The sequence below is a fragment of the Rattus rattus genome, chromosome 11 (genome assembly GCF_011064425.1).
Source record: "Rattus rattus isolate New Zealand chromosome 11, Rrattus_CSIRO_v1, whole genome shotgun sequence".
In the NCBI taxonomy this organism is placed as follows: domain Eukaryota; kingdom Metazoa; phylum Chordata; class Mammalia; order Rodentia; family Muridae; genus Rattus; species Rattus rattus.
Window position 1 is genome coordinate 83,310,750 of NC_046164.1, and position 72,089 is coordinate 83,382,838.

Sequence of the window (72,089 nt, forward strand, 5' to 3'; positions counted from 1 at the left end):
CAGTAAACTTGCTGCTGGCAAGGTTGCTGATCTTAAAGCAATTCCTGAAACCCACATGCTGGAGAGAACTAAGGCTAGCAAGTTGTTCTTTGACATCTACCTGGGTGTTATGATAGCTCTAGGACACCCATGTGTATAAATAAATACACGTGTGTGCATACACATACCTGCATGCCCACTCACACTCTTTATACAATAAGTATAAGAATGTAATCAATTTTTATTTCAAAAATTGCAAAGATATATCATATATTAAGAATTTGTGTAAGAGGCCACAGAAGCCCATTAGATACAGAAAGAAAAATAAGAGGTCATATATATAAGCCTAAAATTTAGACCTAAATGGTTGCCAGCCAGAAATTATAAAACAACAATGAAATACTGCTGTGACATTTAATAATGCCTGAGCTGAACACCAGGTGATAGTAAAGGGGTAATGCTGGTGCTGATTATGTCATAGAGTCTACTGATGTCTTCACCACCATGGAGAAGGCTGGGGCCACTTGAAGAGTGGGGCCACAAGGATCATTATCTCTGCCCCTTCAACCGATGCCCCCATGTTTGTGATGGGTGTAAACCATGAGGATTATGACAACTCATTCATGATAGAAATATGAAAACTCACTCAAGATTGTCAGCCATGCATCCTGCACCACCACCTGCTTAGCCCCCCTGGCCAAGGTCATCCATGACAACTCTGGCATCGTGGAAGGACTCATGCCATGCCATCACTGCCTCTTAGAACACTGTGGATGTCTTCTCTAGAAAGCTGTGGCATGATGGCAAGAGGGTAATCCAGAACATCATCCCTGCATCTATTGGTGCTACCAAGGCTGTCAGACAGGTCATCCCAGAGCTGAACAGAAAGTTCACTGGCATGGCCTTCAATGTTCCTAAGCCCAATGTATCCATTGTGGATTTGACATGCCACCTGGAGAAACCTGCAAGGTATGATGACATCAAGAAGGTGGTGAAGCAGTCATCTAAGGGTCCACTAAAGGGTACTCTGCGCTACACTAAGGAGCAGGTTGTTTCCTCTGACTTCAACAGCAACTCCCACTCTTCCACCTTTGATGCTGTGGTTGGCATTGCTCTCAATGATAACTTCGTAAAGTTCATTTCCTAATATGAAAATGAATGCAGCTACAGCAATAGGGTGGTGGACCTCATGGCCTACAATGGCCTCCAAGGAGTAAGAAACCTGACTACCCACCCTAGCAAGGATACTGAGAGCAAGAGACAGGCCCTCAGTTGCTGAGGAGTACCTGTCCCAACTCGGGCCCCCAACATTGAGTATCTCCCTCACAATTTACATCCCAGACCCATGTAACAGGAGGGGCCTAGGGAGCCCTCTCTAGTCTCTTACTGACTAAATATTCTAACAATATTTCTATGAAAAAAAATAGAAAGGACTAAGTACTTTATGCTCATTATAGATGTGGTGAAAAAGGAAGAACAATAGAGAAGGATTAAAAATTTTAAAGTTTGCTGCACCCCCTCCCCTACCAAAAAAATTCTGAGGTTCTCAGAAACAGACTAGAGTGGTAAATCAATAGATAAGAACATATTTTGACAGTGAAACATTTTCTCTTTTTTAGTAATTATTTTGTTTATTTTTATTTCAAATGTCCCTCTTCATGATACCCCCACCATTAGCTCCCACACCCATGCCCTTCCCTTCATCTCTAAGAGAGTGTCGCCCCACCTATGAACCCACTTCTACCTCTCCCTTCTAGCATCCCCCTTCTCTGGGGCATCAAGCCTCTAAAGGTCCAAGTGCATCCCCTCCCATTGAGGCTAGACAAGGCAGTCCTCTGTTACATATGTAGCTGGGACCATGGATTCACCCATGTATGCTCTTTGGTTGGTGGTTTAGACTTTGGTCCAGTTTGTTGATATTGTTGATCTTCCTATGGTGTTGCAATCCCCTTCAACTCCTTCAGTCCTTTTTCTAACTCATTTTCTGTGACTTTTGTTCCAATGCCTTTAGAACAAAATGTATTCCTAATACGCAATTTAAAGAAAAAGTTTGAAGTTTTAGAATCACAAGATATACTCGAGTGGAAGAATAATTTATTATCTTATTTTCTATGGCAAATAATGTCGCTAATAAATTTAGAAGAATACGACTGGCCAGAATAACTAGGATATTAATATAGTCTATAACAAATACAATAGAATATATTTAATGGGGAATTCTAGAAAAACTACAGCATATCAATGACAAATTTAACATTAACAGTGGGAGGTCATATTATACACACACACACACATACACACACACACATATATATATATACATATATATAAATATATATATATATATATATATGATAGGAAATAGTGAGGATACCTTCATGCAGGAACAGTATTTAAGTACTGATACAGTGTTACTGATACCTGCTAGTAGAAAAACAGTCAACAAAAGAAGGTGCTATGTTGATGAGACAATGAAATAAGAAAATGAGAAATGTAAATAGATGGTAGAATTTACCTAACTATAGAAATCCACATAAAATGGAGATGGGAAAATATAGCATTTGTCGACGAAAGAAATTGTGGTAGATTTACAGAGTAATACATGATTCGTCTCATAGCATTTATCAGCTCTGGGCACACATAAATATGAATATCTCCATTCTAGTAATTTTCCACTTAGATATCACATTAGATTTGATTCCTTCTGCATATAATTCTTCCTATTACATAAATCTTTAAAAATTTTAATGTATTCTTAGGATATCTTTCATACATCTTGATCATATCAATTGCTCACTCCCCATCTCCAATTTATCCCAAGGTCCTCCAGTCTCAACTTTCTCTGTTTCATGAATTCATAGATATTTTCATGTAACTAACACAGCCAGTTTTAAAGCATAAAGCTCATCATAGACCTTAGGAATTCAAAGGGCTCACATGTAGCTCAAATGTTTTCCATGTGGACAACATTGAGGATTGTTTTTCTTATATAACATCCTCTAGCACTATGACATCTATTCAGTAGAGATGAAGATTCTAACTCTGAACTAGCTTGATATTTCCATGTTCTCTGACTCAAGTGTATATTGTATTCAGCAATCTGGCCTCACAGTCAAGTTCTAATGGAAAACAAAAAGCACTGACAACAGTTTATAATGTTTGGGGTTCTTTGTGGCCTCACCGGCCAACAACTCTAAAAGAAGTAACCATTCCTGGCACTGAGCTTTTTATATGCTAGTCTATGTTATCTATTGCTGCCCTAATATAGGTTAATTCAATTCTAAGTTGTATTTACACATTATAACCTACTTAATTAATACCACTTCTACTTTGCTTTTTGTTTTCTCTTTCTTTAGGTAAATTTTGACATTTATTTTCAGTTGTCAATTTACTATAACTACATTAAAGCCTTCAGGTTGCTTCTCTCCTTAGTTTATCTGGGACCCACAATTTTTCGAATGTACTAATTCCATGATCATTGAGTTTACATGTTTTTGAAATATATTTTGCAAGTATATTTTATGAGAGAGTAGAAAAACACATTTAAACACACTTTCCTTAAAGTTGTAGGGATCTACCCAAATATCCATCAAAATTAGAATAGAGATTTTCTGTTGTTGTACAATATAAAAGATAATTTAAAAAAGCAAACTACAAGTAACTTCTGAATTTCAGAAGTTTTCTGAAAGTCTAGAAGACTTTATTCATTTATTTTGACAAGGCAGATATTTGGGGAAATAAAAAGTATTTCATAGATGACCACACTCAGAATTTTAGGAACTGTAATATACATTCTCAGAGTTTACTGCTGAACTTATTTTATATTGACTAATTAAAAATTCAGTTCAGCCAGACATGGTCATTTCAATCTGTAATCCCAGAACTCAGGAGGCGGAGGCACAGGAACTACAAAGAGCTTAAGTCCTGACTGGGCTGCATACAGTATGAGATCCTATTTCATGGCATGACAATGGTTTCATAAGACTGATGGCCCTGAAGTCCATGAAAATATGAAGGGAGAGATGGAGAAAACTGAGTCCACAAATTGTCCTTGGACATTTACTTACATGTCGTGGAACAGAATTAAACTGCACATACATGCATGCACACACACACACACACACACACACACACATCATCTATAGAAGACACATTTATACAAGCACACACATACATACACAGACACTATCAGTAAAGTGGATATGTATATATTATACGTTTGCATATGTGCATGTGTTTGATAGATTAAGAAAGAAATGAAAATTGTGACTTGATTAAAACTAGAAAGATATTTGTGTTAGCAATTACTGGTGTGAGATAACATGCTTTGGCATGAAAATAATGGACCTGCACATACCTAACAACAGGTTACTTAACACTCTGAATGTCACAAAACTAATTCTAGTCAATGTGTTTAGTAATTTTATTTCATGAAATATATTAATATTTATAATTCTTATTTACTTACCTGTTTTTTATTATATAACTGAGCTTGTACAGAAAGTCAAAACTAAAGTTTACATTACTTTTCAATGGTCTAAAAGTAGGAAGAGACAAAAGTAAATTAAAATTTAACCTCCTTCAGCCTAATTCTAGAAATAATTTTAATTTACAAATACTGATTGAAATGTCAGTAAATGGTGTTAATACTGGAAGGCCAGTCTACAGCTCTATAGAATACAATTCATGCACATTGTCCTATGAAGGTTAGAAGGCTATGCATGCTGGCAGTAATATATAAAACAAATCAAAACACAGGGGGGCGGAAAAAGGAGAATACTTCTCACACATTGAATTAATTTATGCTTCTCTGACTTTCCTACAGAGAATTTCAAAGGATCAGACTTCATCTCTAAACCTACATATCTTACTTACTATATTGAGAAACATTCCTATAGTCTACCAGGATGAGTTCATACTGAGTTGAATTTAAATTCATTACACTTTTACTAAGACATGCCTGATTTGAAATGAAAAGCAAAGAACACTTGTCACTATAGTCTTGTAATATGTGACATGATGAAGATTGATTGTCCTTCTTAAGTTCTCCTCAGTTCTGAGTTTACCTAGCAATCTCTCAGTTCCTCAGACTTAGTTTATTAACAGCTTTAATGCATCAGAAGCCATCCATTTCTGATAGTTTTGAACTAAAAGAATCTCTGACTGATCATAGTCCTATAGCTGTCAATTCTCCCTTCCCTTTATTTCATTCTAGTCTCATTGACAACCATCCCATCAGACTGTGCCCTTTGTGTATTCTGAACTCATACAAGAATATTCTTGTTTATGTATTCATATGTTAGAGGTCTAGGTTCAGCAATGTAATTGTTTCCCATATTAATGCTTTTAGTAATCCTTGTCCCCCTATCCACCAGACATGTCATAGTGACTCATTGAGCAGAATCTTAGCTTTCTCAGGTTTAAGATGTTCTAGGGTCACTGTGCTTTTAAGCTAGTCCACTTTAGCCAGTTCTGAGGGGGCATTTGAAAACACTTCACCCAATTCCAATTGTCTTATTAATATTCTTCTTTTCACAGATGTTCCAAGTTGTCTTTACTTTTTTTTGTATTAATAATGTACACTACTCTTTTCTGGTTCATATTAGTAAAGACTAAAGACTACTTTGGGACAGTATGAACACAACAAAGCAGAAGGAAAGAAAAATAAAGCTATCTGATCAGATGTGTGCAAGAGCAATCCAATAAACCAGAGTGGTAGACAGATCTTTAATCTGCAAAATAAAGAACAGGATGTAATGTTGACCATGTTCAATAAACTCCTGTGAGAATAAGAGGACATCCTCTTAAATATGTGTAAGGAGCAAAATATACAAGAAACAAAGAAAGAAAGAAAGAAAGAAAGAAAGAGAGAAGAAAGAAAGAAGGAAGAAAGAAGAAAGAAAGAAAGAAAGAAAGAAAGAAAGAAAGAAAGAAAGAAAGAAAGAGAGAAAAAGAGAGATAGGAAGGAAGGAAGAAAGAAAGACAGACAGACAGAAAGAAGGAAAGAAAGAAAAAGACAGAAAGAAAGAGAAAGAGAAAGAAAGAAAGAAAGAAAGAAAGAAAGAAAGAAAGAAAGAAAGAAAGAAAAAAGAAAGAAAGATCAGGAGAAAAATATATTAGGGAAAAAAATAAATCAAGGTTATCCTATTTTGCCCAAGGCATTTAATAATTATGATAATCCACATGATACTTAGCAAAAGACCTAAGGCAATTTTCTTCTTGATTTGATCCAATAAAAAATTAAGAGTATCACTTTACTCTTTGCAAATATACTTTAAAATGCAACTAATAAGAGGCAAGTCCACAATTGAAATTCTATGTAAATCCATCAGTAGCAGAGAGATATGATGTAATCATTTAGAATTTAACAAAGCACCTAAAAGATCATAAAATCAAAATAAAGGAATCATGGCCAAGTGTTTGATCATAAGAACTACAAATTATAATATACAAACATGTGAAGTTTTGTTATTTAGTAAATCAAATTTTCTTACACATATAAAATATCTTGCTAAATACTTGGATGACCTGGATCTTAGCATCTTGCAAATTATTTCTAAACAACTCTGGGAAAAAATTTACTTTACAACCTGAAGAGACCATAGCCACAGAGATATAAAGTAGATAGACAGCCCCCATGGAGGGTGGACTCACCAACCTACCTTCAACATTTTTACCCAGAATTGTGCCTGTGTAAAAGAAATTCAGAGAGAAAAATGGAACAGAGATTGAAGAATAGGCCCTTCATTGATTGGTCCAACTTGGGATCCATCCCATGGTTGGCCACCAAACCCTTGCACTATTACTGATGCAATGTTGTGTTTACCGATAGGAGCCTAGCATGGCTGCCTCTGAGAGGCTTTATCAACAGCTGAGTGAGACAGCTGCAGGTACTTATTTATACCCAACCATTGGACTGAGGTGGAGGATCCCTATGGCAGATTTAGGGGAAGAATTGAATGAGTTGAAGGGGCAGCAACCCCATAGGAAGACCAAGAGTATCAACTAACCTAGACCTTTTGGTGTTCCCAGAAAGTAAGCCACCAACCAAAGAGCTTACATGGGCTGGTCTGAGGCCTGTGGCACATATGTAGCATAGGATTGTCTTGTCTGGCCTCAGTGGGAAAGGATGTGCCTAATCCTGTAGAGACTTGATGGTCCAAGGAAGGGGGATGAGGGAGATATGGTGAGGTGGATGAGGGGGTAGGTGGATGGATGGATGGGGAAGCAACTTCTCAAAGGAAAAGAAAAGGGGCTATAGGTTGAAAAACTCTTGGGGTGGAGTTCTTGGAAGAGGACAACATTTGGAATGCAAATAAATGCAATATTTTTTTTAAAAAGGAAACACAAAACATGTTCCCTCAGTTCTATCTCTAAAGCTACATGAATAAAGAATTAGAGCAAATATCTAAGTGAAATTAATATTAGAGACCTACCCTAAAAGGCATGAATTTTATAGAGATTGAGAAGAAAATTAAGAGCTGGAAATGTAGTAGTGAACAGGAATCCTGACAAAGAACTATATCCAAATTTATGAATGAACAAAAGATGTAATTACGCATGTCAACTAAAAGGAACAAACAAATAAAACTAATGGTGAAAACGTATTCTCACACTGAAAACTCTTTTGATCACCAATGTAAATCATAATCCAACATTAAGTAAACCAGAAAAGAAACATACAATATTTGGAAAGCTTAGATTATTGATTTCTGTTGTTTTGTTTTGGAGAACTTGGATTGAATCCTCTGTTTACTTTTCTTTTAGAGAAACAAAGTCTCACTAAATTGCCTAATCTGACTTTTGATTTGATCAATTGTTTAGTCTGACTTTACACTTCCAATTCTATAGCCTGTTTTCCCAACTATGAAGATTTAAAAAAAAAACAAATGAACAACACAAAGAAAACTAAGTAAAAATGTTAAAGTTATCAAAAGAAACAAATGAAGTTTGAAATTAGTGATAAACAGAAAAAATTTAAAAGAACATACATGATCACAAATACTCAGTAAGAATTAGGAAACATGCATGACTTTATACACTCTTAATCTGTTTTCCAAATTCCCTATGTTGCAGATATTTATCAGATCTAATCTTTCAAATAGTAATGAATGGTCCCTGGAGCGGGGAGACCCTCACTCAAGTCTCGGGATGATGTGACCCCCCAAGAACTCACGTGAGACTGTCCTTGCTGTAATAACATGAGGTTTATTGATAGGAACCAGTGCACTGGGATCGAGACTCCTCTCCCACGCAGGGGTAGAAGAGTTCAACCAGGAGTACCTGAAAGAAGAGGTATTTAAAAGAGGAAACCACAACCCAAGAGGGTAGGGATGGCGTCATTGGAAAATGTTGAGAATACCAGTGAAAAATCACAAGGAGAAACTTCCTGTTTCTCAAGATTATTTAACTTTATGGTCAGCTGGTTCCTGGGAGAAGCTTCCTGTTTCTCAAGATTGTTCTTTAAGATTTTAATCGAACTTTATGGTCAGCTAGTTTCTGGGAGAGAGTTGTGTAACCGGCTGGTGTAGTCATCATTTCTATGATCAGTCAAGTTTCTGGAATAGAGTCACTGAACTGACTAACCTACATTTTTGGCTCTACTCTGTTTGCAAGGGGTTCTGAATTTTTCCTGGTCCTCCAATCACAAAGACTAAATATAAGCACTCTGGCTGTTTTCTGTTGTAGTTTAACCATGAACCCATATCTCTCAGGACAACTTAACAAAGAACACCTAAAGCAAAATTCTTATTTAATTTTCCCCCCTTCATTAACCATAGCTACTTTCCTCACACAATATCATCTGAATACATTTTTTCTTCCCTCTATTCTTCCTGTTCCTCCCCAACTCTCCTCCCATCCACATCTACTTCTTTTCTGTCTTTAGTTAGGCAAACAAAGAGCAGACTTTCAAGAGATAACAAAATAAAACAAAATGTAATAAAGTAAGATAAAACAAAAACTATCATAACAAAGTTGAACAAACCAAGCCAAAAGACATCAAGGGCCACAAGATCAGTCACAAGATCAGGGACTGCTCACTTGCTCATGGATTCATGAGAGCCATAGTAGTGCTAAACTGAAAGTGATAGGATATAGTCAAAGAATTTAAATCTGTGTAGGCCCTGTGTTTACTGCTCCAATCTCTGTGAGTTCATATGAAGTTTCCTGAGGTTTTCTTAAAGGGCCGTAGGCATTTTTTCTTTTTATTATTAATTATTTTGTTAAAGGCTTCGTATTTTGAAATTGTATATGGCAAAACTCAGAAGTTTGCAGAATCGGCAAGTCATACCAGAAAGATTTCTTTTCAAGCAAGAATTTCAAAGCTAAGCTCCCAACACAAAAGGAGAGGTGCTATCCTCAGTATATTTTAAATGCTGTTCTGTGGAGAACTTTCCAGGCACCTTCTAGAAACTTGGCTGGAATTTGACAGGCCAGGACAAAGAAGGAAAGATCAAGGTGAGAATCTGACTTTGGGCCAGGACTCAGGAATTAGGCTCAGATTAAGAACATTTACAATCCAGTCAATGCAAAGTTCAGAGCAGGCTTAGGTGAGGCACATGTGTCAGTCCTTTTGTCTTGGTCATCCTGACTAGCCCCTAGAAAGGTGTTTACAGAACTTTGTTTATTGCCTTGCTTGTTCTTTGACCCAGAACTGATCTTATCATTTCCCATGTACTTAAAGTGGTATAGAAGCAGACTAAAACAAAAATAAACCCCCTTCAACCTCAGCACTGGCTGGAGTCATGTTATAATGTTTTCCTTTTATAAAATTGTCGTTTTTTTTTTGTTTTTTTTGTTTTATTTTGTTTTTTTTTTTTTTTTTTTTTGGAGCTGGGGACCGAACCCATGGCCTTGCGCTTGCTAGGCATCGTTTTCTTTTTAATCCACACTCATACCCTGAAGAACGCATTGACTGACTGAGCTGGCTTGGTCACTTTTCTGTGGAATAAAGACTAGAAAGATTGCAAACATCATATTTTAGTTGAGTAAATGTATTAAGTGTCTGGGAAGCCATCCCATCTTGCAAAGTGCAAACACAGGTGGAAATTTTGAGATACAAATTAAAAGTAACTGTTCCAAAGGCATCTTGAGCTGTCATTTTATATGAACATACGTTGGTGACGTGACAAGTCATCTAGTGAGTTGATAACTGAAAACTCCACAGAGAACATTGAGCTTGTCATGATGCTATGAAGCTGACTTAGAGATAGCATTTAACATAGGAAAGGTGAGTAGATATGTGCAGTCACGAAGTTCTGCAGAGATATCCACTCAATACATGTGCAGCAGTCAAAGTGTGATTAGTATTAAGTATAAAGCAAATATGATATTTAGTGATGAATCTTTTCTTTTTCTGATTAAAAACAAGAGCTAAATGCTTACTTTTACGATAGTTACTTGTTTATTAGATGTGCTAGAGAGCAACTACTACAAGAACAAATTTTAGAAGGGTATCAAACAGAAAGAAAACCATGTGGCCTTTTCATATCCTCTGCCTTGATACTTTTTCTCAATTTAACACCAAGTGTTCTCTTTCATTATCTTCTGAAATAAAGAAAATAAGCTACCTATTTCTGTGAGTGCAGTTGGTTCTGCTCTCTACCTGGAGATGCAGTTTGCACTCATAATACTACATGTGGATGAGAAAGTTTGGTAATTGTATATCCTGTTCTGTTTTGCAATACTAGATTCAGAGAAAACATCTAGATATAATTTTATCAAACACAGTATTACCAAAATATCTTTTGCTGCTGGGAGGAATTTGTTTCAGAAGTTCCAGCAAAGCTCTGTATCTCTTCTACTTTATTTACTGAGCAAATGTCCACACTGAATGTAGGTTGACAGGTTTCGCTTTGAGTGGCCTTAAGTTCTTGTATGCTAACATTTGCTTTTATTTCTTTACTGACACAGTCAACAAAAGTAGACTCATCCATCTGCATTTCACAACTGAGACCATAAAAAAAATAGTGCCTGGAAATTAGAGCTACATTTCTTAATGCTTTAGATGTTGCTCAATTTTGCAGAATTTCTGAAGGATACAGTCTAAAATGTTCCGTAATATAATCACTGATGTAATATTTATAAGACAAACTAAAATTGAGTGTTTTAGTTAAAAATGCATAAATCAATACGTTAATGTATAAAGTGTGTTAATTTATAACCAATGACAGATTGTCTATCTTGGAAAATATATTTTCATTGATTGTGCTCATATTATAGGATTTTGGTGGAGACACATTATCATAATTCAGGAAGTATCATATTATTTTCCAATATTTCAGATCTAGAATGATTTTTGTGGTATTTTATAATGCTAAGATTTAGGGATTATTTCTTCCCTTTTAATTTAAATTAAGAAGCTGAAAATAAGATGACTTATCTTCCAAAGTTGTTGTAAAAGGTTTTATATTATCTATTTTGACAAACATAGCCTTCTACTTGTTAAGATAGTAATACAGTTAGCATGCAAAAAAATGTTTCAATGAATTAATTTACAGATAAAATTGCTGTGGTGGTGAGTGAAACAATGAGTTTAAATGAAAACTAATCACAAAAATGTATGAGTTAAAGAGAAAGCTTTTTGAGAAACAGGCTTCATCTACAATGTTCAACTAATCAGCTTCTACGATTGCTACACTAATTGTTTCCAGTGGAATATTCACTATGCTCCATGCTGCTGTTCAGCATAGATTTCAGTACAGCAAGCATACCACTGGATACACATTCAACCACTGTTGAACGATAATTGAGAGCCCTAAACTCTGGCAGTATTTACTTAATGTGTATCTTGCTTCATGACTTCAATGTGACAATACATTACCTGTCTCTTGTTACTGGCTATAATTTAAGTACGTAATTTTGACTGGCTTTTCAGTAGATATTACCCTTTTGTTCTCAACTAGAAAATGACCATGGCCAAGGTCATGCTGGCTTCTTCCTTGGGTTGGCTGCCTATTAATATATGCCGATCAACATAATGTGTATTGGTCCCCACACAAGCCACAGTCATTCAGGCTTTACGATAAATGTTTTCTTGATTTACATAATTTTAATGTGGTTTAGAATAGCATTCTCATTTCATTTCTACTGAAGACTATTTGCGATTATTCTAGGTAGCAGGTCAGGCTTGCGGAAAGCATCGACTCAATGCAGTACCTGTGGAGCTGATTTTCTTTAAAAGCTGCAGAAATATGTCTCCTACTGTGATATCCAATGGACCAAAAAGCTTCTGGGGAAATCACCCATTCATTATGCCTCCGTAATTACTGTTTTGTGTCGGAATAATTTTAACAAGCCATGAGACTTTGAATTATGACTCTAGGAGAGTTACAAGAACCTAGCTTGCTACAGGTCACTCCTCTATGCCTTTGAATCTTTGCATTTCAGGAAGCCTCTGCTACAGTGTACTTTCAATCTTTATTTTCTGCTGGTTGATCACAATGCTAACTTAGAGATCCTTAGCATGAATGCCTCTTTTATCAAGTGCTGAACATTTAGAAAAGGGAAGAAATTTTATTCAGTACTGAGCAGAGATGTAATCTTTTATTTTTTTAACAATTTCATCTTAGGCAAGAAAGAGTGCTACATAGAGCATCACTGCCTCATTCATTTTATGAATTGAAGGCTTTACTCTCAAATTTCACTTTAACTGGGTTTCAAGGAAAAAAAACCACATTTCTCCTTTTTCTTATAACAAGAATCTTGATGCCATGTACATATATATATATGTATGTATATATATATATGTATATATAATGAACAACAACAAAACAAATGTAACAATGAGATTTTTTTCTACTATATTAAATATAAATGCCTAGTTTTTCTTCAAAGGAGCTAAATTTAAATTTATGATTGTAGGGTAAAGGTTGAAATCCAGATTGTTAGAAAAAGTTCAGTCAGTGTTGATGAAGTACCATTCACTTCCTTTATATTCAGTGCTTGTCTCATGGCCAAAAACCACGATATTTAGTTTTCTTACATTTTCCTATCACATCCATTATCATTATGCTTTTTACTTTTGTATGGAAGAGGTGAGGTATAAGATGCATGGAAAAGTCAAAGGACAACTTGAATAAATTGTAGGTCCAGAGGATTAAACTGAAGCCTTGCCTGCAAGTGGCTTTCTTTACTGGTTGAATCGTTTTGTTGGCCTTTAATTACATTTTATATCAGGAGAAGAGAGCAGTGTTATTATCCCATTCAAAGGTGTGGGCTTTTAGGAATGGACACAATACTCTAATATATCTTTGGAACAATGAACAGGAGACAGGATGCAAGGATGAGCCTGTGCACTCAAGCATGTCAGTTCATCAACATTGGCCAACAATGGGATGTCAGATACCACAGGCAATCAGCTAGTTTGGGGCTTCTCTGACAGCCTGTAAACCACATTTTCTGGGCAGATTTAAAATAGACTTTAAGTAATTTTCAGAAATATATACCAATTAGTAGTCAAAAAGAAGGATGTGGAATTGTACAAGACATATATATCTGTAGCTAGCACTCCCTCCTACACTGTGTGTGTGTGTGTGTGTGTGTGTGTGTGTATGTGTGAGGTTTTGCTGGGTTTCTCATTTCCAATTACTCCCCTTATAGTTACCCAAGACTGTTGGTCCCTCTGCACATTTTTAACTGTTAGAATTATAGAATTTAAAAGCAAGTACAAAATATATTTAATCTTAATTATCATCTTAATAACATTCTACGATGATGTATAAATCATAAATTTTGAACTTTCCTTTAAATATACAATTCCAGTTGTCTCAAATAAGGGCAAATTAAAAAAATAATACTAATACAGAACACTATAGCAAATATCCTCTTGTATTATGCCCAATAGTATAATCGATATTACCTGGAAAGCTGTTTGAAAAGTAAACCATTAAGATCAATAGAGACCTAGTCTGTTTTAGCAAGACTCCCAAGTGACTATAATACATGAACATGTGAGCTGAATTCATGCATTGACTTGGAAAAAAATTCATTCTTAGGAATCTGGTTGATGTTTTTATTCCTTTTTAAAATTATTTTGTGCTAGCACTTAAAATAATGGCTTTTTAGGAAAGACTGGGTTCATGACTGAGTTGTTAAAGTACTTCGTCTGCATTAACAAAACATTGAATTCACATAGCCTCAAACTAAACAGGGCATGGCCATCCACACCTGTATCTCAGATCCACACCTGTATCTCAGCCCTTTAGAAATGGAGGCAAACGTGATCGTTGGGGGGAGGGTGGTAATGGGGGGAGGATGCAGAGGGGAAACTCATATAGAAGGGGAGGAGGAGGGTTAGGGGATGTTGGCCCGAAACCAGGAAGGGAATAACAATCGAAATGTAAATAAGAAATACTCAAGTTAATAAAGATAAAAAAAAAAAAGAAAGAAAGAAAGAAAGAAAAGAAAAGAGAAATGGAGGTGATAAGTTCCAGAGTTCAAAGTCATCTTCAGCTCTGTAGTAGAGCAGTTCAAGATTAGTCTAGATTATACAATTCTCTTTGCTTCTGTCTCTGTCTCTCTGCCTCTTCTTCTGCCTCTCTCTCTCTCTCTCTCTCTCTCTCTCTCTCACACACACACACACACACACACACACACACACACACACACACTGTGTAGACTCATTATTACATGTATGTATGTATGTATGTATGTATGTATGTATGTATGTATGTATTACACATTGATAATGGTCAATTCCTAATACCTTTTCTCTTTAACACTTTGAAAATTAAATAAAAATAATCTATAGGAGCCAGCAAGTGGTTGCTCACAAATGTAATTCCAGCACTTAAGTGGGTAACACTAAAGATAAAGAATTTACCTTCAATGTAGATTAGAGAGAACTACACAGCAAATAATGTTTCAAACAAATGAACAAATGAACAAAAAGCAAGAAAACCAAACAATTATTTCAACAAATATTATATTCTTAACAGGAGAATAAGATCACACATTGGAGATAGATAAGATACTTTGAACTCTGTATAATAGAAAAGAGATGTGATGATTTGTAAAATACACATGTGAACGCATGTTTTTTTAACATAAGTTTCTTTAGTGACTAATGCCATAGAAAATCTATAGAAATCAAAATAAAGGACAATAGATTAGTTTGATAAGCATGGGCACCTTCTCAAGATGAATTGTTCCAATGTGTGAACATGAAATTTGTAACTTCTAGTGCCTTTATTTCCTTCTTTCTTTGTGTGTAACAATTTTCATCACAGAAGTCTGTAATTTCACTAGTTAGGTTCACTCCTGCTGTGTTTTGTTTAAGTTAGTGTGTGTATGCATGTGAGTGTGCGTGTGCATGTTCATGCACATACTTTTGCGCGCCCGCGCGCGCGCGTGTGTGTGTGTGTGTGTGTGTGTGTGTTTGTGTTTTGTTTTGAGGATTGTTTCCCTGACTATTTTTTAATAGGTTTGTCTGTGATGTACAGGAATGCTACTAATTTTGTGTATTAATTTTGTAATGTATCACATTGTTGTATGTGCTTATGGATTTTAATAATCTTTAAAGAATAACAACAACAACACAACCAGATTGATTTCTTTTGCTATTGACATATTTTTTTCTTATTGTACTGCTATAGCTAAGTTGCACAGAAATGAAAAAACACTAAGTTGCACAGAAACGAAAGAGTAAACATGTTTGTCTTATTCCTGATCTTAGAAGAAATGTGAAAATACTTTGGGGACTTTTTTTATTTAATAGAAGATTCTAGCTAAAGAGTGCCAATGTATAGCCTTAGTTATGTGGGTATGGCTTATGTTGTGAAGAAAATTACAGTAATGAAATAGGATCTGTCCCCCATGAACCTGTAGAATGACTGCATATTTAAAAAATGTTTAAGAGTGTTTTTTACCAGATTGCCTAGGGAATACATTAATGGGACTATGTTGAAGATGCTGAGAATCTTGCATTTATTCATTCCACAGTGATAGGAATCTCAGTAATTGAAATCTGATGCTGAAGGTCAACTCTAGAGGATCCCAGGAGAGCTGCTGGTTGGAAACACAACCTATGTTGGAATCTGTTCTAATGCCAATGAAGAAATGCACCAGGGGCAAAAAGCAAGATAAAGGAACTTATAAGCAAGACTGAAGTCATACCAGCAAGAAGAGTTCCTTCGCTTTTCATTTCTTGTCCAGGTTTTTATTAGGATGCCAGCCACACTGATGGTGTGTCTTCTCACTTGAAATGGTCTGACTGAAAAAATCTTTCAAAAGAGTGCCTAGCAACTTGCTTTTAAGTGATTCCAGATTCAGTTTAATTCATTTTAAAGTCAATCAAGATTAACTAATTGATTTCTGATTAGATCTGTGATCTGATCCACAGGAGGGAATTTCACAGTTGGTTCTTTAATCCTGCTTAAAAGTCCATGATTGGGAGATCATAAATTCCAACATTTGAATATACATGCAGGTATATTTACACAAGGAACTTTGAATCAACACATTACAGTCATTCTTGTACATCATTGCTTATTGTAGCACTATGCAAAATAGCTAGGTTATGGAATCTCTGTCTAATAACAGAGAAATGTAGAAACAAACGTCTATTTTTCTATGGTTCTCCAAAGTGCCTCCCCCCAAAAAGCAACCTTGTGTTAGTCTCAGGAAAAATAATGTTGTGGAGATAGTCATATCAAGTAATAAAGGCCAATCTCAGAAGAAATGAATATATGATTTTTACTACATGTGTCTCTTAAATTTTATATAGATACATAAAATCAAGTCTGTGCACATATGAAAGATATTAGGATGAATGAGAAAAGTGTTAAATCTTAAGAGAGGGTGAGATGTGGTTATGATATACTCAACACTCTATGTATGTGTTTGGATATGTCTTTATGGAACAGGATATAATTAACCATGAATAGACACAAACACATGTGCACACACACACACACACACACACAAACACACGCACACACACACACACAGAATGAGAGAGAGAGAGAAAACATAAAATGAACACATAGCCGAACTAAACAACAACAATGACTGTGAATCTGTTTATGCTTTAACAAAGAGATGCTAGTAAAAATGAAGCACATGAGATCTTCCACATCATTCAATAAGTGACCACAGATTAGCCTCTGCCGAAATACCATTAAACATGGACTAGAATCAAAAGCCATGTGATTAGTGGTGTGAATACTGTTAGCAGATACCAGAACTCTAACACTCTGCTGGAGAGACTGAAATATTCCTGCCAGTTTGGAAAATATTTGAGAAGTTTCTTCATCTTTCAATGTTGCATTACAAAATAACCCAGAAATTTTGTTCTTTTCTAAAAAAATGAAAATATTGAGTCAAACATGTTTAGCTATGAATATTTAAAGCCGTGCTATTTATAATATTTATAACATAAATGCACAGACAAATTAAATATCCATGTGCTGATCAAAGGAATGCTTATATGTATATGTATGTGTTTTGCCATCTATACATATATATGTATGTATATACAATGTTCTAGTGTGTATATGTATTTATGTGTGTGTGTATATATGTATGTGCATGTGGGTGTGCGTGTTTATCAGACTCACATACACATGAATTATTTCATGACAAGAATATTATCGGCATATATGACTCAATTAGAACAATGTTGAAAGAAAACAGTCAGAAAGGGCCACATAGTGTACAACTACACACACAAAAAAATGATGTCATTGGAACTGTAATCTGTGCAGATACACCGTAGATTAATGGTTGTTGATAGCTGAGAGAGGTTAGATAAAAATTGGTAATAGATTCCAGGTACATCTTTCTTTGTAAACTGATGGAATCATTAAAACTTAGTGTTGTGATGGGTGCTGCTGTCTGGGAATATACTAAGCATTAATGAGTCTTGAAATGCAAATGGGTGATTTGTGTGGTATTTCAATTATACCATGAGATTTTTTTAAACATTTAAAGAGTAAGAGCACTCTCAAGGTAAAATTTAAGAGTAATAATGAAAAGAATAAGCAAAATTTGTCACCAAGTTCTTAAACAAAGATTCACTTTGACAAAATGAGAAAACACAAAGACTTATTGGCTCAAATAGAAGACAGCACAGAATAATAAACCCATAGGTGGCATTGCATAGGGAACAAGTAATATAGACAAGAAATAGGAAATTATGTAAAGAAAATGTTTCTGTGAGGAAAAATGTAGCAAGTGATGTGTTCATACTGAATTTTCTTTTCAATTTTTTATTTGTTTTATTTTATTTTTAACTAGGATCTTTTTATTAAACTCTATTTAGTGTCTACATATGACTCTCTTCAATCTTGGAAGAAGCTGTGTTGTTTTGGGTTTGTTTCCTATGCATGCCTCTGCTTCCTGTCCCTTAACATTATGGCCCATTCGAGGGTACTTTATTCACATGCACCTATGAAAGGTGATTAAAAATAGTACATTTCACACAGCCTATAACAGTCTTTCAAATGTGCTTATTATAGGCACTTAGTTTTGTTGTTTAGGACTAGAGAGTTTTTCTTGTTCCTTATGCCCACGGTGACTACCCTTTACTATTATTATAAAATAACTTGGGTAGGCTGCCATATAAAATTAACAGTTTTATTTTGATTACAGTTATGGAGGTTTACAGGCACAGAGGTACTGGTATCAGAAGGGCACTGTTGAAGGCCCTATGTGGCTAGTGCCACAATGCTGGAAGGGTCATAAGCAAAAATGATAGGTTAAACTTGCACAGGAAGCCTCAGACATAAGGAAATGGCTCTTTCTTCTTTCTAACAGAACTCTTGTGAGAGCTATCCCAGAGTTACATGAGGAATTCCTGAATTTCTTTGAGGGTACAGTCCTAGTGTACCAAGATTCTCTTGCTAGAATGAATGGGGGTGGTGTGCAAACTCAGTCTCCAAATCACAAAATATTGTACACTATTAGTACAAAACAGAGTAAGCCATAAAGAAAGGGAAGAAGAATAGAAAATGAAGAAAAGGGAAGGAGTCAAAGGGGGAGAACATAGTAGTGTTAAAAAATAAGAACAGTTATGTATATGAAGCCTTGGAAGGTAAAATTACAGGAATCTATATAAAATGAATGTCAGTACCAAAATATAAATTATTGTCTACCATCACAATCTCCATAGAAGATAAATAATGAACATTAGCAACTATTCTGGAAGAATAAAAAACAAAAAAACAAAAAACAAAAAATACCACACTTACTGAAATAGAAACCAGTTATTGTTTCTTAAGGACATTCAAATGAATAATGCTCATTTTTCCGTATAATGAAAGAAAATGTGCTTCTGCAAATAGTCTGTATGAAATTTCTGTGAACTCCAAAAATCATTACACCTCTCTTTCTAAATGGCAAGAATAAAATCAGAGTGAGGTTGCTCGTCAGGTGTTAGTTACATGGTGCATAACGGAAAAAAAATGGTGGTCTCTTACAAAGACAAAGCAGGGATTATAATGACTCACTAAGTCTGGTTTGTCCATAAAAACCACTGTATATTGAGTGTCTGAAGCAGGACTTTTCCTAACAGTCATGGTGCACTTGGTTTAAGTGATGAACAAATGCATCAATCCTTACAATCAATGGAATGATTTAAGGTGTGAAGAGAAATGAGGTGCATTCCACAAACGGGATGGTTGTTAAATTCACCAATGCTAAACAATAAGAAGCAGCTACACAAGGCTGTCCCACGCAGAATACTATTCCTATTGAAGTTCAGAGCAGAATTCCAGAGAGGCTATGTACTATGGAGCGAAAATATGCAGGAATGTATTTCTGGAGCACAGGATACATATATTTATAACATGTAAGAGTTGTAGAGATTACAAGAGTCAGTACAAATGACTAACACATGCATATCCCATTAATGAGAGGACCCTGGAAACCGTTTCCCTCATGTCTTGAAGCAGCAGCGTGTGTGTGTGTGCGTTCCCAGAATCCTCTCTCAAGCTCGCGCTCACAGCCAACGGTCCTGCACGTGACAGGTCCTTGGTTGCCAGAAGCTTTGAACATGGGCAGCTCCCTGGGCTCACCCCAGAGATCGCTGTCTGCCCCAAGGAACCCAAGGCCTAGGCCTTGGTCTGAGTGGGTTCAGCAAAGCCCTAGACCTAAGGTCCCTGCCCACCTCCACACGCCCCAGAGAGCGCTGGGAACCTGGAGGCGCTCTGCCATCAGACCTTCTACAGATGCCACCCTAGGCCTGGATCTCTCTAATGCCTGGGACACCTATATGAAACGATGGCTTTGGAGTGTACGGAACCCTGGGTGGACCTGCAGCCCGGTGACAGTCAAGATTGCCCCTCCTGAAGGCAGAAGTAGTACGCTGACCTCTTCAGGACCGGGAGTACGCATTCCAGAGCATCCTGAGAAGCTCCCCGACCCCTGTGCCAAGGAGACAGTGCTGAGGGCTCTCAGCCAGTGCAAGAAGGGGGCTAGACGATTTGATGGGCCTCTTTGGTTCGAAGTCCCAGAGGTGAAAAACAGAAGACAGAACCCCGAACCCAAGCGTTCTTCAGCCTTTAAACCGTGGATAAAAAACGGAGTGGTTACTTCCTTTGTTCCTAAGCCTGGACCTCTGAAACGAAGCATTGACTACATGAGCTTCAATGTCTGTAAGAAAGAAACTGACCTCCAGTCCTGTATCCACACAGCCACGAATGCTGTCTCAGAGCCTCACATGGAAAGCTTTGAGAAGTCCCGGGTCTCCTGTGATCCTTGTCTATCTCCTGGGCCCAAGTCTGGATCTTACGGAGTCTCCTTGGCTGGTGGGGATTTCCATTCTTGTCTGAGTTCTGCCATCCCCTTTGGAGACTCTAGTGGACTTGGACCCTCTGACTCTGCATTCTAGCCCAGTTCAGGATGCAATACTTGGCTTCAGCTCCCTTTGTCCTGGCCTGTCAAGCTCAAGCCATCTCTTCTGCTCTTGCCCATAAGGACCTTCTACCTTTCAAGCCCATACCAACATCTTGGAATTTGTCGCTCCTTCCTATTTGCCCATTTTGCATAGTGAAACATTGACTTATTAAAATGGTATCAATGAGAAATGCTTTAAATGCAAAAATTTTCCAGCAGGACAAGAGCTAATCCCAAACCCTTTCCATGTAAACTCCTTTACTTATATGAGGTCCTAATCATTAGCTCAGTTTAGCTAGAGAGTAGTGAGAGGAAACTGAATTGAACCATAGTGAAAAGTGTGGGTTGTAATCTAAGAAACAAGGTATAAATATGAATAAAAGGTCCAGGGTCTGGTTCATACTTTTAGAAAGGTGATTTGTGTTGCATACGTGAAGTAGAAGCCACTGAAGTTCAATGGAGTGTGTAGCATATCTGTACAGGAGGTAGATGAGTTGCTGCTGGTGCACTTGATGGTATCTCTAGGAAAGTGAAGGGTTGTGTAATTGTTGGCTTATTTTTCATGGTACTGAAATGGATGCTGGGCTGCTTATTGACAAAAAAATACTAGCAGGAGAAAACGTGAAGAAACAGGCTTTACTGTCACCTAGAATGATGATATTCTTGATCCAGTAAATTTTTTAATTGTACAACTGAATAAATAAATCTAGAATTCAGATAGTTTGAAGCCAGGGAATTACTTCAGGATCTGTGACCATATAAATTCACATATAACATTGAATTAAGGCCAAACAAACTTGAGAGATGAATGGTGCATTACATACAGGGATGGGATGAGGCAAGGATTATGAGTTTCTCTAATATTATGAAAACCTAAAGAAGGAAGGTAAAAAAGGTGTGGGAGCAAACAGACACTGGAACGAAAGGGGATCCAATAGCAGTGGGCACTGAAGAGCATCCCAGAACTGAGATTCAGATAGTAGATTTCCTAGATCATTTCTGCTTTAGAAACAGGTTTCATGCAACTATAAGGCAACTGGACAAGAATCCTCAGGACAAAAAAAAATTCCTTCTTACACAATTCTCATTCTCTGTGCCTTCTCATGAAAAAGGATACTTACCTCATCCATTGTATTGATTCAGCTCATCTGGAGAAACACACAGAAACAGGATTTCAGAAAATATACTGCATGCTACTTTGCAGCCCAATTAGGATTAAATCTTCTAAAAGAATAATGTTAACTTTGATCATGGAATCAAAGCTGGGTAATAAAAATAATCTTAACTATTATCAAAAAGACAAAGTTAAGTGCTAGGATGTGGAGGAGAAGGAAGCTCTTGAATACTGTAGGTGGCAAGGGAAATTATTAGATCCATTTTTAGGAACTACAGAAGTCCAAAATGAATTATTAACAGAACCACATTAATCCCACCAGTAGGTAAATATCTAAAGAAGTAAAATCATTACGTGGAAGAAATTTGAACAATCCCATCATTTTACCATTATTCATGCACACAAAAGGATATGGATCTAACATCAGCATCCACTGGTGAATGAAGACTATGTGGTGTATATACAAAATAGGATGCTATTCACATACAAAAGTGGAAGAACTACTGTCACTTGCAAAAATATAAAGGTGGCTTATGCCATATAAATCATATGCAGAAAAAAAGTCACTCATTTATGTAGTGGCTAAAATCATGTATTCATGAAAGTATAAATTACAACAAAACTCTAGTAATACCAGGAACTTGGTGTACTAGGGAATGTGCAACAAAGATACAAAGTTGAAGGCCTTTACAAGAACTAAAATGCATCATGATTATTTCAGTTAGTAATGATTTGTTACACAGCTGAAAAATTAAAGAGTTGGTTTTGTTATGTGTTAGATCGTTACCAAGTCATAGAAAGGATGTAAGGAATTGCATTTTCTGACAGCCATTTTACAATGCATCACATTTTAAAATATATCTTTCGGGAAAGTGTATCTATATGTACATATTTTAATGTAAAGTGCACACAAAATAATATGAAACATTAGACAAAAATCCTGGGCATGGGTTTACATCAAAAGTCATGTGCATTATGACCTGAAAAGTAATGAGGTTGTACATCAACTCAAATTGTCAGTGAGAGAAAAGATGCTCTAATTGGAACCAATAATTAGAATCAGCATAAATCATCTAGCATTATCACTTCAATGTAATGTAAGGGAAATATTTTGGTTTTGTTTTTTGTTGTTGTTGGGTATTTGTTTGTTTTTGAAAGAATGAATAATAGTCATAGCTTGGAAGGACAAACTGGAACAATGAAATATTCACTATTGTGTCTAAACCATGAGGATCATGGCATGCCTAGGGGGTGACACGGCTGTGCTCCAAAGAGAAAGCAAGGAGTTCAAAGCTGCAGGTGAGTGAGAACCATGGGAAATTTTCTAGCAATATATGAGCTTCAGTGGCATTGTGTTAAATTCCCAGGACATTGGTAAGAGTGAAATAACCTGACTGCCTTCACAGCATGGATGGGAGTCTTCACTCCATCACTTACACAGTGGCTCAAGGCCTATTAGTCAAATTAAAGGTCAGATAGTTTATCTGGATTCAGATAAATGTTATGAAAAATACATTTTGGAGATGCTTTAAGATCTAAGTGAGATAACTACTGAAAGAAGAAATTGAAGGTGGGCAATATTTAGCCATTTAACACAATATGGCTATAGTTGGACTGAAAAAAACTATGGATTCAATCACCACCTATTAGCAATTAAAATTATACATGTCCTGGGCATGAACAGAGAGTTTCCATTTTCCCTAGATATATAGCCTAACAATGGTTCGATGTTAAATACACATTGTGTGATTGTTAATATTGTCTGTCCATCTGCAGAACCAAGAATCACCTAAGGGACATACCTCTGGGCATGTGTGTGAGAAAGACTGTAGAATGGGTTAAGTGAGGTGGAAAAACTCATGCAAAATGTGAGTGGCAGTGCTAGACTGAATAAAAAGATTAATTCTGAACTAGTGCTGGACCCTGTTTGCTCTCTAAAATCAGATACAAAGTGATCAGTGTATTGACCTTCCAGTTGGCTTTACTTCCCTGACAAACAAACCCTTTAGTTGCATTTGTCAGGTGTTTTACACAATGTAAAAGAATTAACTTTTTTTTATAAAAAAGAACATTGAAAGACTTTAGAAATGAAGTTAGCATACAAAATAAAAGGATGGTCCAGCACTGTAGCCAGTGTCAGCATCTTTACCATTATTGTGTGCTTTTATGCCTGGTCTGACACTGGCTTCCAGGATTACAATGATGGCAAATGTCAAATCAGGGGAACTGAAGGGTGGTGGGAAGTAGGAGGAAGACGTTTTTATACAGATTGACAGATTGGATTATAAAGCAAAACCACATTTTTTCCTGTGAACTATAAAAGTGATAGACAACATTGTTCCACAGGTAATTTGAAAAGTGAATTTTACAAGATGATTAGATATTAACTATAAAAAATAAAAATATGAATGAAAATGGGAGAGTGAGGAGGACCAACATAGTTTTGGAGGTTGGGACATATTTAATCTGCCAGGTTTGTTAGGGTAAGAAAAGGTGTATGGACCAGTTTAATAACATGCATAGCTTCTGCCTCTATCCAGCATGATTGCTTTAGACCACTGGGTGGCATTTTTTCATTCAAATCACTTCTGTAAATGAAAAATTGTATGCAACACTTAAGAAAGTATAATATGCACTCTAAACTAAGTACTGGCTTAATTTAGTAGGGAACAATATAATCCTCTCTGTCCTTTTAGTTTGTGTGTAAGCTGAAGCTCTCATGAGAATTTGTGTGCAGTTAGTCACTCTAATTCAACATCCACAGTTGTGTGATATACATTGTAAAGTTGGGAGGAACCTACCAAAAAAAGAGCACAAATCAAAGAACATACACTAACTAAAGACACAGAGTTGAACATGGGCAAGTATATTGTTAATTCTCATCCAGTTAACAAGCCATCTATTCCTAGCTCAGTGTTCTTGGATACAACCTCTGTATTTCTTAATAACTGTAGAGTTACTGATGCACTAATGCAGACATTTCTCTGTCTAATTTCCGTCGTATCTGAACATATTTCTAGAAAACCACTTGTCTTTTGGGAAGTACTATTTCATGAGATAACCAAACTTTTACCAGGAGTTAACAGCATTTCTTATACTCACCAAGTAAGTGGTAGGCAAACTAATGTTTTGTTTTGTTTTCTATAGGCAGCATTAGAATAGGAGATAAAATGGGCCTGTGAGTAGATGGTAGCATCACCTTCTTCATTATGAGAAGTTAAAGGTCTGCTTAACATCACACTGCATTTGTATGCCTGGCCTTCTGGAGCCTGGGTCTCCATAACAGGCATAATGCCTTTGTCAGGAAAGCTAGTAAGATCATGCTTAGTGAGCTGTCAGAAGAATTTCCTGGATTCCTCAAACAAAATAAACCAGAGGACTATGTGGTATATGGATCTCCTTTTTTAAAGAAGAGTCAAAAAGAAGTTGATAATTTGGGCAGTATAGACACATAGGTCAGTAACATGAAGTGGTAGATTAAAAAAATGGGGAAGGGAGGGTATAAGTAGAGTAGACTACATATCAAAGAGAAATAACATAAGGACACATACCCATAAAAGTGAACAGGACTCCACCTCTCCCCTTAGTATAGAGTTCACTAGTTATAATTTTGGTAAGCATTGTGTTTTTAAGGCTAATTGTTCCTGCGGAGGGTGGGTGGATTGTCATTTGGCAGTACAACGTGTACTTAGTATGTAAAAGGTCCTCAGTTCAATCCCTAGCATATAACAAAGTGTCAAGTTAAGTTTTATGTCAAGAATTTTCTACATAAAGTGTATTAAAGAATGATTTTCTTAATCTTACATATGTGTTACTCCCACTTTCTGCTTCATTATTGTTTCACACATATGCTCATCTTACTCAGAACTCACTGTTGACACGTTCAGGACAGAGGATCCTTTATCACAATGGGCTGTGTTCTTCTAATGTCATGAGAATTTCAACCTGTATCCTCTCTTATATGATCCTGAAGTCAGTCAGGTACAAACTGTAGTCTGAATGTTCATGATTCTAGATACCAGGCTCATTCTCTCATGACAAACCCAGCATGAAAGTCACAGAAAATATTGTCTGTACATAAAAATACAAAGAGAAGAAGCACCACCCAAAATGTACCGAAATCCAGTTTCTGTTTGAATATTATTTTTTCATTGATGTGAAAATTTTCATCGCTTTTGTGTATTGAAAAAAATTTGGATATAGAAGAGCACAACACAGTTTTAATATTTCTTCCCTATGCACAAAGATTTTCTGACTTCACAGTTCTTGTGGTTTCCATATAACACTTTCCTGTGGCTGCATGTTTTTCTTTGTACTTCCAAACAGCCCTTTAGTAAATGGAGTCACATTGCATGAATAGAGATAAGAATTCAATTTGCCCTAAAACTTTCTTTCAACAAAAGGGTAGAAGTAGTGTTTTATTCTGCATAAAACTAGAGAATTGAAACAAAATAAATATATTTGCAATAACATTCCTAGCAAACTATGAAAAGGAAAGAAATAGCTGATAGAATTTTAACACAGAGGTAGAGGTAAACTAGAGTTGAGTTGATATTGCAGTGAGTGATTGGGGGGATGGCTTAGGGGGCACCACACTGACTCTGTATGAATGAGGGTGTGAGTTCTGGGCCCCAGTACCCATAGACTTCATGCACAGCTGCACATACCTGAAATTCCAAAATTGGAAAGAAAGAGACCCTGAAAGCATACTGATCAGAAAGTCTCACTGAATGGAGAGGTCCAAGTTCACTGAGAGACCCTGTCCCAAAAATAGGGAAGAGAACAATTGAAGAAGCCATTTAAAGATCATCTTGGCCTCCTTACCCACCACATATATACATATGCATAGAGAAGAACCCACATACACACAAACACACGCACAAATAAACATATTTACAAATGCAAATAAGTAGTTGAGATATCTAGATTTAAGGTCAACTGAAAAGTTAGAACTTGGTAAAAGAAAAATAAATGCTGTTAATATTAGACAATAGAAAAATAAATTACTGTATTTAATATTAATATGGAAGACCTGCTGTAGCACTTCATTCTCAGAGTGGAAAATGCTAGTTTTACTCTAAATTCTTTAACAGTATATGAAAGTTATACCATGCTGATTTTATTTGAAAAATATTTTTAATTAAAATTTTATATTCATTTTATAACTGAGAAATGGATGGATGTTCTAGTCAACATTGCAGCCTTGCTCAAATGTCTAAGTTCAAAATTTTCTCCCAGATAAAATGCAAGTTTTAATATGAACACACATAAAATATTTTTAATTGTATTAAACAAAAATATTATTTATAGAATAAACACTCCCATCTCAAAAAAGAGATATTGGTGCCAAAACAAAACTGAAATAAATCAAGACAAACATGATAGACTATATCTACATGTTCCATTCTAAACATGTTCTGGCACACTAGTGCTCCAAAGGACATGGGAAGTCAGAACTATGTCTTGATCTTTATAGTCACAAGGCCTCTTACCTGGGTAAGCTCTGTTCACTGTGTGAAGTTTTCCTCAGCAGACATTTCACCAATTCTATTCTCTCATTCCCTAGAGTTCCTAGTGTAGTTTAAACCCACCCTCAAATCTTCATGTATGACAGTCTCATGAAAGGGCTTTAGGATTCCATAACCTGTCATATATTCCCTGACCTACCTGGCTTTCCTTTGGTATCTGAGTGGAAACCTCTGCACCTTCACATTTCTTATATTCTGCATTCCTATACAGTGTAGCTGATGCTTAGGCCTGCTGCAAAATTAGGCAGAGTTTGTCTCTTGTTGGACCATGGACACAATAGTCTCTGAATACCTCAAGCAAAGGGTATGAAGTGAGACATTTCTTTAGATGGACATGTAGAATAAGAAGCCCTCTCTTTTAAACAAACAAGCAAGCAAACAAAAACTTTCTAACCTTTGAACCTATTACTACAGTAGCAAACATTGATTCAAGCTCTTCAACTATTGCTCCTCTGATTTTGTATCCCAATTCTTAATATAAGCTTGTTAAAAATAGAGTAATAAGCATATTGCAACTTGAGTAGTTATATGTCTTCATATTGCCTCTACAAGATTAAGGAGTCAATCATCTTTAAATTCACATTTCTTCAAAATCCCAACACAGGGACAAATTGTTGACAAGCTGTGTGCCACATGTAATGGTCTTTGGTTCAACTCCAAGAAGAGATTATGTTTCCATCTATTATCTCTCCAGCATCAAACATCTGCTTTATCTGCCTTCCTATAGTCAATATGCTCCCAGCTCTCATTAGATTCCATTATTAATCTTTGTTTATCACATCATAGAATTTCTTTGGATTTATTCTTAAAATTTTTCCTATTCCCCCTTCCAAACCATTTCCAAATGCTGAAGGATGCCCCACCCCCCGGGCATCTTTACTTACGTCAATAGCCTCACTTTTCTTGTACCAATCTTTATTGATAGTGCCACTCTTTGACACAACAATAGAAATGTCAAACAATAGCAAAGAAGAATGAATGTTTTCTTATGTTTATAGTTTCAGTACATGGTTATCTGTTCTGGGTTTTCTTTCTTTCTTTTTTTTTTTTTTCTTTTTCTTTTTTGCCCTGGTACATCATCAGCTCATTATGGTGAGTAAACAATGAGGAACAGAGCTGTTCACTTTATGGAATCCATAAAGTAAGATACAGTCACCCAAGGATACCTGCTTAATGCCTAGTTTGCTCAAGTAAAGTCCTAAAATGTATAGAACATCCAAAGGTAATACTGCTAATAGGAGACCAACCCTTCAATACGTAATGGAGTTTATAGAACACCCCTAAACAAGCACATATAAATGCTATGTAAACTGAAAGAAGTTCCCTGGCTTTTCCCAAAGGCAACATGGTGAGCACCTTAGGCTGTGAAAGAACCTCATGGAGGCCAAGCCTATGGAGATATAGGTATCTTTCCAGTTGGCTAGAAGTTGTTTGAAAGAGTAAGAGCACATTGTAGAGCATCAGTAGAAATAAACTGAGGCAAAGGAAAAACTTATCCTTAACTATATCTACAAAGGCTAATCCCTTTAACAGGTAATAGAAATGTATAATTAAAGATATATATACTTGTGTGGCTCAATGAACTGAACACCATGTGATATTACCCTATCTCTACTGTCCCTTCCCAAACAAACCTTTATAGCACGACACAAATTCCATCATCAGACCTGGTCCCAGGAGTGAATCTGATGTGTGACATGGCCTCTCTTTCACCATCGAATTTTGGAGAATGGTGGTACCAGGGAACGAGGCCCAACCTTGCTTTTACCTCTCCAGAGATCTCTGTGTGTAAAGTGCAGGGTCCTGTGTCAGTAATTCTGTCAGAGGGACAAGTCTGATATTCATACAACAAAAGGCTCCTCTTCTGTTAAGTTGATGCAGAATTAGTTCTGTCTCTCTCTGGGACGAGGACCCACCATCCCACACTTAGTTGAAAGGAGCATCTCATATCAATGGAACCAGTACATGAAGCTCAAGAATGTGAATCACCATCAACACCATCACCGTGGCAGGACTGGCACAGACACACTATGGGGATTTATCCTGAACTATTGAAAAACTAAAACAAGCAAAATGGAGGTCAGGAAAGAAAAATTGCAGAGCATTCCCCAAACCTACAGTCAAATTCATTCAGCCCTTCCTACTCTCACTTCTGAGGTGTCAGCATGGATAGCACTCTCTATGTCCTCAAAAGCTGATAACTATAATTCCATAATTTCTTCCTTATTAACGCCCCCTTCTTTTTTCCTCAATATGAAAAAGTAAAAATTTACAATAGAAATAGAGAAACAATATTGAACATCAAAGCCATCACAGAAATACAACTAAAACTAAAACAAATAAACATTGATTTTCCATTACACATCTGTCATGATAGTTATTAAGTAAATTAAGTGATTGATAAGAAAACTTGGTGGATAAAGATGGCCTTGCCTAGCTTAATGATGTAATTCTGATCACCCAAATCCACAATTTAGAGCGAGATAACCAATTTCCTGAAGTTAACCTTTAATTCTCTCTCTCTCTTTCTCTCTCTCACTCTCTCTCTTTCTCGCTCTCTCTCCCCCCCTTTCAAAAACACACATACACACACATGCACACATGCATACACACAAATACAAACACACACATGCACACACACTCACACATACACACACAAATTCACATATGCACACAAACACACCCACCCACATACTCATACACATGCACACTAAATAAAATTTGTGCTAAATAAATATTAAAAATTTACAAAAATTTGAGTAAGAGAGGTGGCTTGGAAGAGAAGAGCACTTGTTTCTCTTCCAGAGAATCTGAGTTTAAAATCAATGCTACCTTAGTTTCTTCTTACCCATGGCCAAAGTATTTAATATCTTCAATAAGCAAGACTTACTTACAGTTCTGGTGACCAAAAAGAATAGTGGCAATATTCTGTGTGATGTTGCTGGTCTTTGGCATGGCCTTGATCAGCAACTCAGAGGGGAATAAAAATGACTAAAATTTTTTTTAAGTGTTCACTTTCTAAGTCATCAGGAAAATCACAGATTAAAAATATATTGAAGGATCATCTTATGTCCGCCATGATGGTTGAATTCAAGAAGACAAATGACAGTAAATGCTTCACAAAAATCAATTCAAAATGAATCAAAGACCTTTACCATAAAATCCAATATACTAAAAATACTGGGTGAAACTTATGTAACAGATTTAGAGTTAAAAAAAATGCAAAAGCGTTCTGTCACAAATTCTAAGAGCACAGAAAATAATCTCCTAAATGAACAAATGACACTGCATAAAATTAAAATGTTTCTGCACAGCTAGAAAAAATACCAGTACAATGAACAAACAGAATGGCAGAGAATCATGAATAGGAATACTTCAGACAGGGAGATGATATTTGGATTATGTAATGAGCTGAAAATACAGCCATTAACAACATAAAACTGTCAGTCAATAAATGAGCTATTGAAGTGAGCAACTAGATTTTACAGGAAGATGCAAAATTGGCCGGCCAATAAATATTTTTTGAAATGTTCAATGTATTTCATCATCAGAAAAATGCAAATTAAAAGCACTCTAAGAGTCCACGTAACCCGCCACAGAATGGACAGGGTGCTGAAATGAGGATAAACTTCTAACCATTATTCAGGTGTACTGGAGTGGTACTTCTTAAAGTGTATGTTAGGTTTGCAGCAGAGAAAGGGAAAAAAGACATTTCTCAGTGTACTCATTATACCAACAAAGTCTTACAGGTGTGCTTTGTAGCGATTTGTATGTCTTTAGTTGAACACAAAGACCGAATTTTATGTACACTTAGCTTTTTGTTGAAGAAAAATAACTCTTACATAAATATATCTATTCATAGCTATCCTTGCATAAGTTTGTATGCATATTCAAATACAGTGTGATTTCTCACTTACTGTTCTGCAGTTTTCTAGCAATGTTCAGGAAGCATGGAACTTTGTGTAGGTGGGGACCACTCCAATACCATTTGATTAAGGTCTTAAAAAACTAGTAGAAATGTTTTTCCTGTACAAAGATTCAGAGTTTGTCTCTGTTGTCCGGAGAGTTCATTCATTCATCACCATGTGACTTTCTGTCTAATCCTTCCCAGTTCCCCCAAATAGATACATCCTTGCTGTTCTTTTTTGACTCTACCACAGATATCAAAATGTATATGTATTTGACTTAGACATGGAAGATTCTATCACACTTTGTCTTCTGTTGTCTATACAGAATAAAAATTCTGTGAAAGTAATGCTTTTATCAATATTACAAGCTATTGTTTAACATTCCTTTTTTATGATTCTTAGTTTCCTGATAAGATTTAGTTATGAGTTTGGTCACACTTCAAGTAAAAATCCAATTCTGGCTTTGAAGAAAATGGTCATTATCAATATCACCACTCTTCAGGAATACTAAAGCAAAAGCCTAGTTGCAAACTCATTAAGATGACTCCGCAGGGAGTCTGTGTCTAGTACTCTTTTGTCCAGCCAGTGCATTAAGACACCACTGAGTATCATCTAGTTCTGTTTGCACACAATTACAAACTGCGTTTTAATAACCTCTATTAAGTAGTCTAAGGATTATCACTATCTACCTCTCTGAACTTTTATTTCCTTTAAGACTCTCTCTCCTCTCTCTCTCTCTCTCTCTCTCTCTCTCTCTCTCTCTCTCTCTCTCTGATTTGTTGAACCTGTCCTTATAATCCAGGGATCAGTTCCACTGTACCACGTTTGAAGTACATTATGAGAGCCGTGATTCACCACATGTGTCTTGTATTTTCTGTAAGTATCTGTCAGAACCTTTGGTACTTATATACTAGAACCAAAGTGATAATGCATAGAATATGACTATGCTAAACTGCTGAGGCAGATGCAAACTACATACAATGGTGTATGCTCTGCAAAGTATTCCAGGATGACATTCATGTGTCATGAAATCCATTTACATCACCTTACTGAAGGATAAGAACTTTACTCTGACTCTGAGATTTAGAGGGTCCAATCCAAGTAAGAAAAAGAATGCTATACATCAGACAGAACAATTAACATGTTTTTCCCTGAGTCAGAGTAAAACAACATTGGCTGATCATTTCTTTTGCCCTTCTGTTCCTCTAATTTGGAGTAGTATCTGAGACACTGATGCCACCCCTGTTTAGGTTGGTTCTTTCTTTCTTAGGTAATTCTTTGTAGAAATGTCTTCAGACATATAGAAATGTATCTCACCAATCTCCTTGGTAATGATAATTCCTGTCAAGTTGACAGTGAAAGTCAACCATTATACAGCTATGTGTGAGGACCTCTACGCAACTGTGGCTAATCAAAATGATTCAAATATTGCATATTGGTGGGACAGGAGGAAATCGAAGCATATGCAGTAAAAGAATGGCCTACTGTAGAAATCAATGAGGTGGAGAGGCGTTGACTCCAAAACCTAACATCTAGAAATCATTAATGCAAACTAATTAGTACAAATGAATCACAAACAGTGGGGCTGTCCCTAAAGATGTTGCCTGCTTGTGGAATATGTTCGCCTTCCTGAGTTGCCTTGTCTAGCCTCAGTGGGAAAGGATATGCCCAGCAATTCGAAGACTTGTTATAGCAGGGTTGGGGGATATGCGGGGTGGGGGAAATCCTCCATCCTCTCAGAGGAGAAAGGGAGGAAGGATGGAGGAAGGGATTGTGTGAGGTGGGGAGACAGGAAGAACGGATAGAGTTAGTGTTATAAAGTGAATAAAAATGTTATCTTACGGTTTTGTTTGTTCTGTTGCTGTAAAAATTTCATGAAATTGATCGTGCATTGGACCATGGTATTCGGAGGAAACCAGATCTGTCTCCCTAGGTCATTTGCAATCACATTTGGTTGCAAAATCAACCATCTTTTATTGCTTTGAGGTAAAAGCTGTTTCATTCATTGATACATCAACTTGTTTCCCTAAGGCTTACTTGTCTTCTGGGACAGTGGAATGTCATTGACTGTTTTGACATACCCTCTGTCCTGAGAAAGTATTCTAGGATCTAAATTTCTATTCCTCATACAATAAAAATAAACAATATCTAACTATGAAGAAAAAGAAATCTCTCTCTTTGTCTCTCTATCTCTCTCTTTCCTTTTGAATTTTACTATCATGTTAATATCATGCAGAGGTAATTAAACCATTATCTTGATGTCCACTTGCTATTCCTGAAATTATATTTAATTTTTTTGGAATTTGAAGGCTTCTGCAGTCAATGTTTGTGGAAACTGTATTACTCGTGAGGAATCATTCGGCTAGCCGCAGCAAGGAAATAGCTTGTTGTTTTCTCTATATCGTTGAATTAAAAACACTGTGATGTCTTGAAAATCAATCTACATTTTTCTGTTTCTGAGCATAGCCAAAAAAAGACACTAGAAATATTCCCTTGAAGATCTTATTGTTCTGACTCTATTCATAAGCAGCCAGCTCATGCTGTCTCCCAATCAGTACAACACACTGTAAATAAGTTTAGCAAAATAGACATTGTGCCTCATGAAACATATGTCCTTAATGAGGCACAACAATTTAAAAAGCCATGTAAACTTAAAAGAAAATGCAAGACTCTGTGGCATTCGGCCCCTCCCTCTCCACATTCCAACAATGCCTCCATTATGCAACACTTTTGTTAGAAACATCCAGATAAGAATTCTCTTTCTAATGTAAGATAATTTCTCCAAGTTGATTGCTGTGTACAGAAAACATGAATGCAATGATCTCTACGGAGAAATTAGTTCCTTACCAAAACACTCCAAGAACGTTTTCAGACAGTAAGAAGTTGATAAAGATGAATATCCATTTAGATGTGAGCTTTCTGTGAATCTTATTTAAAATTGGGTGCACCCTATGCCTTGAGGGTGGGGAGTGATAGATCTCCTCCTTCTGAGCATCACAGTGAGGTTTCAGATGAACAGATGATTTGTTTCTACAAGGTTGTGCAAAGCTATCAGGCCACATTTACCATCTTGCTGGATTCCTACTTTGGGGAATGTCAGACCTCAGAGTGAAAGTTTCTATGTAAGGGTACCAACGTGACAGCACCTATCCTAGAATGCTTTCCCCCCTCCCCATCCCATAAAGAGGTAACCTGCATGTTCTGGAGGAAATGCAAGCAGCTGTGAAGGTGACAGACTCATAGCATCTGTTTCGTAAGCTTCATATGATCCCTGGGCCAGGAGTAAGGCTGGGTAAGTATGTGCTGAATTCTAGAATACATTTGAGATATAATATGCACAGCCATCCATGAAGTATTTACAGGTCATTGCAACACATTTATTGTATTTTACATCTGGCTTAGGTAAACATCCCCCTCTTCATTATAGGTTTACCGACCAAATCAGCTGAACCATGCATTTTAATTGTCTTTGAAAAGCACTGGTGGTATCTAGTATCTGGGGTGAGTGTGTGTGTGTGTGTGTGTGTGTGTGTGTGTGTGTGTGTGTGTGTGTGTGTGTGTGTCTACAGTTGGCAAGAAAAATATTGCTTGCCTGAAACCTCTAAGAAATCTCAGGAAAACATGTTTTCTAGAAGCAAAACTCCCTTTGCTTCTAGAAACGTGTCCTGAAAGGACACGTTTCAAAAGTGTACTATGTTGTTCTTTTTATAACTTTTATTCTGTATATTACAGTTGAAACTATTTAAAACACAGATTTATCCAATGGTTAAGTCAGACATGTCGAAAGAAATGCATGAGAAGTGTTTAAAAATAGAATCTATGCTTATATCACAAGATTTATATAACTGATTTTTTTTTATGAAATTCTCCATACTCATTTCATCTCTAACACTTCATCTGTAAGTCTGATAGAGTCTGTATGTTGAAGCTCAGGCAGAAAGCACGAGTTCACTTTCCTTCATCAGGGATCTGTTATTGTTATTATGTCACAGTCTTGAAGATATGGAACCTTCTGAGAGGTAAACCCATCCTTAATGCCCTTTAAGAGGACCAGGTGCTTGTTATTTAAGGCCACCTAGTGTATGATATTTTGTTAAGACAAACTAGGACAACCATGCCACTAAAATATCAGAAGCAAATAGGTCTACATCTATTCATTTATGTGAAATGATAACTATGAATTATCTAACTGAACATTAATTTATTTGGCACAAGAACATTTGGTCATGTCCTATGTAGTGAATGTGGTTTCTAGTGAGATTCCTATCATTGCTGCTTTCCATCTGGGAAGGTACAAAAGGAATTATGCAAATATTAATTTAGAGATGTTTCCATTTGACACTGGGTTTGGTGGGTTTAGGGGTCCTAATATTTCCTGACATTTCTGTTCTTCCTCAAACACAAAGAATAATAACAAAAGATGTATATTTACCTTCAGTATGATGAGAGAGAGAGAGAAAGAGAGAGAGAGAGAGAGAGAGAGAGAGAGAGAAAATGTATTCACTTTTTTGAAAAGTGGAATTATAGTATTAATACAGATATAACTTGGACAGATCATTATTACTCCGAATTTCTTACAGTTTTTTAGGTGTATTGTATATATTTTCATCTTCAAGTTCAATGATTGTTTTGAGGGTGTAAAGCAATCTTGATCTCAGTAGATCTTTGTTTCTGTCTGGGCAAAAGAATCTCCTGCTATTTACTTACATCTAAGTGGCTTATTAATAAGTGGTAACCAAACAGTTAAGAAAGGAGGCTACCATGAACATGCTATTGTGACAATGGATGTTGTCCTTTTGGTATTCATGTGACTCTGACATGTGAGATACCCATAATGTACATCAGAGATTATGTTCAAGAGCCTGGTATAGCTGTCCTCTGAGAGTCTCTACCAGAGTCTGACAAATACAGATGCAAATGAATCCAGCCAAACATCGGACTGAGCTCAGAGACCCAAATAGAGAAGTTACGGCAAGGACTGAAGGAGCTAAAGGGGTTTGCAACCCCATAGGAAGAATCACAATATCAACCAGCCAGACCTCCCAAAGCTCCCAGGGACTAAACCACTAACCAAAGAGTACACATGGGAGGTCCCATGCTCCAGCTGCATATGTAGCAGATGATTGCCTTTTTGGGTATCAATGGAAGGAGAGGGTTTTGGCTCTGGGAAGACCTGATGACTCAGGGTAGGAGAATATTTAGGGTGCTAAGGCAGGAGTGTGTGGATGGGTGGGAGAGCACCCTCATAGAGGCAGAGGGAAGAGAGGGATAAGGGGTTTGTGGATGGGAAACTACGAAGGGGGATAACATTTGAAATGTAAATAAATAAAATAACTAATAAGAAATGAAATATTAAAAAAAGAAATGTAGTTCTTAATAATGGATCATGCCTTTTTACTTGAACACACACACACACACACACACACACACACACACACACACACACACCAGAAAGAGAGAGAGAGGAGAGAGAAGAGGGAGAGAGAGAGAGAGAGAGAGAGAGAGAGAGAGAGAGAGAGAGAGAGAGAGAGAGAGAGAGAGACAGAGACAGAGAGAGAGAGACAGTGTGTGTGTGTGTGTGTGTGTGTGTGTGAGAGAGAGAGAGAGAGAGAGAGAGAGAGAGAGAGAGACTGTAGCCAGTATATAGCTAATTAACATGAGGCCATATGGAAGAATGGCCAATCGAGTCTTTGCCATTCTTTTCCTGGTTAGGCCTTTTTGGTTATTGTTTTGGTTATTGTTTTTGTTTATTGGTGAGTCTTGTAATGAATTACTTTCATCAGTTTCATGTCTGTATAACTTCCATCAAAACCCTGATTTCAAGGTCAGGTTTGGTAGGAAAGTTTATGTTGTTTGTGGTCCTCTTCTCTTTTCAGATGGTGGCATGGACACAATTTGGGGAAGCATCTCTGTCTTTTAGAAAAAGTATAGCAAGAGCAAAATTTCCAGCTTTTTATGTTGATGTGGTACTGTCTGGCAAATACTAGATTCAGTGATCTCTGTTAGGGTGCTGTTCATAGTTGTATACCCCAATACTCAGACCCCATTCAGTACGTAACTATTATTATCAGTGAGCCGTGTGGTTTAAGGACTAGAGAGGTTTGTCTTAACACTAATGATTAGTGTTATGTGTTTATTTTTTCCTAGCAGATACATATAGGAGGAATTGGAGTATGTTATTAATAGAATAAGGAACAAGTCTCAATAATGTCAGATTTTTGAGCTCTGTGTCTTCTGAAAGGAGACTGATATTTGCATATGTGGTTAACAGAAGCCAAGTGAAATGTCATGAGTGTCATGTTTACACATACCTGGCACATAAATAACAGTGACTCCTTTTCTCTGGTTTCAGCTTGGAAATTTCTATGGCTAACTGGGCCACTAAGCTATGTACAGAGACCTGTGTGGACTATATATTATCTACCAGACTTAAGATTTGTGATAGGTAGTATGTGGCTACCTCATGTCTATCAGAGGTGAATGACTAAATCTAGCACTTCAGTGAGGACTTCAAAATCATTTTCCTTCTTCCATTTTGGGATAATTTGGGTTCTATTATAGGCGAGGTAAGAACAGTAATTAGATCCTGTTTTAGTATTTGTAGAACCTTTGTATGAAAAGCCAAACTATTTAGACATTACTCCTTTATGCTTTACCACGAAGCATCAAAAAGGCTTAGATATGGCCTAAAGCTGGGTTATATAGATAGGACAGTAATCTAACATTCCCACATTCCCAATTACTGTTTTTTTTTAAATCAGAGTGCCTATATCTTAGATCAGTTTGTATGTGTGTGTGAGAGAGAGAGACTAGACCCACAGCTTTGGAATTAACACAACTGTACCTTTTATATTTGTGGCTTGTGAGGAGACTCTAGATCCACAGGAAACAGATCTGTAATACTCAAATGATACGTGGATTAGGGGTTTCTTGATTCAAGCAACATATAAGCTGATCAAATGTGTGCTAAAGGAGCCCATTGGAAAGGAGCTATAGTGGCAGATGAGTAGAGGCTGTCTTAGAAACCACAGAATAGGACAGTTCAAGTTAATCACTGTCTGACCTTTGAATCAAGTCTCAAAAGTAAGCAATAGAGGGATGTACCAGAATACAGAAGAAATATCTTTTTTAGTCTAGTGCTATGAGTCAGTAATTCCCAGTGGAAATTTGTTCTAATACAGGATAATGGTTTGTTACAAGACGGGACATGTAGAAACTTAAGATTTTTGCATAAACCAGTATGTTCAGTTGCTTTATTATTGTTTGGTTTGTATGTTTATATGTGTGTTTTAGGAGAGTGACAGAGTTGTAGTAAGCCAATGGTTAAAAATATATAGATGAGAAGTTATGTTTCTCCCTATGTTTCAAGCTAAGGAGTATTAGAAGAACCTATTAGAGAAGTTGTTTTCTTTAAAAGAAAAAAGTCTTTATTTCTATTTATTCTTCTGGTCCTCTGGGCTTGTTTCCCATCTCCTACCCATACCTGAAACTCTAGAAAATCACAGAGACCTTGGATGGGGTGCTTCCCAGAACTCAATTTGAGTGATTTAGGCCAAAATGCCCAACAGTGGGGATATGGAAACTGAGGAGACAAACTCTAGTAGTCAGACAGGAGTCCAAGTTGGGGAATAGGGACATCAGTGACCTACAAAAATTTGATCCAAAATCTTTCTTGTCTAAAAAAACTGCAGGGGCAAATTGGAGCAGAGACTGAAGGAATGGCTTACCAGTGAACAACCCAACTTGGGGTCCATCCCATGGGCGGGCACCAATCCCTGATATTATGTCGTGCTTACAGACAGAAGCCTAGTATGCTTGTCCTGTGAGAGTCTATATCAGCAGTTGACTTAAACCAGTGAAGACACTCAAAGCCAAGCCTTGAATAGAGGTTGGGGACTCCTATAGAATAGTTCAGGCAAGGACATGGACAGAAGGAACTGAGGGGATGACAACATCACAGGAAGACAAACAATATCAACTAACGAGAACCCCTTGGAACTCCCAGAGACTGAGGCACCAAACAAAGAGCATACATCAACTTGACAAAGGCCCCAAGCATTTATGTAGCAGAAGGCTGCCTTGTCTGGCCTCAGTGTGAGAGGATACACCTAATTGTGTAGAGATGCCCAAGTTTGAAGGAATACTGGGAAAGGTGAGGCATCCTCTAAGATGTAAAGGGAGAGGGAGAATGGGGTAAAGAATTCTTCTAGAGGTGGTAGAGGGGAACATGACACTTGGAATATAAATAAATAATTAAATAATTAAGTTAAAAAGGAAATGGTTTACATACATTGCAAACAGTGGCCATCCACGGATTAAGATACTACAATTATTAGGAATACATTTTTTAACAAATGCAAAACCAGATAAAATGAAGCTAATAGAAGAGAAAGTGGGGAAGAGCCTTCAACATATGGGCACAGGGGAAATTTTCCTGAGGACAGCACCAATGACTTATGCTCTAAGATCAGCAATCAACATATGGGACCTCATAAATTTCTGTAAGGCAAAGCACCCTATCAATGGGACAAAACACCAGCCAATAGATTGGGAAAAGATCTTTACCAATCCTACATCAGATAGAGTGCCAATATTGAATACATAAAAGAACTCAGGAAGTTAGACTTTAAAAAAGGGGGGGTTATAGAACTAAACAAAGTGTTCTCAACTGAGAATATCAAATGGCTGAGAAGCACCTAAAGAAAACTTCAACAACCTTACTTGTCAGAGGAATGCAAATCAAAATAACTCTGAGACTCCATTTCACACTAGTCAGAATGGCTAATATCAAAAACCCAGGTGACATCAGATGCTGGCAAGGATGTGGAGAAAGGGGTATACTCCTCCATTGTTATTAGAATTGCAAGCAGGTACAGACACTCAGGAAATCAGTTTGATGGTTCTTCAGAAAATCAGACATAGTACTACCTGAGGACCCAGCTATATCACTCCTGGGCATATACTCAAAATGTGCTCCAACCTATAACAAGGACAAATGCTCCACTATGCTCATAGCAGCCTTGTTTATAATAGCCAGAAGATGGAAAGAACCCAGATGCCCTTCACAGAGGAATGGATACAGAAAATGTGGGACATTTACACAATGGAGTACTACTCAGCTATAAAATACAGTGACTTCACGAAATTTATAGGCAAATAGATGGAACTAGAAAATAATCATCCTGAGTGAGGTAACCCAATTGCAAGAGAACACACATGGTATATACATTTACTGATAAGCAGATATTAGCCACAAAGCTCAGAATAACATGATATAATTCAGAAACCACATGAAACTCAACAAGAAGTAAGTCCAAAGTGTGGATACTTCAGATCTTCTTAGAAGGCGAAACAAAAATACTCACAGGAGAAAATATGGAGACAAAGGGTAGAGCAGAGTTTGAAGGAAAGTCTATCCAGAGACTATCCCACCTGGGGGATACTTCCCATATATAGACACCAAACCCAGACAATATCGTAGATGCCAACAAGTGAATGCTAACAGGATCCTGATATACTTGTCTTCTGAGAAACTCTGCCGAGCCTGACAAATACAGATGTGGATGCTCTCAGCCAACCATTGAACTGAGAAATGAGTCCACAGTGGAGGAGTTAGAGAAAGGACTAAAGTAGCTGAAGGGGTTTGCAACCCCATAAGAAGAACAATAATATCCACCAACCAGACACTCAAGATCTGCCAGGGACTAAGCCACTATCCCAAGAGAACACAGAGATGGACCTATGCCTCCATCCACATATGTAGCAGAGGATGGCCTTGTGGGGAATCAATGGGAGGAGAGGCTCTTGGTCCTGTCAAGGCTGGATGCACCAGTATAGGGGAATGTCAGGGTAGGGAGATAGGAGGATTGGGTGGATGGGTGAAGAAGCACCCTCAAAGAAGCAGGGGGTGGGAGGATGGGATGGGGGTTTCTGGAGGGAAAACTGGGAAAGGGGATAACATTTAAAATGTAAATAAAAACATATCCAATAAGAAAAATAGGTAGAGAGCTAAACAAAGAATTCTCAATTGAGGAACACCAAATGTCTGAAATGCAGCTAAAGAAATGTACAACATCCTTAGTCATCAGAGAAATGCAAATTCAAACAACCCTGAGATGCCACCTCACATTGGTCAGAATGGCTAAGATCAGAAACACAGGTGACAGAAGATGCTAGCAAGTATGAGGAGAAAGAGGAACACTCCTCTATTGTTGGTGGGATTTCAAGCTGGTAGAACCACTCTGGAAATCAGTCTGGTGTTTCATCAGAAATTGGACATAGTACTACCTGAGAACCCAGCTATAGCACTTCTGGCCATATACCCAAAAGATGTTCCAACATATAACAAAGACACATGTTCCACTATGTTCATAGCAGCTTTATTTATAATAGCCAAAAAGCTGGGAACAACCGAGATGTCCTTAAACAAAGGAATGGGCACACAAATTGTAGTACATTTACACAATGGAGTAGTACTCAGCTATTAAAAACAATGACTTCATGAATTTCTTAGGCAAATGGATGGAATTTAGAAAATATCATCTTGAGTGTGATAACCCATCCACAAAGAATATACATGGTATGCACTCACTGACAAGTGGATATTAGCCCAAAAGCCAGCAATAACCAATATCCAATTCACAGACCATATAAAGCTCACGATGAAGGAAGACCAAAGGATGGATGCTTTAGATCTTCTTGGAAGGGGAAACAGAATACTCTAGGGAGGAAATATGGGCACAAAACATGAAACAGAGACTGAAGGAAGGGCCATCCAGAGATTGCCCAACCTGGTTTTCTATCCTTTATATATACACCAAACCCAGGTACTATTGCAGATCCCAAGAAGTGCTTGTTGAAAGGACCTAGATATAGCTGTCTCCTGATAGGCTCAGCTAGATTCTGACAGATATAGGGGCAGATGTTCATAGCCAACCTTTGGACTGAGCATGCAGTCCGCAATGGAGGAGTTAGCGAAAGGACTGAAAGAGCTGAAAGGGTTTGCAACACATAGGAAAACAACCATATTAACCAGCCAGACTCCCCAGAGCTCCCAGGGACTAAACCATTAACCAAAGAGTCTCCAGCTGAATATGTAGCAGAGGATGGCCTTGATGGACATCAATGGAAGGAAAGGCCCTTGTTCCTGGGAAGGCTAGATGCCCCTGTATAGAGAAAGGCCATGGTGGGTAGGCATGAATGGGTTGGGATCAACCTCATAGCAGCAGGGGGAGTGAAGATGGGATCTTGGGTTTTCAGAGGGGAAAATGGTAAAGGGGATACATTTCAAATGTAAATAAATAAAATGTCCAACAAAGGAAAAGAAGAGAAACAGACCAAAATGTAGAGATGTACACCTAGAGTTCTACATTAATGGATTATTGAATATGGATGGTTAAGTTGTGTAGTAGGAATATTGAACCAGTACTTTGAACAGAACATAGTTTTGAAAAGATTTTTTTTTCGTAGCTGTGGATTTGCACATCTACATAATAGTATAAATGAATGGCTAAAGATGTGTTTTTCTAAGAATCTGACCAGAAGGTGTGGTGACCTGCTTTAGATCACATGTTAATAGCAGTGGGGGGACGGAAGACTGAAAGGTGGATTTAGTGAAGTCAATTAAAGCAGACTAAGTGGCCTCGTGTTGATTAAGAAATTAATTATAGTTGCTGTTACATCAAGAGTTTTCCCATACTTTTGGAAAATATAGCAATGTATATAGTCTCAAGGCCATACTTATCTAGCTGGTTGAAGTTTTGCTTTATTAAAAACATGACTATCTTTTCCCCACTGGTCGTATCATCCATGGGCCTTTTATTACTGATATCAGTCTATCTTTTGAGAAGGAGAAGCAAAATCACTTTTAAATGCCTTTGCATTTGCAAAGTTAACATAGGACATATGTTGGGCTTTGGGAGTTTGACAGCATCCATTCAATTATCTTGGCTGGTTGCACTGATAGCAGCTTTCTGAGGACCCCTCTATGGCAGGTAAGAAGACATTGATTGATTTTGGCCTTTCCATAAGGGATAGAGGGCTCATATAGGGAGAATTAGGGTATGTCATGTGAAGAAGTACCTAAAGATTCCTTGGAATGCACATGGGGCTAGTTATAACAGCTGCCATGAATTAAATTTCTCACTTGCCACATTTATTTACTTCTCATTACTATTTGGTTTCAAGGCTTCCTCCTAGTTATTGAACAACTCAAAAGCCATATCTAGAAAAGTGGGAGCATGGCTTTGTGAACAAAACTCTACCATTTGAAATTTTTGCATTTTTAATTTTTCATGAAATATCAACAAAGAGATAATAGATGCTTCTATGACAGGGGTTCTCAACCTGTTGATCTTGATACCCTTAAGGACATAAAGTATACATCCTTTATATCTGATATTTATAGTATGATTTATAATAGTAGCAAAATTACATTTATGATATAGTAACACCATAGTTCTATTGTTTGTGGTAGTCACCACAACCTGAGAAACTGCCTTAAATGGTCTCAACGTTAGGAAGGTTGAGAACCATAGCTGTATGAGACTGTTTGGATCTACGTTTGTATATGTATGTACATCTTCATAGAGTCTCAAATGTAATAAGAATATATTTTCAGTAAGACCTCAGGAAGGTTCTCAAAGACTGAGTAATCAAATATTGTTATCACTTTCCTCTTGATGCCTTCTATTAAATGAATAAATGTATAATTACTGAATCTCTATCCAGATGCTTATATTGAATTGTCCCTGAGGGTTGCCTTTGGGGATTGTAGTTTTCAAAGAAGGAGGAGGTGATCTTCACTTGGATTTAAAACACGGGTCTTTTCAGTCTACTACTAAGCCAATGATCAAGTTGAATCTTTGTCTCATAATACAGTAGGTAGTTAAAATAATATAGATGTCCTCACAAGGTGGTCAAAGGAGAAGGTAAAAGTCTCTTTTAAATAAAGTTGGAATGGTATTAGAAGTGTTTTGCTTGACTTGTACATGGGCAGGTTCAAACATGAGGAGTGGAAAATGGACATTGAGAATATTTCTATTGTCTTTCCACAGAATTATAATAGAACTCCTGTGGTATATGGAAGTGTCTCTTTTGAAAATGAATTCTGTGAATAGACAAGTGAAAGTGAGAAAGTGTAAGGGCTTTCCTATAAAAATGGGAGAACTTGAAACCACTCAGGGAAATGCAGATGAAGGATAGCCAGCAAAAGAAGGTGAGACAAAAGGTCATTCTTGGTGTTCTGATCTTCTGAAGAGCTGGACAAACAAAATGCAGAGTTTGTTGTTTTGGATCCTTAAGAAACACTAAAGTGTCAAGTATCATCTATGGGAAATTACTAAACTAATGTGCCCCTTCAAGATCTAAGTGTTCTTTCACAGGGGACATTTTTTACCTAGAATATATTAGCTCTAGTGAGCAAATTGTCCGCACAGCACTTCAATTTACTCAAATCACCCCCTCTAATCCTCTGCAGTAATTGTACAATGGAGAGATTATTTTTCTATCTTTGTCATTGGTTAATCTTGACGATACATAGTATCACTTCCACATCTGCTTCTGTTCAGCAATAATGCAAATCCATAATGTTTTAAGGAAGTGAGCCTACACTACTTTATTAGTAGTATACATAAATTATATAATAATTTTATTTTTTATTATTAACTAATCTCACATTAATGAATCTATATATTAACTACCTTGACTTAACTTCCACCTGTGAAAAGAAGATGATCCAGTTTCCAGGTTCTGGAGCTTAAATCTAGGACATTTATCTTTCCACATCTCCAGAAAGATATATTAAGTTCTGACCCTTTAGGTGCTTTTTCATTTTTATATTATCTGAAGTCTTCTTTCTCAAGGAGTTGGAACATTACAAGTACAATGAAAAAATAGAAATTCATGATCACAAAAGCCAAACTCAGTTATCGGTATCACCTTTTCTTTCAATTATTTTAAACTTTCTATATTCTATACTTATCATGTATATATTTAATTTCTTTTCTTTTATTGGAAATGTGGACAATTCTTTTTTTAATTTTTAAAAGTTTTATTTATTAGTAATATATCCTGTTCATGGTATTGCCTCTCTCTACACCTCCCTGTTCCTTCCCATCCCCCCTTCCATCTGATCTACCCTCTTTCTGCTCAACCTTTCTATTTCTGGGATCTTTTAATAGAGTTTCCAATGTTGCTGTGAGCCTCCAACTGTAGAAATATGTGTTTACTATTCATAAATGTAATTTTGCTATTGTTACAAATTGTAAGGTAGATATATATTTTCCCAAGGTCTAAAATGACTGCTGTAACAGGGTCATTTCAACCCCAAAAGAGATGGTTGCCCATAAGTTGAGAACACTTTTAGAATCTAAGATATAACAACCAACCATGAAACTAAAAAGAATAAAATATGACAAGAAGAAATAAAAATATATCAAAATTGTACACAGCAACCCAAAAGGAGGAATAGTGTCTCCAAAGCAGACACAAGAGTCAAAGACCCACTTGTTCGCACAGTTAGGAATTCCATAGGAAATATTAAGCTAAGATCTATAATATACACAGAGTATGTGGTGTAGACCCCGTGTAGACCCTGTGCTTGATGCTTTACTCCCTGTGAGCTCATCGGTCCCTTGCTTAGTTGATTCTTAGGACCTTGTTCTCCTCATGTACTTTGCCTCCTTTAGGCCTTACATTGTTTCTCTCTCCTCTTCCAAAGAATATTTTGAGTTCTAAGAAGAATTTGATGGAGAACTCCCATTTAGCTTTTTTTCTATTAATGTCCAGTTGTGGATCTCTGCATATGTTCCTATCTGCTGAGAAGATTCCTCTCCAGGGATGCCTAGATGAGGCACTGATCTATGACTTTAGCAGAGTATTATTAGGAGTCATTTTATTGATAATTAAAAAAAATAATACCAATGTGTTTGGTTTTACCAAAGGTCTCTGGGCTATCTAGTGTTTGGTTCTTGAATTTTCCAGGCAGTATCAGGTGTGGGTGTCTTGGATTTTGGTCAAATTAGACATTGTGTCACACTTTCTGTTTAGGTTTTAGTGTAATACCTTTCCATTTGCTACAGACTGTTTTATAGAAAAAACATTTCCACGGATTTTATTATGCAACCTTTCACGTGGGAATCATCATTTACTTACCTGTATCAGTAGTTTTAAATGTTTTCATGGTTCTAATATTTTATTATAAATAGTAACATAACAAATGTGTCAGCCCATGAGATACTTTGTTCATTTTAGATGTTTTGAAGATATATGTTTATTTGTATTATCAAAACGATTTAAAAAGAAACCATTGTGCTAATTCTTCTTTCTGTCTCCTTCTTGCAGTAATTCATTTCACTAGTTCTTCCTGCCATTGGAATCTGTTGGGAAAAGCACATGAATATACACCCCCCTCTGAAAAAATTCAAACATTAAAATATTAACTGAATTATTAAACCAGAACATTGCTCATTTTGAACTCTATCTCTTTTGATTACCTCTGGATATGAACAAAATTAAAAAGGAAATTAGAGGGAAGACTAACAATAGTAAAGCCAAGAGGAAAAGAAATATAATAAGTAAAGCATGGGATAGAAATTAATTTATTTACAATAATCTTGCATTCCACAGGCATCCAAGGGTGTAAATGGAAGAAAGGCTCAAAGCCTTTACTATGGCAGTAATACATTGCATACCTCCTTAACTCAATGACATAGTTTTACCTCCAAAGTCATGGCTAAAATTGTGCTTTACAATCAGATATCATAGGTCAAGACCTTTTTCTACATGAGCATTGTTTAGACATTAGGTAATATATTTTCTTATCATACCTTATAGAAACCAAGTGATGTGTTTGATAGGTATTCCATAAACTTTTCCATTTCCTCTTTCCACTATTCTATTCATCATTTTCATATATTTTAAAACAGCTCTTTTCCAGAAGACATCTGAGTATTACAAACTAGTAAAGATTTAAGTCATTTGTTTACTAACATCAGCATTCAATTCTTAGATTATTCTCTAAAAAAGTAAATCAGTTTGTGTTTTCAAGCTTAAAAATTTTAAATAAAATATTTTAATGGTAACTGGATATTATCAAATGTGTACTGAGATGTTTTAAGTTTACCAAAGCAGTTTTCTGTCTTTAACTTATGTTTTTTATTAAGCACTGTACTTAGAGCCAAGTGTGGCCCGGGAAACTGTAACGAATAGAATCACCAGATAGAGACTGAATTCCTGAACAACAATCTGTGAATGCTGATATTCACATCCACAATACATTCACATCCACAATCTCTCAAATTCTCCTTTCTTCAGAAATATAGTAGACATCAAAACATATGAGATTTATATCATTCTGCTCAATGACTATGGGAATGAAACCATCATATCAAAACAGAAAACAATTTATCCTCACAGGCATTTTCAGGATAATCTCTTAAATATTAAGAATTGTATCATCCTATTATATTGCATTAGATTCTCTTATCATCATTTTGATAAAGAAATATATGACAACAGAACTTTAAAAGAGGATAGTATGGTGGCTCAGGGTCAGTCTATGATGGCAAATACATATACTGGTACCTTGTTTGAATGGTAACAGATAAAATCAGAGACTGACCCAGAACCATGGATAAGTATTTGTAGTATTAATTATTAAATCCAAGCACGAGGTTTGCTACTTACTTCAATGGTCTAGGTTCCCAAATGAAAGATGCACACAGCCTTTATATTCCAGTACGCCTGTGTATAAAGTAGAGAGTAGCAAGGCAACTCCTACTTCAGTGCAGCTAGAATCTACCTCCAGTCCAAAATTTTAATTACTACTTCCAAATTTCTTTTTTATTTTGTCATATAGAGTTTTATTACTTATATAATGTGCTAATACCATTATTGTATATTTCTACTTATACCTTTAACTGTGTGACATCTTTTTTTTTTGGTGTATATAATAGATATTTTATTTTATTTTTTAAAAATATTTCATTAGATATATTTCTTTACTTACATTTCAAATGTTATTCCCATTCCCAGTTTCCTCACCTCCCTGCCTCCCCAATATGGGTATTCCCCCCCCATACATCTCCCTTACTGTCCCCCATATTCCCCTGCACTGGGGGTCCAACCTTGGCAGGATTAGGGTTTCCCCTTCCACAGGTATCCCAACAAGGCTATTCTCTGCTACATATGCTGTTGGAGTCCTGGGTCAGTCCATGTATAGACTTTCAGTAGTGGTTTAGACCCTGAAAGCTCTGATTGGTTGACATTGTTGTTCTTATGGGTTTGCAAGCTCTTTCAACTCTTTCAATACTTCCTCTAATTCCCACCATGGGGTTTCTGTTCACAGTTCAGTGATTTGCAGCTAGCATTGACCTCTGTATTGGACATGCTCTGGATGTGTCTCTCAGGAGAGATCTATATCCGATCCCTTTCAGCATGCATTTTCTAGCTTCATCAATCTTAATCTAGTTTTGGTGACTGTATATGCACATACCAAGTGTGTTTTTCTGTGACCGAGTTACGTCACTCAGGATGATATTGTCTATTTCCATCCATTTGCCAATGAATTTCATGAAGTCATTTTTTTTGATACCTGAGTAGCACTCCATTGTGTAGATATATCACATTTTTTGAATCCATTCCTCTGTTGAAGGGCAACTGGGTTCTTTCCAGCTTCTGGCTATTATAAATAAGGCTGCTATGAACATAGTGGAGCATGTGTCTTTGTTATATGTTGGGGCATCTTTTGGGTATATGCCCAGGAGAGGTATAACTGGGTCCTCAGGTAGTGTAATGTCCAATTTTCTAAGGAACCTCCAGACTGATATCAAAAGTGGTTATACCAGTTTGAAATCCCACCAACAATGGAGGAGTGTTCCTCTTTCTCCACATCCTCTCCAGCATCTGCTGTCACCTGAGTTTTTTATCTTAGTCATTCTGATTGGTGTGAGGTGGCATCTCAGGGTTGTTTTGATTTGTGTTTCCCTGATGAATAAGGATGTTGAACATTTCTTTAGGTGTTTCTCAGTCATTCGGCATTCCTCAGCTGTGAATTCTTTGTTTAGTTCTGAACTCCATTTTTTAATAGGGTTGTTTGTCTCCCTGCAGTCTAACTTCTTGAGTTCTTTGTATATTTTGGATATAAACCCTCTATCAGATGTAGGATTGGTAAAGATCTTTTCCCAATCTGTTGGTTGCCATTTTGTTCTAACAACAGTGGCCTTTGCCTTACAGAAGCTTTGCAGTTTTATGAGGTCCCATTTGTTGATTCATGATTTTAGAGCATAAGTCATTGGTGTTTTGTTCAGGAAATTTTCCCCAGTTCCCATGTGTTTGAGATTCTTCCCCACTTTTTCTTCTATTAGTTTGAGTGTATCTGGTTTGATGTGCAGGTTCTTGATCCACTGGGACTTAAGCTTTGTACATGGTGATAAGAATGGATCGATTTGCATTCTTCTACATGCTGACCTCCAGTTGAACCAGCACCATTTGCTGAAAATGCTATCTTTCTTCCATTAGATGGTTTTAGCTACTTTGTCAAAGATCAAGTGTCTATAGGTGTGCAGGTTCATTTCTGGGTCTTCAATTCTATTCCACTGATCTACCTGCCTGTCTCTGTACCAATACCATACAGTTTTTATGATTATTGCTCTGTAATACTGCTTGAAGTCAGGTATGGTGATTGCTCCAGAAATTCTTTTATTGTTGAGTATATTTTTTGCTATCCTAGGCTTTTTGTTATTCCATATGAATTTGCAATTTGCTTTTTCTATCTTTATAAAGAATTGAGTAGGCATTTTGATGGGGATTGCATTGAACCTGTAGATTGCTTTTGGCAAAATGGCCATCTTTACTATATTAATCCTGCCAATCCATGAACATGGGAGATCTTTCCATATTCTGAGATCTTCCTAAATTTCTTTCTTCAGAGACTTGAAGTTCTTGTCATACCTATCTTTCACTTGTGTGGTTAAAGTCACACCAAGATATTTTATATTATTTGAGACTATTTTTAAGAGTGTCATTTCCCTAATTTCTTTCTCAGCCTTTTTATCCTTTGAGTACAGGAAGGCTACTGATTTGTTTGAGTTAATTTTATTCCGGACACTTTGCTGAAGTTGTTTATCAGGTTAAGTAGTTCTGTGGTAGAACTTTTTATTGTTTGTCTCTCTTTTGGTTTCATTGCAAGGAAATTATATTCTTACTTTCTGTATGGTGTAGTTTCTCTTCTTGTATTGCAGTTTTCCGTCTATTATTTTTGTAGAGCTGGATTTGTAGAAAGATATTGTGTAAATTTGGTTTTGTCACAGAATATCTTGGTTTCTCCATCTATGTTAATTGAGAGTTTTGCTGGATACAGTAAGTTGGGCTGGCATTTGTATTCTCTTAGAGTCTGTATGACATCTATCCGGCATCTTCTGGCTTTCATAGTCTCTGATGAGGTCTGGTGTAATTCTTGTAGTTCTGTATTTATATGTCACTTGACCTTTTTCCCTTACTGCTTTAAATATTATTTCTTTGTTTTGTGCATTTAGTGTTTTAACTATTATGTGACGGGAGGAATTTTTGGGCATCTCTTTGTTTAGGTTAGGGAAGTTTTCTTCTATGATTTTGTTGAATATATTTACTTATCCTTTAAGTTGGGAGTCTTCACTTTCTTCTCTACTTATTATCCTTAGGTTTGACCTTCTCATTGTGTCCTGGATTTCCTGTATGTTTTGGAGCTTTTTTCATTTTACATTATCTTTGACAGTTATGTCGATGTTTTTATGGTATCTTCTGCCCCTGAGATTTTCTCTTCTATATCTTATATTCTGTTGGTGATGCTTATTTCTACAGCTCCTTTTCTCTTCTTTGGGTTTTCTATATCCAGGGTTGTCTCCCTTTGTGCTTTCTTTATTGTTTCTATTTCCATTTTCAATTCCTTCACCTGTTTGGTTGTGTTTTCCTGTAATTCTTTCAGGGATTTTTGTGTTTCCTCTGTAAGTGCTTCTACTTGTTTACTTGTGTTTTCCTGCATTTCTTTAAGGGAGTTCTTTATGTCTTTCATAAAGTCCTCCAACATTATCAAAAAATGTGATTTTAAATCTAAATCTTGCTTTTCTGATGACTTTTAATATCCAGTATTTTCTTTGGTGGAAAAACTGGGCTCTGATGATGCCATGTAGTCTTGGTTTCTGTTGTTTAGGTTCCTGCGCTTGCCTCTAGCCATTGGGTTGTCTCTGTTGTTGGCTGGTCTTGCTGATTCTGAGAGTCCTGCTGTAGGCCTCTGTCTCAGCACTCCTGTAGAACTGTTTTACTCTTTCTTTCAGCCTTTTCTGAGAACAGGTGCTCTCATTTCAGGTGTATCAGTGCTCCTGGAGACTGTCTTTCAGCTCCAGACCTGGGCAGGAATCAGAATGGTCTTGCCCTTGATTGCTCCCAGGTCTTTACACCCAGTGGGCACGTTTGGCACTATGAGATTTCCTCTTAGGTCTGGACTGTGGGCATAGGGTAATCTCCTCTGACTTCTCAGGAGTATCCACACTTCTGAGGGTCCAGCTCACTCCCCATTGGGATTTGGGTGCAGGGATCTGTTTGGCCAGTTCAGTTTGGTTCTGGGCACAGACCAGGACCACAGGTACTGCCAGCTGTCTGTTCCTATATCCCTATGTCAAAAGGCAGTGTGCAGTTTCCCCTTGGACCAGGGATACGGGCAGAGTTGTGCAGAGGTGGCAGTCTGTCCTGCAGTCTCAGGATGTCTGAACTCTTTGATGTTCAGCTCTCTTCCCCATGGGATTTGGGTCTACTTACTTATTTCAATGTTATATCTTAGTTACTCATAACCCATTTGTGCATACCACTGCGACCTGCTTTCTTGGTCAAGAGCACAGGGCAAACTTTTTGCCACACTCCAAGGTGTCCTCTGTCTTTACTCTCTCTATGATCCTCTAAAGTACTGGGCATCTCCTCCTTCCTCTCATTACAGTCCCAAACCTGGGAATGCTCAAATACCATCTGTCCTTTGCAGCCATTAGCTTCTTGCATCTTTATTTACCAATCAGAACCAACTGTGGGCCAGTTCCCAGAAGCTACATGCAGATCCTTTCTTGCAAACAGTTTTTTTGGAGGGGGGCCATAATTAGCTTTTGTAATACAAGCAGCTACAAAGGCACACTCTATGGAGCAGCCAGTTATTTTTACTATACACAGAGGTTCCACAACCTTCAGAACAGCATCACAAACAATCAAACACTCACAATATGAATCTATGAAAGACATTGAATATTGACACCATGATACAAATCAAAAATCAGAACACATATTTCTCATTAAAAGTAATTACAATTTTGTTAGCTCAAGTTCTCATTCACTGGTATGTAGTATACGAAATCTATTCATGCTCTTTTTTTCAAAATTCCACACTATTGGTTATAATTTGTATGTAAATTGACAATAATTCCCTTTGTATTGCATTGGCATATCATTATGTGCAATTATTTTCAATAAAAATGAAAATAAGTTATACATCTCAATGTTCTGTCCTAACCATCACATTTAAAAATACTTTATTAATATGATCATATAGTTTGGGTTGATATACTGTGGAGCTGTGACTCTCAGAACTGACAGGAAGTTTTCATCCATACTTGTCTTAACAATATGGCTATTTACAACAAAACCTGAACAAGAACAACAACAATAAGCATACTAATATAGAAGGAGGAACTCTCATGGGGCTCCATCCCTAGACAAAGAGCTATGGCTGCTAAAGATTGAGAAGAGCAGAACTTATAGGCTTCTACAGGGATGATTCCTCTATTTGGTTATGTAATATAAAATGGCCATCCCTGAAATCAAATACTTATGAGATGAGTCACACTAAATAGGTTGAGCAAGTTGTGTGTGTGTGTGTGTGTGTGTGTGTGTGTGTATGTGTGTGTGTGTGTGTGTGTATGTGTGTGTGTATGTGTATTTGAGTAGTGATGGGGTTTGTGAATGTATTATTTTAAAAAAGCCATGAGTTAGAGGGAGAGTAAGATGGGTTATGAAAAGGATTTAAGGGAAAGAAAGGTGAGGGAAATTATGTGATTATATTTTAATTTCCAAACATAAAAAAGTAAAGAAAGCAAATATTAGCCTATTAAGTAAATGACATTAAATATTAAAGAAAAAATAATCATTTATTTTTAAATATTTGTATGTAATATGATTTTGTTCTAGTGTGCTCTTTTTCCCTTCCGGATTCACAGATTCTTTTCTAGGTTAACAGATCCACTTAGTGCTGCCTGTATGTGTGTGGGCATAAGACCATCTACAGAATCATGGGAAGAGTCTCAGGGCTGCATGTATAATATAGAGAGTGTTATTAGATTTGTTCATGTATTCTTCTATTGATTAGTTGAGATCTTAATACCATCTACAATAAATTTAACTCTAGGCATTCATTATCTAGAGATGATAAAATAATCTTTTTCTTTATCAATTAAAATCCAAATGATGAAGAAAACTTAGCAAATCAGAAAACTGATCGTTTTTAGAAATTGGTATGCAAGTATTCTAACATTGCTTTGTCACAAAAAGTAAACAGTAAAAAGCATAGAGAAATAAAAAGTAGGAAAAGAAAGATGAAGTTTGTCACAATATAGGCAGTGACATAAAGTTGCAATAATCCATCACTATGTCACTTATAATTGTTTAACAGCAGGATTCCCTGAAGACTAGCGAGGAGTTGTCTATTTGCTTAAATGTGTTCAGTACTCTTCTGAATAGCAGGGCACAGATGTTTTCAGATCTTCTAAACTTGTGTTGTTGTTCTGTAATGGCAAGTTTAAGTTGATCATATTCTTTGAAGGAGAGGAGTAATGAGGAAAACAAAAGCACATTCTGGGGACATGGATTCTCATTAATTTTACACGTTGGTAATGATAGAAATTGTCAGATAGTTTTCACTTCTCCTACTAAGCAATTAAGCTGCCAGAAGGAATGAGAGTAATGTTTAAAATAGTCGCCCTATTTCTTCTTCTACCTCCTTCTCTTCTTCTTTTCCTCATCAGGGATTATGTCATGATGGAGAATAACCCGAGACCTTAAACATACAGAGCACATGCTGTCCCCTGAGGCTCACCCAAGCTCTATCCTTGTACCTTCTCCTTGTTGTTCATTTCTCCATAGTTTTCTATAAAGGCCCTTAACACAGAAAATATATTTACTAGTATAAATATTTTTCCCTGCTAGTTCACACTTTTCTAACCTGTTAATTTGGGGAAAGAAATCAACATACCTATTCATTTCCACATTATGACCTGTGTGAAAACAGTATGATGTGTTTCAGTTAAAATAATGGATTCTATTTGTAGAGATCAAATTTAAACCATAGTCCATTATTCACAAAGTATATGGCCATCATCAAGTTGCCAGGGCTATCCCTAAGGATATTCCTAAAATATCCCTAAGCCTGGTGTTTTTGACCGACAAACAAAACAAACAAAAGCCCAAACAACAACAGAACCAAAAAACAAATAAGAACAACAAAAAACTTAGTACTTCTTAGTAGTTTACATTATTGTAAGAAGACATTATTCAATTAGTTATTTACCAGGGGCCCAGGTTCTCCCCAAAAATTATTTCTGTGAATATATATATTTCTGAACCTAACTAGAACTCTGATACATCCAAATCTGCAAGATTGCTGGGCATATCGTTTCTACGAACCTTTGGCCAAATGTTTCCAAAGGGAATAAAAATGTTAAAAGCATACATAAATTCTAGAGAAAAGGAATGGGCCAAAGGGTGGTTCAAAATGCACAGCTGTGTCTGCCAAAAAGATTGGCCTCTGCCCTTTTCTTCGATCCTTTGCGTCTACGAGTGAAAAAGGTGGCCCATAAACTAGTCAGTAAAACTAGAAAGAGAGTTCCCTTGAGCCATCTCACAATTCTGAGAATGAAAACTTTCCAGCAACATTCATATCAAAACTGTGAAAATGGCTGGAGGCAATGTTTCATAGTTGTGTATGAAGAATTAGCTACTAGCCAGGTAGGGTAAGTGGAGTCACTTGTGGAGAAGTCATGTGGCCAGACGGCTGCTTAGAATATATCAAACAAGAATCCCCATTCTGGACTTATGATAGAAGCTAATGGAAAACGGCTGGCTCTCCACAGACCTGGAGAACATCATGCAACATGCTATGTATCAAGGTTCATCTTGCTGCCAGGGAAATATGTAATAGTAGGCACTACATTTTTAGTATGTGGGTAAGCCAGAGGGAGGAGATGGGAGAAAAAATGGTACAAATGTACAGTCAGGTTGGAGTCAGTGTCTGAGATCCATACTCTAATATGAATGAATACAAATATAAGTTTGTGGGATAGCAATGCAGGCCCATAAGTAAGCACAGAATTCCTAGATCCTCATCCCTTCATTGTAAATTGCATAGAAAACATCAATATCTTTATCTTAACTTGAACAATGGTAGAGAACAATCTCCTACCAGACATGGAAGATCATACATGTGACTGTGTCTTACAGATGAACTTTAAGTATCGCTCAGAAAATACCATGCTTCAATCAATAAAAAGAATGAGTAATAATTAGTAGGTATCAAATAAACATTGCTTGATTTACCTAACTCACTTTTTCAACTTTAAGTATTAAACATAAGTATACAAATGTATGTATTTAAGATATAGTATGACATAAGATAGATATTTCATCTGAATTATTGTTAACTACTTCAATTTTTATTCAATCATATTCATTTGACACTATCTGTATAAAATATAATTATCATTAATAACTGCATATTTGGTGACATTTATTTTAATAATGCTTTTGCATAACTCTATTATTCAAACTAATTTCCTCAATTTAGAAAATATACATTGAGGAGATGACATTTTGAATATAATGGTGAGACTGGGCCATGGTTAGGGGACTTTTGCTACTCTTTCAGTAAAATAGATTCTGGTTTTCGGAATACACTGTCATCAGACAGGTCATTATAGCCTATTATTCTAGTAATAGGCCCTCTTCATAATGCAAATATACACATTTATACACATTTATACATATGTGTATACTTATGTGTATATGTATATATACATATGTGTATGCATGTATATGTATTTCTGTAAATGTATGCATATATACACATATATGTGAGTAATCACACATACACAATAAAAAATAAGTCTTTAAGATGTTCTTGGTAGGAATTATTAATGAAAGGAGAAATGACAGGGCCTCCTTAAATTTATTTTTCCTTGTTCTAGTTTTTGACTTCCTACTATTTTGCATATGATTCATGGAGTAAGCTAAGGCTAGAATATAGTGAAATTTCAAAGAAGACTCCACAGTATGATCCGTCTGGCATGCCTCACTGGCTTGTGAAGGCTGTTTTAATGTAACATTCCTTAATTAAACCATCAAAGATGGTATGTAAAATAGTCCCTAGTTGGAAATTTTACGTTAGAGAAATTGACAAAATCCATAAATAAGAGGTTACTTTTACTTTTATAGAAATATTTGTTAGTAATTGGGCATTATATTTCTGTACATCAGCCCACATTTAAGTGGTATAGTCATACAGAATTGAATTAGGATGGATTACCCACCCTAGTGATTGTCAGTTTACATCTCCAAATGAGGCCAAGCAGTAGCTGCTCTTAAGGAGTTTACTAGATGAGATACCTGTAAAGTGTTCACCACATTAATAATTGTGACAGTATTAGGACCATCATCTATATTGCACTTCCTTAACTGTGCATATAAGACAGCACTCAAGCAGGTCTTGCTTCTTTTTACTTCCTGACAATTACCCACTAGAACCAAGAATATGAAGGTCTTTACTGAGTGTTTTTCCTTATACGCTTATGTTACCTTGGAAAAGACATGTAACTGATGACTTCTTAGAGCCACTTTCTGGTCCTCTGTGGTCTGTTAAACATTGAGAACAGCTGGTACAAGAAATGATTTATAGAAGAGAACGAAGCAATGCTCTAGGAGTCTCAGGATTTGGGATTGCATAATGAAGAAATGCAGAAGATTCTCATCATGTATTTTTTAAACCTAGTTTTCCAGTAAGATTTGATGTGTTTTGTAAAGTTATATTTTTATATTACAAAGGCTAAGACTTACATACTTTGTTTAACCATGTTTTTATGCACAGATATATACTTTAGCAATAATCTTTTAAATGTAATATACAAATTCCTAAATATGTTTTAGCTACTAAATCATGGGTATTTTTAAAATATGACACAGAAACTTTAAAATTTGGACCTAAACATTGAACACTGTTATTTTTTATAAGGTTTAATTTTACATTTAATTTTAAATATGTATGAAAATAAACTTTGTAATATTGTCCCAATCACATGCTGGCTCATTATACTCATAGAGTTGTTCATTGTCCCTGAGACCTTCAATTGTTTCTTGGGACAAACATGACATGGCCCCTTTGCTCTAGTGCTAAAGGCTTGAGATGCATAGAAGGAAGTAAAGTAATGAAAGAACAAAGTCTTCTATGACTCTTATATTTGAACCATGCTTTTTCATTCTAAGAAAGTGTTTCCTGGCAGATAAGATCAATTCTTTCTCTTGTATTCTCAGAAGACCTATATTCTCTGCAGCAGATGGGAGTACCAAGCTCATTTACTTAACCAGGGCATTGTAGCTAAATTATAATATGTGATATTTAAGTGGAATATAATTGATCGTATATCATAGCATAAGATTTGATAAGGTACATCAGCAATCTATCCATAGCTGCATAATAGCAGCTACAATAACTTAGTCCTTTTATTCAAACAGAGGTGAAATATCCTATCTATATTCTTCTGTAATTATTCTTTCAGTAATAGGATGTCTTTCCCCATGACCTTACATTCTTCAACATGAGATTTGATTATCACAGTTTGAGGACGGAAAGCTAAACCACAATTGTCATAAAATTAGCATCACTTTTAGTTTCATGTTCAACAATGGCTACATTTTTGTAATCACCAGCTTCAGAAAGTGGTTCATTGAGCATGGATATCAACATCATAATTCTAATAAACCTGCAAAATAATAGAATATCACTTTTCTTATCTGAGAATAACAATTTAACAGTGTTCTTTAACTGTAGGTTAAGGTTCATTGGTGGACCATTTGTGCTTTTCTAATTAGAGAAAATTTTAGTTCTTCTTTATTGCATAGGTCTTGAAATACGTAAGAAGCAAACAGCATGGAATGAGTGGAGACCCGATGGATGGCAAGTGCCTTCTGTAATGGGGACAATCACGTGTTCATTTCTAGTCTCCTGACTATACTGATAACTATCCTGTGGTTCGGAAGGACAGAAATGAAACTGGTGTCTATGCACATGCAGTGCTCTAGCTTGGGACTCTATGTTCTTAAATCACATATTGCTATGGAGGGCACATAATCACAATGCAGGATTTAAAATATGAGCTTTACTACTCATATCTTGCTTCTCCTAGCCAACCTGTTTGCATTAATATCATGCATTTTTTAAAAAAAAATACAATAGGATAGAAACTCTGGAATACATGTCAACTGTCAAATCTTCATTTTTTTCATGCCTAGTCAATTACAATGTTGTTTCTCTCCTTCAAAAACCAGTCCCATGTTACCTTTTCACATTTCCATCTTTCCTGCCTTGTTCTATGTCTTCCCACTGATGCCTGCTATCTTCTTATTTTATAATCCATCATAATCATGGTTGTAATAAAGTTCCTTCTATATACAACTTTGATCTGTCAGTACACTCTAAACAAAACAACAACAACAAAAACAAAAGCAAACACACACTACCTGAAATTTCCACATTTTCTGTATTACATACAAAGTCTATATTCTTGAATGTTTCTTAAGATTCTTGTAATTAACCACATGTAAATCTACCACCCTCATGTAGCATGGGAATAATGCACTATAAGTCCTTGCTTTCTATCCTGCAGCTTCCACATTCCTTTTGTTATTTGTTTTCCAAACAAATCTTTTTATGTCTTGTAAACTTTGTCATAAGATCCCTTGTGCCTCAGAAGTGTTATTTCTCAGTCAAGTGGGAATAGTCAGTCTTTCAAGTTCTGTGACATTAATTTCTTTACTAGTTTTATATTTAAGTCCTGAGGGTATGTATGTACCTTTCTACAGCTTCCCGTTTCTACCTAGAGAATCAGGTTTTCAACTCTTTCTTTCTTGTATTTCTTAGTGCCTTACAGTATATTTTGTTCATAAAAAACTACAGAAAAAAAAGTAGTTTTGGAAAGAAAAAAAAATCACTTAGTACCAAATAAATACTACCTCGCAAGTCATTTTTGTAGAAATTGCAGATATATTCACATGGTCAATTTAGTTTGCTTTCTAAATCCCTACTTCAGAATTTTATTGCTATAATTTCCTTCACTGTAGAGTCTGAATAAACTACTTCAAGATGCTCCCTTGTTGATTTTCACGCATATTAAAATTGGAGGACCACTTGTGCACTTTGGCATATTTCAGAGACTTATTTTATAAACTAATTAAAATATTAACAGAGATGGTGTATCACAGAAGATATCATCACTAGGCCAGCTGACATTCTAATTGACATTTCCTGCCCCTACCCTCATTTGCACATATGAAGCATGCAGATAATGCTGAATTATGAATGTGCAGTGCAGGAAAGGCTTTTCCAAAGTTATTTTATTAGGCTACTGAGATAAGCCCATTAAAATGCTAGGAAAATCCAGAATATTGCAATATGCCTTAGGAATTAAAAAATACTTCATTCTGTGACTTAAAATAGTGTGTGTGTGTGTGTGTGTGTGTGTGTGTGTGTGTGTGTGTGTGTGTGTGTGTTTGATGTCTATCTTGGTCTTTATATATAGTTCTTACCATTTTTTTACAGATTTTAATCATGTTGATAACTTTTCACAAATGAATAAATTCCTTACTGCTCTACCACCCAATGCCAAGCATGGGTAGATGTTTCACAATTTTACATCTTTTGCTTATATCTAAATCTGGTAGAAAGAATACATACTGTAGTCCTAAGTATACAGCAAGAGAATGAGGTTCTCTCCAGTGAGGGGAAAATGCTGGGCAAGTGCTCTCCCAGATTTGTTACTTTGCTTAATATCCCCATGAGCCCAGCTAATCCATAGAGAGTTTGAAACCACCCGACCGTGAATGACTCCATGCTTTACTTATCTTTAATAATTGAAACGTGTCCCCTTAGTCTAATAATTATGAAAAGCACTTACGTGATTTTATTCATGAAATGCAGATTGGGCCTGGATATGAGAATATTTTATAATGTATATTTCATGATTAACAAGTTTATGGAAATAATGGCAAGTTATTTTCTCCTTTTGATTTGACAGATAACCCTGCTTTTTTCTATCCTGTGAGAATGATCCTTGGAGGCCAAAAATGCAAACAGTACAGTATTCTTTATATAGGTGACACTGAATTGCTCCTAACGTTTCTCCAGATTTTCCTGAAGTTATGACATGCTTTGTTGATTATGATGGCCAGATGAAGTAGACATTTGCTTGGCTTTCTTGGTTATCAGAAGAAATAGGTGAACAAGATCAAGGTGCAAAGTAGTTCTTCCTTTCCTGACTGTATTTTAGCTTTAGAACTTTCATTTTAACTTCCTTTTTCTTCATCACCTTTGTTTTTAACTTTCTATGTACATTTATTTATTGATAAATATGCTACCTTTATAACTCCTATATACTATAAGTACCTATATAACTTCATATGTATATATTTCATATATATATGAAATTTCATATATAGTACATATAGTATTATATATTTCAGTGTCTTTACTAAAAACATCATTTCTGAGCAGCAAATATTGGGTGAGGAATCTCCATGAGGATTCCATGGGATAATGGGAAATGCTTATGATATAGCTGGCTTCTTAAAGGGACTTGTACTTCAGGATAATTAGCTACTCAGGTGATCTATGCACTCTAGTGTGCCGTCTAAAAATTTACAAAGTCACATTCTAATCATCAACACCTGTAAATTGGGTTACCTCTGCTTTCTAACGTGACATTAAAAGGCAAATGTACTTTGCCAATCTTGGTCCTATGTTGGACACCAATAGCTTGCTGCTCTGGCATTTGGTACTAGAAATTTTATCTCTTTAACTTTGAATTATTTTATTTATTGTCAACTACTCCTACAGTAGCAAAATAAATGTATGCTCATCCGATTTGATTTCATTAGACTTTGTGTACTTTTTACTGCCAAACCATGTACCAAGATCAGCATGCTTACATTTGGTAAGAGAACTTTAGAGTCTCCACTATAAAATTGAAGATAATTTCAATATAAATTAGCAATAAAACACAACTAATTAGGACTTATGCTGTCATAGTAACTAGACTAATTTAGAGCATTTACTCAGTTCATTAATTCTAAAAATGAAGCCGTAAGTCTTAGTGTTTTTTATGAAATGATTGTTGTGCTCATTCACTCAGACAAACATCTTCTGAAAATACATTGTTACTGACTCCATATAAGCAACACAAATAAGACTTTTATTAAAAGAAACATTTTTGGACGGTAGATGTGTTACAGACTGGTATTCTGATTATGTATAAATTTTCTGTGAAATTTGGGTATCATTTCATTTTTTTTCTGTTTACAATTCTATACAGAAGTGGAATAACTTTTGTGTATTTTGATTTGCAATTTCGCTTATGTAAACCTTGAAGAGAAACAGCATCTTAAAGGACAGGATGCAGATGAATATACTGCTTCTCAAACTTTGGAGCCCGAAGTATGTGAAATGCAGTGAAAAGTAGTTGGGCAAACACTGCCTGTGACAGAGAGCTTGCTGAAGTGACTATAGAGTAGCAATAGAAAGGTGCTATTCTTAACCCTTCAAGTATGACAAGTTTCTGACACAGTTATTAATATGCTAAGCTATATATCTATCGATTGATTGATTTATCTATCTATCTACCTACCGTCTATTTGTATCGTCTGTAGTTCTTTTTATCTCTCTAATCTGTCTTTCTATCATCGATGTACCATCTTTTTATTTTTGAGCCAGTGAGTTTATGGAGGCATTTCCTTATAGTGGTGGCACCTGGCTCAGAACAGGAAGAGGGAATGGGTATTCCCCACACTGCCCAGATCTCTCAGAGTGGAGGTAATTTTTAGAAACAAGAATTCCTCTAACTTCTCTATAGGGCTTACATTTTCAAAATCTATTTTACTAAGGGTTCTCAAATGTTTCGACCTGTCTTCTAGCTTACCTTCTAAAGGTAAGGGAGGAAGGATGGTAAATAGGACAAAGGGATGTGGACTTGTTTAGAAATAGTTCGTTGGGGCTATTCCAATCTATCTATCAAGATACCAGCACTCCAATTCATTAGTGTCAGTATACCAACAGTCCAGTACAATACAAATCCGAAACAACCATGATCCTGAAAAAACCTCCAAGCCTATGCTGAATCAGCCCGAGTAGAGGAAGGAAACAGGTACAGTCAGAATGCCAGGAGTTCTCTGCCATATGTCACTCAACGAAGTGAAGTTCAACATAGCTAGTAACACAGCTAGCTATGCAAGCATGTCATTACTGTTTATCAAATCCTACTTATATTCTCTCCAAGCATCATCCCTACTGGATCTTGTCCGAGCAAAACATCATGTACCTCTGCATCACATGAGATAACCAAAAACTTCCACTTCAATTCTACAATGCTTTGCTACTTTGAAATGAGAAACCAAGTGACTCAAAGATGCCCTATCCTGAGCAATGCGTTTGGTCACAGAGACCTTGACTAAGCATCTCAATGGCGAGTTAAACTTTCTCTACTGCTATTTCCTAATACAGAAACTAAGCCACACTGACCATGACATATTAGGAGACCCAAACCATGTTATAATCTGTGGGATGATTTCAAAATTTTTATTCTTTCCATTTTTTTACTCCATCTCTTATTGATCATGATTTTGAGTAGTTACGGAATCTAGTATATCTTCATACTATTATGATTGTAGGTCCAGAGATCAAGTACAGGACCTTTAAATGAAAACCATATTTTTATATCCATCATGCTCATAGAGTTCAGAACTAAATCTGGGCTAGTTTTAATTCACAGTGGCATTAAAACCATTGTGTCATTATTTTTTTCTGCTTCTGATGAATGTGTTCTCCTAATAACACTCATTGTATTTTAACAGAGTTCACAGATCATAAAAGTAATGCAGGTTATATAAAATTTGAAACATTCATTTCTTCTTGCCAGCATTGAAATATCTCCCTGTTAAAGTCTCTGAAGACATTATTGCAGTGATTAATCTTGATTTTTAACTTAATGCATTGTAAAGTCACCATGGAAACAAAGCTTGAGTTTGTCTTTTGGAGATTATCTTGACTAGGTTATCTGGAGTGGGATAAACTGCTCATAGTGTGCATGCTATCATTGCATGGGCTTGGTTCCTCAACTAAATGAAAATGAGAAAATAAACTAAGCACAATCATTCAGTGTTTCATGCTTTCATGTGAGTGCCATGGGTCAATCAGGATAAGACCTTCTTTCATTAAAGGATTTTTGTCAGGTACTGTATTGGAGCAATGAGACAAGTACCTGATTTATTTATGTAATTCAAAGTTCATATATCTTGTTTTTAAAATATAATTTTATTTTATATGCATTGTTGTCTTGCTTGCATTTATGTCCTTAAGAGGGTGTCAGATTTTAGAGGTACAGACAGTTGTGAGCTGCCATGTGGGTTCTGAGAATTGAACCTGGGTCTTCTAGACAGAATAGTCAGTGTTCTTAACTGCTGAGCCATCATTCCAGTCCCTTTCAGCTTTAATGAAAATATTTATTCATTAATGTAAATGGTGTTTTGTTAACATGTACGTTTTCACAGCAGAAGAATGTCCTGGATCCTATGGAATTACAGTTACAGACAGTAGTGAGCTACCACATGGGTGCTGGTAGTTCAAGTGAGCACCTGTGGAAGAACAGCCAGTGTTCTTAACTGCTGAGACATCTCTTAAGCTCTTACATATTTTAATTAAGATATATGAATTGCATTATTTACCCTCCTCTTTTCCATCCTATTTCTCATGTAGCCACACCTCCCAAATTAACATACCTCTTACCTCCAGTTTTTATTATTACCTATGCATGTAAAATAAAGTTAAACAAATACCTCGTGTACTGAGTCCCTTCAATGTTGCCTATGTGCTTACATTTTTAGAGGTGATCACTCTTTCTTAATGTTTTCTCTTTGATCAGTTGTGTCACCCATAGCTCTTCAGCCAGGGCTTGGGCCTCATGATATTCTCTCATCTGCATTACCATATCACTGTTTTTTGGAATTATTTCAGTCTTGTTTAGACTGCCATATTGTTAAGATTTCATGGGAATTGCTTCTCTGTCATACCTAAAAGGAACAACCTCCCAGCAGATTTTCTGATGTTCCTTCTCTTACAACCCCCTCACACCCTCTTCAATGGATGCTAAAGACTTGGGTATCAGAGCTACGTTGTAGATATGTCAATTTGAATTAAACATCCCACTCCATAATTTCCACAAGTTATGATTTCATGTGATGGTCTCCTAATGCTGTAAAAAAGAGAGAGAGAGAAGAGTTTTGAATGAGGGATGAATGTACATTTTTCTCTGTGTATTAAGACAAGTATTTAGAGTACAATTAGGAAAGATGTTTGTTTAAGAAATTGGCAGAAATTTCTCTAGATCCTCCAACCCACTAGCAATGTATAGTTGACTGAGTTTACAAACCATGCATGTTTTCATTCTTGTCAAGCAGGGCCTTGAGTTCAGTTCAAGAGCCAATGTTTTCACCAAAGTGGTAATTGTCAATAGTTCACCTTTACAGATATAATGTTCATAGGCATCACAACCAAGAAAGACAAAAATATTTTCTTCCCTTAGCGTCTTGGTATCTCGTTGTGATATTATGAAAGCTAGTTTTTAGAGAAGAGGCATTCAATTCAGTTCCAGCTCAAAATCTTGAAGTTAATATCTAAAGTGCAAAAATGTCTCAATAACAGGGACTTATGTTCATAGAGTGAAATTTCCATTTATATGTTCAACATGCAATGATCTAATCTAATGTTCATTCTTTCTCTTCTTTTCAAAAATTTTCATAATTATTATTAAATTAGTGTAATAGTTAAGGAAAACATTGTAGAGTTCCTCATGGAAAAAATAGATCTGTTACATTATCCAGATATGCCACACTCAAGTATATATCCAAAAGTAAAAATGAAATTATTATACTAAAACATGTCCTGTTCACCTTTGTGTATATGGGCACTAAATATTATTCTGCTATAAAAATAAAAATCTGTCCCTTAAGTGGATGCTACATGAATGGAAATGGAGGCCATCAAATTACCTGAAATAAGTCAGACATAGAAAAACATCCTACAAGTTAAAAAACAAAGTCAATAATCAGTCAGTAGTTTCTCTCTCTCTCTCTCTCTCTCTCTCTCTCTCTCTCTCTCTCTCTCTCTCTCTCTCTCTGGATACCTATATCTCTCTCTAAACTTAAACCAATCTCTACTTCCCTCATACCATTTTGGTTTAGGAAAATATACCTATCAATATGAAACAAAGAAAAATTCCTGAAAATCAGAGATTCAGCAATTTTAAAGAAAGTTACAACATAACAGAACACCACTTGAATAGGACTTGGGAATGTTGTAATTGTCAACTAAAGAGTCAGGGGATTATACAGAAAATACGAGGACAGAAATTGCCATGGAAGAGGTTCAAAATTTTATTTACAAAATAATTATTTTAAAATAAATGACTTACCTATGAAAAATATCCCCAGCCCTAAAGGAATACATACAGACAGAACTACAGGAAAGTAAAAGGATAGTAAATGATAAGAGGATGTTGGGTACACTACTATAGAGTTATGTGTTCCACCCACCACTGCACAGCACCCTGGATTAAAACAGTGGAAAGAATGTCATGTGTAAATGTTAGGTAGAAGAGAAAATAGAAAAAGCATTTGAAAATATAAATATTTCATACATATATACACACATGTATATGGCAATGTGTACAGTATTTTTTCTTTTTTTTTATTTATTTATTTTTTTATTAACTTGAGTATTTCTTATGTACATTTAGAGTGTTATTCCCTTTCCGGTTTCGAGGCAACATCCTTCCCCCCCTTCCTTATGGGTGTTCCCCCCCCCACCCTCCCCCCCTTTCCCCCCCCCCCCAACCTCTAGTTCACTGGGGGGTCAGTCTTAGCAGGACCCAGGGCTTCCCCTTCCACTGGTGCTCTTACTAGGATATTCATTGCTACCTAAGAGGTCAGAGTCCAGGGTCAGTCCATGTATAGTCTTTAGGTAGTGGCTTAGTCCCTGGAAGCTCTGGTTGCTTGGCATTGTTGTACATATGGGGTCTCAAGCCCCTTCAAGCTCTTCCAGTTCTTTCTCTGATTCCTTCAACGGGGGTCCCGTTCTCAGTTCAGTGGTTTGCTGCTGGCATTCGCCTCTGTATTTGCTGTATTCTGGCTGTGTCTCTCAGGATCGATCTACATCCGGCTCCTGTCGGTCTGCACTTCTTTGCTTCATCCATCTTGTCTAATTGGGTGGCTCTATATGTATGGGCCACATGTGGGGCAGGCTCTGAATGGGTGTTCCTTCAGTCTCTGTTTTAATCTTTGCCTCTCTCTTCCCTGCCAAAGGTATTCTTGTTCCCCTTTTAAAGAAGGAGAGAAGCCTTCACATTTTGATCATCCGTCTTGAGTTTCATTTGTTCTAGGCAACTAGGTAATTCAAGCATTTGGGCTAATAGCCACTTATCAGTGAGTGCATACCATGTATGTCTTTCTGTGATTGGGTTAGCTCACTCAGGATGATATTTTCCAGGTCCAACCATTTTTTTGCCTCACAATTTCATAAAATCGTTGTTTTTGATAGCTGAGTAATATTCATTGTGTAGATGTACCACATTTTCTGTATCCATTCCTCTGTTGAAGGGCATCTGGGTTCTTTTTCAGCTTCTGGCTATTATAAATAAAATGCGATGAACATAGTGGAGCACGTGTCTTTTTTATATGTTGGGGCATCTTTTGGGTATATGCCCAAGAGAGGTATAGCTGGATCCTCAGGCAGTTCAATGTCCAATTTTCTGAGAAACCTCCAGACTGATTTCCAGAATGGTTGTACCAGTCTGCAACCCCACCAACAATGGAGGAGTGTTCCTCTTTCTCCGCATCCTCGCCAGCATTTGCTGTCACCTGAGTTTTTGATCTTAGCCATTCTCACTGGTGTGAGGTGAAATCTCAGGGTTGTTTTGATTTGCATTTCCCTGATGACTAAAGATGTTGAACATTTCTTTAGGTGTTTCTCAGCCATTCGGCATTCCTCAGCTGTGAATTCTTTGTTTAGCTCTGAACCCCATTTTTTAATAGGGTTATTTGTCTCCCTGCGGTCTAACTTTTTGAGTTCTTTGTATATTTTGGATATAAGGCCTCTATCTGTTGTAGGATTGGTAAAGATCTTTTCCCAATCTGTTGGTTGCCGTTTTGTCCTGACCACAGTATCCTTTGCCTTACAGAAGCTTTGTAGTTTTATGAGATCCCATTTGTCGATTCTTGATCTTAGAGCATAAGCCATTGGTGTTTTGTTCAGGAATTTTTTTCCAGTGCCCATGTGTTCCAGATGCTTCCCTGGTTTTTCTTCTATTAGTTTGAGTGTGTCTGGTTTGATGAGGAGGTCCTTGATCCACTTGGACTTAAGCTTTGTACAGGGTGATAAGCATGGATCGATCTGCATTCTTCTACATGTTGACCTCCAGTTGAACCAGCACCATTTGCTGAAAATGCTATCTTTTTTCCATTGGATGGTTTGGGCTCCTTTGTCAAAAATCAAGTGACCATAGGTGTGTGGGTTCATTTCTGGGTCTTCAATTCTATTCCATTGGTCTATCTGTCTGTCTCTGTACCAATACCATGCAGTTTTTATCACTATTGCTCTGTAATACTGCTTGAGTTCAGGGATAGCGATTCCCCCCTGAAGTCCTTTTATTGTTGAGGATAGTTTTAGCTATCCTGGGTTTTTTGTTATTCCAGATGAATTTGCAAATTGTTCTGTCTAACTCTTTGAAGAATTGGATTGGTATTTTGATGGGGATTGCATTGAATCTGTAGATAGCTTTTGGTAAAATGGCCATTTTACTATATTAATCCTGCCAATCCATGAGCATGGGAGATCTTTCCATCTTCTGAGGTCTTCTTCAATTTCTTTCTTCAGAGTCTTGAAGTTCTTGTTGTACAAATCTTTTACTTGCTTGGTTAAAAGTCACACCGAGGTACTTTATATTATTTGGGTCTATTATGAAGGGTGTCGTTTCCCTAATTTCTTTCTTTGCTTGTTTCTCTTTTGTGTAGAGGAAGGCTACTGATTTATTTGAGTTAATTTTATACCCAGCCACTTTGCTGAAGTTGTTTATCAGCTTTAGTAGTTCTCTGGTGGAACTTTTGGGATCACTTAAATATACTATCATATCATCTGCAAATAGTGATATTTTGACTTCTTCTTTTCCGATCTGTATCCCCTTGACCTCCTTTTGTTGTCTGATTGCTCTGGCTAGAACTTCAAGAACTATATTGAATAAGTAGGGAGAGAGTGGGCAGCCTTGTCTAGTCCCTGATTTTAGTGGGATTGCTTCAAGTTTCTCTCCATTTAGTTTAATGTTAGCCACTGGTTTGCTGTATATGGCTTTTACTATGTTTAGGTATGGTCCTTGAATTCCTATTCTTTCCAGGACTTTTATCATGAAGGGGTGTTGAATTTTGTCAAATGCTTTCTCAGCATCTAATGAAATGATCATGTGGTTTTGTTCTTTCAGTTTTTTTATATAATGGATCACGTTGATGGTTTTCCGTATATTAAACCATCCCTGCATGCCTGGGATGAAGCCTACTTGATCATGGTGGATGATTGTTTTGATGTGCTCTTGGATTCGGTTTGCCAGAATTTTGTTGAGTATTTTTAAATCGATGTTCATAAGGGAAATTGGTCTGAAGTTCTCTTTCTTTGTTGGGTCTTTTGTGGTTTAGGTATAAAAGTAATTGTGGCTTCATAGAAGGAGTTGGTAGTGCTCCATCTGTTTCAATTTTGTGGAATAGTTTGAATAATATTGGTGCGAGGTCTTCTATGAAGGTCTGATAGAATTCTGCACTAATCCCGTCTGGACCTGGGCTCTTTTTGGTTGGGAGACCTTTAATGACTTCTTCTATTTCCTTAGGAGTTATGGGGTTGTTTAACTGGTTTATCTGTTCCTGATTTAACTTCGGTACCTGGTATCTGTCTAGGAAATTGTCCATTTCCTGCAGATTTTCAAGTTTTGTTGAATATAGGCTTTTATAGTAAGATCTGATGATTTTTTGAATTTCCTCTGAATCTGTAGTTATGTCTCCTTTTCATTTCTGATTTTGTTAATTTGGACACACTCTCTGTGTCCTCTCGTTAGTCTGGCTAAGGGTTTATCTATCTTGTTGATTTTCTCAAAGAACCAACTTTTGGTTCTGTTGATTCTTTCTATGGTCCTTTTTTGTTTCTACTTGGTTGATTTCAGCTCTGAGTTTGATTATTTCCTGCCTTCTCCCTCCTGGGTGTATTTGCTTCTTTTTTGTTCTAGAGCTTTTAGGTGTGCTGTCAAGCTGCTGACATATGCTCTTTCCTGTTTTCTTTCTGCAGGCACTCAAGCGCTATGAGTTTTCCTCTTAGCACAGCTTTCATTTGTCCCATAAGTTTGGGTATGTTTGTACCTTCATTTTCATTAAATTCTAAAAAGTTTTTAATTTCTTTCTTTATTTCTTCCTTGACCAGGTTATCATTGACTAGAGCATTGTTCAATTTCCACGTATATGTGGGCATTCTTCCCTTATTGTTATTGAAGAATAGCTTTAGGCCGTGGTGGTCCGATAGCACGCATGGGATTATTTCTATCTTTCTGTACCTGTTGAGGCCCGTTTTTTGACCAATTATATGGTCAATTTTGGAGAAAGTACCATGAGGAGCTGAGAAGAAGGTATATCCTTTTGCATTAGGGTAGAACGTTCTATAAATATCCGTTAAGTCCATTTGGCTCATGACTTCTCTTAGTCTGTCTACGTCTCTGTTTAATTTCTGTTTCCATGATCTGTCCATTGATGAGAGTGGGGTGTTGAAGTCTCCTACTATTATTGTGTGAGGTGCAATATGTGTTTTGAGCTTTAGTAAGGTTTCTTTTACGTATGTAGGTGCCCTTGTATTTGGGGCATAGATATTTAGGATTGAGAGTTCATCTTGGTGGATTTTTCCTTTGATAAATATAAAGTGTCCTTCCTTATCTTTTTTGATGACTTTTAGTTGAAAATTGACTTTATTTGATATTAGAATGGCTACTCCAGCTTGCTTCTTCCGACCATTTGCCTGGAAAGTTGTTTTCCAGCCTTTTACTCTGAGGTAGTGTCTGTCTTTGTCTCTGAGGTGTGTTTCCTGTAGGCAGCAGAATGCAGGGTCCTCGTTGCGTATCCAGTTTGTTAATCTATGTCTTTTTATTGGGGAGTTGAGGCCATTGATGTTGAGAGATATTAAGGAATAGTGATTATTGCTTCCTGTTATATTCATACTTGGATGTGTTATGTTTGTGTGCTTTTCTTCTCTTTGTTTTGTTGCCAAGACGATTAGTTTCTTGCCTCTTCTTGGGTATAGCTTGCCTCCTTATGTTGGGCTTTACCATTTATTATCCTTTGTAGTGCTGGATTTGTAGAAAGATATTGTGTAAATTTGGTTTTGTCATGGAATATCTTGGTTTCTCCATCTATATTAATTGAGGTTTTGCAGGATACAGTAGCCTGGGCTGGCATTTGTGTTCTCTTAGGGTCTGAATGACATCAGTCCAGGATCTTCTGGCCTTCATAGTTTCTGGCGAAAAGTCTGGTGTGATTCTGATAGGTCTGCCTTTATATGTTACTTGACCTTTTTCCCTTACTGCTTTTAATATTCTTTCTTTATTTTTTTTGTCGTTTGGTGTTTTTGACTATTATGTGACGGGAGGTGTTTCTTTTCTGGTCCAATCTATTTGGAGTTCTGTAGGCTTCTTGTATGCATATGGGTATCTCTTTTTTTTTTTAGGTTAGGGAAGTTTTCTTCTATGATTTTGTTGAAGATATGTACTGGTCCTTTGAGCTGGGAGTCTTCACTCTCTTCTATACCTATTATCCTTAGGTTTGATCTTCTCATTGAGTCCTGGATTTCCTGTATGTTTTGGACCAGTAGCTTTTTCCGCTTTACATTATCTTTGACAGTTGAGTCAATGATTTCTATGGAATCTTCTGCTCCTGAGATTCTCTCTTCCATCTCTTGTATTCTGTTGATAAAGCTTGTATCTACAGCTCCTTGTCTCTTCTTTTGGTTTTCTATATCCAGGGTTGTTTCCATGTGTTCTTTCTTGATTGCTTCTATTTCCATTTTTAATTCCTTCCACTGTTTGATTGTGTTTTCCTGGAATTCTTTCAGGGATTTTGTGTCTCCTCTCTATGGGCTTCTACTTGTTTATTTATGTTTTCCTGGAATTCTTTCAGGCATTTTTGCGATTCCTCTCTGTAGGCTTCTACTTGTTCTCTAAGGTAGTTCATCATGTCTTTCTTGAAGTTCTCCAGCATCATGGTCAAATATGATTTTGAATCTAGATCTTGCTTTTCTGGTGTGTTTGGATATTCCATGTTTGTTTTGATGGG

The 72,089-nt window shown here is 36.6% G+C and overlaps 1 protein-coding gene across 1 annotated transcript; it reads left to right on the plus strand.

The window, feature by feature from the left end:
* Window positions 1–19,972: 19,972 nt before the first annotated feature.
* Window positions 19,973–20,998, plus strand: Pom121l12 (POM121 transmembrane nucleoporin like 12). The gene has a single exon (XM_032916184.1). It carries the CDS (start codon window positions 19,973–19,975, stop codon window positions 20,807–20,809), a length of 837 nt encoding a protein of 278 aa, XP_032772075.1. The 3' UTR covers window positions 20,810–20,998.
* Window positions 20,999–72,089: the final 51,091 nt, after the last annotated feature.

What these genes read in the sequence shown, in the direction of transcription:
- Pom121l12 (XM_032916184.1), top strand. Translation starts at nt 19,973, where the DNA reads ATGGGCAGCTCCCTGGGCTCACCCCAGAGATCGCTGTCTGCCCCAAGG.